Source organism: Rhipicephalus sanguineus, chromosome 8 (genome assembly GCF_013339695.2).
Source record: "Rhipicephalus sanguineus isolate Rsan-2018 chromosome 8, BIME_Rsan_1.4, whole genome shotgun sequence".
Classification (NCBI taxonomy): domain Eukaryota; kingdom Metazoa; phylum Arthropoda; class Arachnida; order Ixodida; family Ixodidae; genus Rhipicephalus; species Rhipicephalus sanguineus.
Window position 1 is genome coordinate 115,003,722 of NC_051183.1, and position 72,089 is coordinate 115,075,810.

Consider the following 72,089-nt stretch of genomic DNA (forward strand, 5'->3'; position numbering starts at 1 on the left):
TGCACAAGCGGCGTGTCGACACAAAACTAGAGCCAGTAGAACGTCACCCTCACTTGCGTACGGCGAGGGGAGTTATGTTGGTGGTGAGAGTAACCCTTGACATACATATCGAGACTCTTGAATGGAGGTAATTCCGTGACCTAGTATTTCCGCAAAGAATAACTTTTGGACCTACGCAAAGAAAGGGAGTGAAACGCTATCTGGCTAAGCGTGAAGACTGGGGACAATACCCATTTGAGGTGCAAATGCCTTGTCGGCATTCAGATAGCAAGTGGCAAGGGTATTGGGGGTTTTGACGTCAAGAGGTTGGGAGTTTCCGACGTCATGCCGGGGGCCAAGTAATACCGCTCCGCGGGCCGCAGGTTGCCGACCGATGCGCTAGGGCAACAAGTGTCTTGGTGACGCAGGCATTTTGACGACAAGGTTACGCAAGATGTAAAATTATTATTTACGTACTTTTTTTGAATACAAAGTTTAAATACGAGTTTACTAAATACGAAGCGCTCACAGCCGGGCTCCGAGCGAAGGAGCCCTGTGCGCGAACCATGGCGAAACGAGTGGGCGCGGCTATAGGCATCACCTTAACCATGAGTCAGCATACTTGATGGCCGAACATCGCAAGCAACCGCCACCGCCTCGATAAGCTACAGGTTCACGGTCAACGCGCACCGTTGTTTCTATTTAAGGGTGTTTGAGAGAGCTGCTGTCGGTAGCGCATGATGGTAGTCACGTGGATTTATTTCACATTTCGCGGGCTGTTACAAAGGTCGAAAAAAAGAGGCCACGGAGAATGTACGTTGTCACGAAAAACTGGATCGATTGTTTTCGAGTTCTATCTACAGCGTAACGAAACGCAGTTGGCCATGAAGTAGGTTATAAAAATATTTCCCTAACCGATCTGAGAAAATTAACCAATTGAGCGCAATACAACGTACACGATAACGAGTGCCGCATGACGGCCAGCCGTAGTCGTTGGTTTTATCCAGCTGCGGTTAGCCATATCAATAAAATCCTTTGTTTTAGTATCGTGAAATACCCTATATAGTCGGCTGTAGATGTCTTTTAAGATTTTTACAGTAAGCGACTTGCCGCAGCCCGTTGGCACGGTATGGAACACTCGGAGGTGTTTTTTATTGGGCACCTCGAGCAGTAGTGAACGATGCTCGGGTTTCATAATGTGCACATTGGCCCACTTCTCCCTGGCGCTTATAACTTCGGCGCTGTTCGTCGCTGCACTGCATGTGTTTCCTGCCCTGCACGCTGAAGTAGCGCGTCCGAATATCAATCTTTCTAAGTCATTCCAGCGGCAGAATTATTTGCTGCTACGCCGCCGCCTTTTCATTTTGGTAGTGTACGGCGGCGCTTAGCAGTAAACTTTATCGGAGCATCTGTTTAAAGTCTTTTGCAAAAATGATGCCCTCGAAGTGAGCCGTATTCGCTGCAAATGTGTCGAGCTGGCCCTGATACAGGATATGAAATTGCCCAACACGTCGACGCTTTCGCGTTGAAACCGGTGTTGTGTGCCTTTTCAGTTGTTAACCGGCGTTTGTGGTGTCTTGACTTCTCTCTCGTGTCCGTGTTTCCACGCCCGGTGTCTTCAACATAAAACAGGCATAATACCATGATCATCGCTCTCATCCAATTGCCTGTGCAGCCTCTCCCATAGGCTCTATATAAGATCACCCTGGGCACGAGGTTATATGCTCATTGCGTGATGAAGTCCGCGAGGTACACGCTGCGCATTTCATCTTGTTGTTGCCGCGTGTACTTCGGTACCCCGTTGAGCTTTCACACATCGGTGGAGCTCAATAACTTCAATCTCCTGCTCTTGTTTGCAAGCATGCACTTGCACGTCGGGTAGCACGATGGTTTTGAAGATGATTTGACGGCTGTAATCAGACATGTGGAAAGGAAACAGGATCAAGGCAGCTGCTTAGGTGCTCATCTCTACGCTAGTAAGCATATGCACACCAAGTTCAGTTACCAGCTGGCCCAGAGATAGCTCATGGTGGGGCTTGTAGATGTCCGCAGGGTGGTGTGCTGGTTCGAGTACACGCCAGCACATGCGGCGCAAGGAACTACGCATCAACGATCAGCTGAAGGTCCATTTTGGAATGAAGGACAGATTTGGTCTATGGATTAAAAGCATGGACGAATTGTTGCTAGGGCTTTTTGAGACCGGGGGCAGGCTGATACCTGCCTTTAGCACACAGACGTAGTCATCCTTCTTGGCACTACCGCTGTTCGGCCAAAACTCATGAATTGAGGCGAATTACACTTTGTTCCAAATTTCAGCGTATGTTCTCTTACTTTTCACGTCGGGTCTTGACCAGTGCCACGTTTCCGACATACTTGATGGCGGGAGCGAGGACACGCGCCTCCCTCATTGGCCAGAAGAGAGCACGAAGCGGCAATCTTTGTTAGTATTACTCCCACTGAAAAAAAAGAACTCTTGGAATCAAGGTTCATCGTCGCGACACACCGGCTTCAAACAACAACCGCGGCCCCATGGCCGGTGTTTACAAGGTTGTATGTGCTCGTTTGTTGCCACTGTAAAGTGAGGAAACCACTTGCATAAGTGGCGAATCATCTATGTTAATTTGTAAATGCTTGTTTTATCATGTCGAAGTATTCCCTTTAAAATCATGGTGATGTTTAACAGGGCAACAAAACGGGAAATGTACTCATATTATACTCCTCCAGTGAGCTTCTCATGTAGTTAGGTTTACCGAAAAGAACGTAGGACTAACACACGAAGAACCCCGGCGCGCTTCGTAATTATATTGTAGTTTGAGTAGATTTTTTGGCTTGTACACCATGCCTTCCCTGTTTGTGCGGTGCTCGTGGGGTACAGTGTCCAGTGTTGGTTGCGCTCCACCGACAAATTTGTGCTCACTGTTACAGTGAAATAGTCGGTTTGTTTTGACTGACATACAAAGTAAGATTAAGGCGACATTAGTAACAAAGCCATGTTTCCGTGGGCTTATACTTTCTCCACGCATTCTGGCTTGCAGGAGCATCTTCCGGAAAATAAACTTGAGGGTCATCGCAGTAGGTAATCTTGACCTGCTTCCGAAGTTCATGCGACCGATAATAGCCCAGACTGAGATCGGCACCGATGACGAAAGCAGGTAGGGCTGTTTGAGAAATTTGATATTTTGAGAAGGCCATGTCGGGTATAGTTTGCTGTTTTGGGGGTTGTTAATTTTAGGTGCAATGAACTTATAGAACGAAGGCGAACGGCGGCATGGTCATTCAGTTCCGACCAAAAACAGCCGCCGAGCTTCGCCGCTAGGGGGAAATAGCGCGCAACAATCTCGTCATCAGACACTGTCTCGGGGTTTCGCCTCTAAGTGCGCTTCCACGCATCAGCCAAAAGGAAGGTGCCGCCTGGCGGAGGGTCTTTCCGGCCAAGGACGTCGGTGAGGGGGCTCGCCGACAACGAAATCGCCCAGTCGCCCGAGAACGGCAGTGCCAACGTAGAGCGGATCCCGCCGTCAGCGCTAAGTAAGCAAAGGAAGAACGACTACGTCGATTGCTCAACCCTACATCAGGAAACCAGGACACAGCAATCAAACGGCACCAATGTAAGGAAAATCTCAAGGTGATTGCCGGAGAAACGCAAGCGAAACGCCGGTATAGAGCCGATCCCGAGGTGGGGGCGCGAAAAAATGACGTGCAAAGAGAAACACAGGGGCAATGATGTACATTACACCTGCACAGAATTCGCTTCGTGTGGAGCTGCCCACAATTTTTCTAACCTCCGGGGCAAAAAACAAAGTCAGTATTGTTGAAAGAATATCACAGAGGGTGATTTCTTTGTTTTTGTTCTCCTCATTTTTCACATAATGCGCTGGTATAGTGAATGTCTTTCCGACTAGCCTTGTCGAAGAGGCGGTATTTGATGAAGTAAATCTTCGATACTCGTCCAAGCTGTGCTCGGTTCAAACTACTGAGAATGTGCTAGTGCTTTGCTGAAGGCGTCAGAAGGGACACAAGACAGTAACATATGTAGGAAGATTTTCTTTGTCTTTCGTTTATTTTGATTAATGCAGCCTTAACCCATCACCTATTGTATACTACCCAGCCGGGTTCTTAATGCAGTGGACATTATTCTTTTTTTTCTAATTTTTTTTTGCTTCTGATTCAGCTATCACCAATGATACGTCTACGCAGTTTCTGACTGGCTTAGGTCCATTATGATGTGAATGGTAGGGTACGCGATATAGGGGCTTATCCTCAAACTAAAGTTCCTTTTGGAATTGTTTGCTTCGGCTTTAACCGTGGTTTTAACATAATAGCATAAGAAATTGGTCTGGGGATAATAATAATACCAGTGGCGTAACTGCAATTATGGAGCGTAATTACGACGTACAGGCGGGCATCTCACGCGGTTCTTTTCTGTATTTCACGGGCACCTAAAAGAAGCGAAAAAACACTAATAATTAATAGATAGAAAATTAGAAGCTGTCTAATCGGACATTTGTAAAGCAACCAACAACTTTCTAATTGGAATTTTTCGCCCGGCTTTGCTTTAGGACAGTGGTTCTCAGCCATGAATGTTTCGGGAACCCTTGTGGACAGGTTCAAGGGATGAGGTACCACTTCCCGTGAGAGAACAAAAGGGGGGGAGGGGAGGGGCTTATAAAATAACAGCACATGCAGTGTAAATAGGTGTCATTTGTTTCTCCATAGCAAAAAAAAAACATAAAAAAGTGGCAACCCGATTGTCCATAAGTTCTGCTTGTCGGCAGCTTGTCAATAAGTTCTGCAGTCTGAACCTGTTTCTAGCTATGATTTCTATTACAATATGCAAGCCTGGAAAAACCATACATTGTAGTAAATTGCAACAAAGCGTTACAACAATCTCGTGGAGAGGAATGACATAGGTCAGCTCCGCCGCAATGCTAAACTGTTATGCGGAGAAGCATATCAAAAATCAGAATGGGCTGCAGTCACTGCACATGATTTGACTTCAAAAAAGGCGTTTTTTTTTCTTTGAAGATGGGTTTCACGCACGGCGAGAAATGGCTTCGCGCACCCCCGGGGTCTGCGGACCCCCACTTGAGAACCACCGCTATTGGAGTTAGTAACGCCCATTTAAGCAAGCCAGCAGAACACAAAACATAGTGGGACTTACTATGTTGAATTGTCAGGAACATGCATTTGGCCACGTCGATATCAACTGCGCCGCTATAATTTTAAAATTTGACAAGAGTTAGCTGAGGCACCCTGTATTCTGCTTCGCACCTGTGAGAAACGCATAGCAATAAGAGGCTTCACGCTGTGGGAGGCACCTAATTCTTATAATCACGTTAGTTTCCCTAGCATGCTCCTTAATCTTGATGCACATACATTCTGGTATTTCAACATCATCATCATCATCATCAGCCTGTCTACGCCCACTGCAGGGAAAAGGCCTCTCCCATGTTCCGCCAATCAACCCGGTCCTGTGCTTTCTGCTGCCACGTTATACCTACTAACTTCTTAATCTCATCTACCCACCTAATTTTCTGTCTCCCCTTCACGCGTTTGCCATCTCTTGGAATCCAGTCAGTTGCCCTTAATGAACACCGGTTATCCTGCAGTCGTGCTACGTGCCCGGCCCATGTCCATTTCTTCTTGATTTCCTCTGGTATTTCATGCCCTACTAAAGGTCGCCTCTTTCGCCGGGAATCGAGCCCACGCCCCCGAGTTTCCCACTTGTTAGGCTATTACCGGAAGCTATAGCTTGGCTAGTAAGGTAAGGACTGAGTTTTGTGCCACAAAAAAAGGCAAGCACAGTTAGCAATTTCCATGGCTGGACACTCATGGAGTGGCGTTCCCGTAGTGCGCAACTAATGTCACACACCACGCAGATCCACAAAAATCCCGGGGACTCCTTGATTAGAGTTTTTTTAACGTCCCTGCCACATATTCATGGCCCTCTTGTTGTACTGCGCTGTGACGGCTCTGAAGGCACGCGACGAATTTTTGGGATCATTGTATTTCATTATATAAAGTAGAATGGTTCGATACTCCAAGTGTAATTTTTCACTAATTCCACTAATACATATTCATCCCTTTTTGTTATAAGGATATAGGTGTGCCACGTTGTGTCGTCATTTTCGCGGCAAAGTCTACTTAATCTATTTCATCCGGTTATGCCTATGTCATGGCATGTCTTAGCATCGAAGAGGAAGGCGCACATCCGTAGCGAAAGTCGAGCAATACATAACAATACGCGCGTATTTGCAAGCTGATTGATTATGTATGCCTATGCGACTAGGCCGGATGATGACGAATACTCGGTGAAACAGAGCAGTATAAGATTAAAAAATATTGAGTTTCAGGAGTATCGTGTTGAAGCATGGTATTGTTCGGCTGATTACTTTGGGACCGAGAATACGCTCATTTACTCGAGAGCCAACGCTTGCTGAGATCTTGAGTAAATAAGCTTCCATTTACAACTCTCACGGTAAGATTATTGGTGCACCTCTCAGGACGAAGGGCTGGAATAAATAAACACAGTCCTTCGTTCTTAAGTGGTGCGCAAAGAACCTCACATTGAATTGCTACCAATGTGTCCAAAGGAGTTCCTTTCTATATCATTCGCACTCACGCGGAACAAAGGACGAGCTCCAAGTACATATCTCGCGTTATTCACATAAACTTTACAAAATAAAGCATCTACATCCGGTACATCGGACATTCTAAGCAGCTGAAGCGACGCTTTAAATAAGATCGTGACTCCCCCACCTGTTCTGTTACGATCCTTACGAAATATTTTGCAATCTTTTCGAGTTATTTTTCTGTCTAATATGTTATCAGCCAACCAGGTTTCTGTTAGTACGACAAGTTCAGAGTCACGTAAAGCAAAAACGTTGCAAGCAGTACTACTTTGTTGACAATAATTACACAGTTATTATTCAAAATTGTGATTAAGTTTTTCTTCTGTGGTCCCTCTTCTAGTGATTTCCTGACGCTTGTCAGTGGCTTCACCCCAAGCAAACGTGGTGTCGCCAATGAACAATTTATCAAAAGAAGTCTTGCCTTGCGTCCATTTTTTCTCTCCTCGAGTGAACTCTGCCACAGTTTTCGCCTAATTTATCTAACTCTTGTCGAAAAATCTTCCGTGACTGAAATAGCAGAACCTTTTAATTTAGAACATGCTTTCGATATCAATACCATTTCGCGATAATCCAACAATTTTATATTGACCGCCGTCCTCGATTTGCCTTCCGTTTTCCTAGCCTATGGCATCTTTCTATGCCGTTAACAAAGGTTTCTAGTTTTTTCTGGAGCAGATCACTCTTTATTACACCGAGAAACTCATCCTTGCTTTCACCACTGGTTTCATCAATGCCATAGATAACTAGATTGTTTCTTCTGCTTCTATTTTCTTGTGCGTCATTTACTCGTGCTAATACAGAATTTCTCTTCTGAAGCAATAGTACCTCGCATTTGAGCCCCTCGACTTCGCTTTTCAAAGCGTTATGACTGGCGAAAGATATTGAATACCACTGATCTGCTTACTCAAATTGTCTAAATTGGTCTTCATCCTCGCCTGCTCAGTGAAAACACTGTAAAGTGTTTCAGTCATATTTTGCTGGCCCTGAAGTAATCTTGAGCAGTATTTCTTGATCTGTGGGTCCAGGGTTTGTCTAAATATCACCGCATATGAGAAGATAGAACATTTGCTACAACCTGTGGGCACGGCAGCAGCACTAAAAACGGTTGTCACTTCTATAACCATATGCTGGCATATATGCACTAACCTGCACGGCACAGCAAAAGGGGTTGCTCAACATCGTGCCCAGTGTGCTGCTGCCTGGCTCTTCGGCTTATATCTCGAACAACTTCGATTTTATATGCAGTGTCATGGTAAACATGAAGATAGACCAATCCTAGATGGTGACTTTAACCTTCCTAACATTGATTGCGATACTTGTACGACTCCGTCTTCCAAATCTCCTGAATCTGAAGCACTCAACATTACCTATGAGTTTGTTGTCCTATAGGTTGTTAATGAGCCTACAAGAAAATACACTAACTCTGAATCAGTGCTAGACTTATGCTTTGTAAGGGGCAACATAGCAAATGATACTTTGGTAAAGTAACGAATGGCATCTCGGAAAATTTTGCTGTTGTAATTATATTAAAAGGCACAGTATTACTTCACCATAATGAACACAAAATGTTCCCTAACTTTGCTCACACAGACCATGAATCTATAATTGATGAGTGAGCTTTCTGTATGAAAGTTTTCAAAACAATATGTGCAGTGTTAACGACCAGTGGATTCATTTTAAAGAAATTGTACAAGCTTGTATACAGCGCTTTGTACTTAACTAAAAAAACTGTGCACAAGAACTGCTGGATTACTCGAGGTTCTATACATTTAAAGCGCCAACTTAAAAAGTTAAAAACAAAAAGTGTTAAAATTCAAACTGGCGTCAAACTAAGCCATATATAAGGTATCAGAACAGTTAAAAGAACAAATTTCTCAAGATAAAAATTCGGCAGATCCCACGTACCGTGGGAGTCGATGTTATGCGAAGCATGCGGCGGGTAGGTGACTGTGGCGTAACTTTTTTTCCTGAGCGACACGTTACAAAATGACGCTAAAGATATGTTTAAATTTTATACGCACACATATATATGTTGAAGAGCCGCATATGTGTCCCGAGAACGCACGCACGTTTCGCGAACCCGTGTGCATGTGTGCAAGAAGTTCTTGACAGTTCTTGAACAAGGGCATCATCACCGTGATCAGTGAGCACCAGCAGCTGGTCATGACTTGTTGTAGGATACGGTCGTGATCGTGGTGACGAGGGGTCCATGTGTAGTGTAGTATGTGGTATAGTAGAGCTGTTGGAATTCTAGGATGCCTCGGTTCCTACAGCTACACCCGTTCATTACGTCACATTTTAGCATAAAAAAGCGTCACACGGCTCTTGCCTGCTTAGTGTGAACAAGGAACCCGTATGGGTCCCGAAACGACTCTGTGTTTTTCACCTTGACTTGGTCAGTGACCGCATCTACATCCTCATGCCTCGGTCATTTCGTCGACAAATCAACTGTCGACAAAGCCGGCGACAAGTAGGAACCTGAAGCCACCCTTCGCGTTGGTGAGGTATAGGCTGTCGAGGCTGGTAGGCCTGGATAGTGCTACGTGGACCAACATCAGTGGATGGTGTTTGTCGTATTCGTAGACTACCTGGGCGTATGTGGCCTACGTAGCCTAGTCTACAAAGCGACTGTCAATCAATCTGGCATCATCCTCGGTCAGCATGAGGCCATCGCCCAGCCTCGTAAGAAATGAAGTGGAGACTGCGTCGTTCTTGAGGAGTAAGTGCAATTTACGGTGCGGTGATGTGGATATCCTATGTAACTTTTGTTAATGTATTCCCCCGGGGTCGAGCAATGCTTCAATATAGCTTGCTGAATCATATGAATACAAACGTAATGTTTATTATACTGCTATAAAAGCGAAGCCAACACTGGAACTACAGACGTTAATCTGATATGACGCTGTATCGTAGGAGTACACATCGTAGGAGTATCATGTAGTGTTTATTGCTTTCTTGTAAACTTAGATAGCAAGCACCACAACGACCATTGACGTTGCATCGTTACTACGCCTGCGTAGGCTGTTTTTCCAAACCAGTTTATAGACCTGGCATGGCTCAGTGGTAGAAAACCTGATTGCCACGCAGAATGCTTGGGTTCGATTCCTGCAGGGATGCTAATTTTCATTAATTCCATTCGTTGAGTCAACGCTGCCATTGTTGGTTTTCCTTAACGCTCTAGCATTTCAGTTACCAATGTCCGTTCTCGCCATTCCTGGGCAGATATAAACTGTCAATCACCTGTGGCGGATACCCGTACACCGCGGCCCGTGGTAAACGGGTATGTGCCACACGTGTCTAGTGGAAAGGGTTTGACGACGTACGCGACAGAATTTTAACGTTATTCATGTCATGACCCGGCAGTCATATTTGTCAAATCCTCTTACCCTCCCATGGAAATTTTGGTATTCAAGTTAAGGAGGCGATCATGAGAGCACCCCGACGTAGGCGGCTAGATAGATAGATAGATAGATACTTGATAGAAACGCTCGAAGTGCCAGAGGTTCGCTAAGGAATGCTTCGCATTTCAAAAATATTTTAGGGTAACTCTCCCAGCTTTCATAAAATCATCTCGCGAAAAAATTCGGTGAACGATTAAACAGCATTCTAATCACAGTGACACATATATGATACAAAGAAGATCTCAAAACGACGAAAAGGTATTTACTTCTGCTTTCAATAGCCATTTCAAAAGTGCCTTCATTCAAGGCAACGGGCGTCTGCCAGAATTTGTATGGTCAGTACCTCAGATGCCCTATATAGAAATATCTGAACAAGGCATCCTCAATTTATTGTTAAACATGAATGGTAAAAAGTCAGCTGGACCTAACGGAGTACCTAACGCCTTTTTGAAGCGGTACGCGGAATGGTGCTTTAAGTTTGTGCATGTGCTTTTTACGCGGTCTTTAAAAGAGGGTGTCTTGCCGGATGACTGGAAAACTGCCCAAATCAAGGCCATTTATAAATCTGGTGATAAAAAATGTATTACAAATTTCCACCCAATATCACTAACCTCAACAGCATGCAAAATTCTAGAACATATAGTTCATAAACAAATAACCACTTTTCTTGAAGAACATAAAATACTAACAAATGCTCAACACGGTTTCCGATGGGGATATTCTACAATTACCCAGTTAGTTGGTATTATACATGATTTCGCAGGGACTTTAAATAAAGGGAAGCATGTCGACGTCATCTGTGGGGACTTTAAAAAGCATTTGATAAAGTGTCGCACAAAAATTGATTCATAAACAAAGACATATAATCAACAACGAAGAAATATTAGGTTGGATTAAGGCCCATTTCTCAAATCGCGGCCAATTCGTATCGTTCAATCAGTTTTCTTTCGAAAGTATGTCAATTGATTCTGGCTTTCCCCAGAGGTCCGTTCTCGGGCCTTCGCTATTTCTAGTGTTTATAAACGACATTGTTACAGACATTTCAACGAATATTAGGTTGTATGCAGATGACTGCGTTTAGTATCAAACTGTGAGTTTTGTATAGGATCAGGCGAGGTTAAATGATGATTTTGAGAAGATTATTTTATGGTGTGAGCAGTGGCAAATGCCTATCAATTTTGAAAAAAACTGTTTTATGAGAATTACTAACAAAACGAACACTCTACCCTTTACATATTCTACTGGTGATCAAGTTCTTTCCGAAGTTGAGCACTACAAATTCTTAGCATTGCTAATTACTGACAAACTCTCGTGGAAAACACACCTAAATAATGTTGTAGCCAATGCCCTGAGGAAGTTGTTCTTTTTAAGGCGTACGCTCCTCAGTTAGCTGCCCCTCAAGTGCGTTTGCTTGCCTACAAATAAATTATCCGCCCTATGTTAGAGTATGCCGCGATAATTTCGGACCCCTACACAAAATCAGACATCGAAAAATTACACAGAATACAAAAAAGGCTCTAAGATTCATTTACAACTCATATGGTCGCAGCTCTATTAGCGAATTCATAAAAAACAGTAATTTGCCACCTCTTACCGAAAGAAACCGTCTTTGTAGACTGAAGTTCTTTTATCAGCTGGTAAATGGCATTACAAAAGTAATACATCACATACCTTAATTCCATCTACTGGTTACGCAACCAGAAGACGACATTCACAAAGAATCGAGCCTTTAATGCCAGAATCAATACATTTAAATATTTTTTTTCTTTCCTCTCACAATAAACGATTGGAACAACCTGTCTAACGAAGCTGTAAACCAAAAATATTTGGTATCCTTTGAAGAACATCTGATCTGAACTGTTCTGTAACCTGTTCAGGCTGCATTGACTTGTTTGTTGTTCATTTTTGCGCAAATATACGTTTCTTATGTTTATGTACCACTCCGCTGTAATCCAAGTTAGACCGCAGTATTTATAAATAAATAACATCGGTAAAGAATGTCACATTTCTCCGGATAATTAAATCACTGATATTACATTAAACCGCAAGATAAGTAATGCAAGTTGGAATAGTACGTTACTATATATGTAATGCTATGATCCCCAATAATTATGTCATTTACCCTTCTGGAATTTGATTTGTACCTCTTTTCCGCATATCTCCTGCGAATATGTGTTTGGAAAAGTTTGCTTGCTTCAAGCTGGGGCAGAACATGTGCATAGCGAGGCGAAGCACAGCTATGGCCTATTCATTTGATAGAGAAATTACTCAAGCATAAAATTATTGTATATCTAATGAAATAATGAATAAATTGAGAAATACAGTATACATATCTATTTAAATACAGGAATGGCTTTGGAAGGTTTACTGTAGGACCAATTTTTTTCTAGACTCAAGACATGCGAGGTGTTAAGCTTTTCTCTATATAGCCAAAAATAAGGCGAGGACTCTGAAAAAAAAGCGTTAATGACTTGACGCCTTTTTACAGCGAAAGCTGTTATGAGATCATTTCACCGGCCGTTTTTGGCGCCGTAGTTGTCCGCCGCCGCCGCCGCCGCCGCCGGTGTCCGTAACCAGTATCGCTCGAAATAAGAAAAAAAACTAAATAAGAAAAAAATTCCACGATGGAACGAGGTTCGAACCTGGGCCCTCTGCGTGGGAGCCCAGTATTCAACCTCTGAGCCATGCCGGTGCTTGAAACTGCTTTGCATAAAGGTCCTGTACAGGCTTCATGTCGGGAAGGAACCACATTAGCATATGCAATATAGCGTGGTAGAAGAGTAAAATAAGCACCAAGCGTTGCACAACGCGAATTCTGTAACCAGGCGTCATACAATGCGAATTGCGCAACGAGTAGGTTGTTGAATGCTTCCAACCCATTACAAAGGGCTCTCCTATAATTCTTCATCGTCATCAGGCACAGCATCAACAAAGTGCGCATAATGCCTTACATGCGTTTAGCAGCTACCACGGCTCTCCATAGAATGACGAAAAATGGCAGAGTGCCTGCTGCCCTACTTCTCAAAAATTACAATAATTTATAGCGTAGAGGGTTCCTCGCGAGCGCGCTTGTATTGGTTGCCAAGGAAGCCCATAAGCGCATGATCCATTTCCTCGGGGTCTCAGTAAAATTACAATGATTTAAGGCGTAGTGGGTTCCTCGCAAGTGCACTTGTATTGGTTGCCAAGGAAGCCCATAAGCGCATGATCTATTTCCTCTGGGTCTCAGTAAAGTTCTTCGCCCCCCCCCCCCCCGTCCCTCTTCCACGTCAACGTACGTTATGCAGCATGACGGGAAAGGGAAATAGCGACCGGGCGTCACCCAATGCAAATTACATAACTCGTGGGCCGTTTAAAGCTTCCAACCCATTACAAGGGCTGAGCCATAATTCTTCATCGTCATCAGTTGTCGCGTCAACAAAGTGCACATAATTCCTTACAGACGTGTAGCTGGTGCCTCGCTTCTCCGCAGAATGACGAATAATGGCTTAGTAGGTGCGTCCCAACTTCACAAAAATTGTGATTTATGGCGTAGTGGGTACCTTTCTAGTGTACTTGTATTGTAGTCCCAAGAGAGCTTACAATGAGCTCTACAAACGCCGCTCTTCCAGCTTTCGCTATGACTGTGCTGCGGTTTCAGCGCAGGCCTGGCGTTTTTTTTCTCGTACTGAGTGCTGCGGTAAGCTTTAGATGAAGATAGTGCGGTTTCTTAAGTAGCCTTTTTTTTTCTTTCCTTTACATAATTAGTGAAACAGATTAGAGGCAGGACGAACGTCCGGTAGAAATTGCACTGGCTATCATCACAGATTCTTCACACATATCTTGGTCGGCATAGCGGATACCTCGAGGCTACTATGCATCGTTACGCGGCTACGTAATCCACGAGGGTAGACCGCGGGCGTGGTTCGATGCTCTTACTCTTACTTCGATGCTCTCGGAATGTATCATGCCTTGAAACTGTGATGTGCCGACCAGTTTGTACGTGCACAACAAAGCGCTACGCGACAAAACGAATAAAGTCCAGTTTACTAAGTAGTAAAAGTGATGTCATAACTATTTTTCGTGAACACTAGTTGCTGAATACGCAAGCAGTGGAAACACCAGCTTAGTGTCATAAACACTGTGTGAGCTGAATCGTTTCTGTTTTCTAAAAGGCACAACTGCCGCAGATACCGCGTAAGAAAAAAGTTGGAACCATTCGTTTTCTTATTAGGATACCGATTATTGCCTCATTAAACCAAGTAAATTGCGTTTCGCATTTTTGCGACTGCAAACTGTCGAAAGGCAGAACGATGGAAAGGGGCGCTCGGAGGGGAGGGGCTAAAGTAATAAATGTTCATCAGGAGTACTTGAGTGGTGAGTGGTTGTTGAGTATGCCTTTGATTACGAAGACATTTGTGGCTTGCGGACTATTTACTCATTGTTCCGGCTAAATTACGGCGATGTAACATTAGGAGGTTCCATGGCGCAGCACGACTGAAGCCCAACACGTGTGCGACGATGTGCTAGCTGCGCAGATGCGCGCAACTAGCAGACGACAACACTGGTGTCACTTTTCACAATACATAGTTACAGCAGTGTTGCTTTTAGATTATGGTACCAAGAGCGAACACGAGACACAGGGCCGATGAGAAAACGAAGGCGCAGCGCTTCTGGCTCGCCTCTTCTTTCGGCCGTCCTCTGTTCCGTGTTCGCGCTTGGTACCATAATGAATGACTTCTTCCAACTTGCCCAGCTTGCAGCCTTGTAGCTTCTATATTCGTTAACATACGTGTGGCATACATGCTATGACACCCACTGCGGCCCGCACACACGAAGCGATGTTATTCGATGGTTGGAACAACGAGACCCGCTAATTCTAGCCGCCTTGGAAGAATATAGCAGTTTTGGTCTTCCACGTTTCAATTTCGGTTTCACCGGCGAAATGGGCCATATTTCATGAAATTTATAACATTCTCAGCACGCACTCGTTTTAAATGTCAAAGTTTCAATGAGCTCAAGTATTGACGCGCTCTAAGTCTCCAATATTACCCGACCGCACGTCTCAACTAATAAAATTCGAATTGCCTTAATTTGTTTACTTGCTGCCGTACATGATGGTTCTCGTGACAAGGATTGAAAGTTGGGCAAGTTGGTACGGGAACATCTTCAGAAAAAACTGCGCAGCAGGACGATATACCAAGAAAGAACTGACGAAAATGAGCGCAGAACTGACAAAAACGAGCGCTGCGCTCGTTTTCGTCAGTTCTTTCTTGCTGTCTCGTCCTGCTGCGCAGTTTTTTTCTGACGATGGCTCTTGTCATTTTAAGATGTCTGTTACTACAGGAAAGTGTGGCGGAACCCAGGTGCCCTTAGTGGGCGTGTGAACAGCACTACGATGCAGTTCACTAATCCGTTCTGCTTTGTCGTCCAGGTTACGGCATGGATTCACTTCAGCGCCGTACCGCTATCTTCAGCGATGGGTGATACCAGCAAGGTGTCCTATCAACTCTACGAGTCTGAAGAATCAGTCTGGCCGCGCAACACCCACGTGTTTACGGTCATCCCTCTACTAAACGAGGATTCGGATCGACGACAACATCATCGACGGCTGCCTATATGAAGAACTGGCGGAACCCCGGTGCCCTTAGTGGGCGTGTAAACAGCACTACGATGCAGTTCACTAATCCGTTCTGCTTTGTCGTCCAGGTTACGGCATGGATTCACTTCAGCGCCGTACCGCTATCTTCAGCGACGGGTGATACCAGCAAGGTGTCCTATCAACTCTGCGAGTCTGAAGAATCAGTCTGGCCGCGCAACACCCACGTGTTTACGGTCATCCCTCTACTAAACGAAGGATTCGGATCGACGACAACATCATCGACGGCTGCCTATATGAAGAACTGGCGGAACCCCGGTGCCCTTAGTGGGCGTGTAAACAGCACTACGATGCAGTTCACTAATCCGTTCTGCTTTGTCGTCCAGGTTACGGCATGGATTCACTTCAGCGCCGTACCGCTATCTTCAGCGACGGGTGATACCAGCAAGGTGTCCTATCAACTCTACGAGTCTGAAGAATCAGTCTGGCCGCGCAACACCCACGTGTTTACGGTCATCCCTCTACTAAACGAAGGATTCGGATCGACGACAACATCATCGACGGCTGCCTATATGAAGAACTGGCGGAACCCCGGTGCCCTTAGTGGGCGTGTAACAGCACTACGATGCAGTTCACTAATCCGTTCTGCTTTGTCGTCCAGGTTACGGCATGGATTCACTTCAGCGCCGTACCGCTATCTTCAGCGACGGGTGATACCAGCAAGGTGTCCTATCAACTCTACGAGTCTGAAGAATCAGTCTGGCCGCGCAACACCCACGTGTTTACGGTCATCCCTCTACTAAACGAAGGATTCGGATCGACGACAACATCATCGACGGCTGCCTATATGAAGAACTGGCGGAACCCCGGTGCCCTTAGTGGGCGTGTAAACAGCACTACGATGCAGTTCACTAATCCGTTCTGCTTTGTCGTCCAGGTTACGGCATGGATTCACTTCAGCGCCGTACCGCTATCTTCAGCGACGGGTGATACCAGCAAGGTGTCCTATCAACTCTACGAGTCTGAAGAATCAGTCTGGCCGCGCAACACCCACGTGTTTACGGTCATCCCTCTACTAAACGAAGGATTCGGATCGACGACAACATCATCGACGGCTGCCTATATGAAGAACTGGCGGAACCCCGGTGCCCTTAGTGGGCGTGTAAACAGCACTACGATGCAGTTCACTAATCCGTTCTGCTTTGTCGTCCAGGTTACGGCATGGATTCACTTCAGCGCCGTACCGCTATCTTCAGCGACGGGTGATACCAGCAAGGTGTCCTATCAACTCTACGAGTCTGAAGAATCAGTCTGGCCGCGCAACACCCACGTGTTTACGGTCATCCCTCTACTAAACGAAGGATTCGGATCGACGACAACATCATCGACGGCTGCCTATATGAAGAACTGGCGGAACCCCGGTGCCCTTAGTGGGCGTGTAAACAGCACTACGATGCAGTTCACTAATCCGTTCTGCTTTGTCGTCCAGGTTACGGCATGGATTCACTTCAGCGCCGTACCGCTATCTTCAGCGACGGGTGATACCAGCAAGGTGTCCTATCAACTCTACGAGTCTGAAGAATCAGTCTGGCCGCGCAACACCCACGTGTTTACGGTCATCCCTCTACTAAACGAAGGATTCGGATCGACGACAACATCATCGACGGCTGCCTATATGAAGAACTGGCGGAACCCCGGTGCCCTTAGTGGGCGTGTAAACAGCACTACGATGCAGTTCACTAATCCGTTCTGCTTTGTCGTCCAGGTTACGGCATGGATTCACTTCAGCGCCGTACCGCTATCTTCAGCGACGGGTGATACCAGCAAGGTGTCCTATCAACTCTACGAGTCTGAAGAATCAGTCTGGCCGCGCAACACCCACGTGTTTACGGTCATCCCTCTACTAAACGAAGGATTCGGATCGACGACAACATCATCGACGGCTGCCTATATGAAGAACTGGCGGAACCCCGGTGCCCTTAGTGGGCGTGTAAACAGCACTACGATGCAGTTCACTAATCCGTTCTGCTTTGTCGTCCAGGTTACGGCATGGATTCACTTCAGCGCCGTACCGCTATCTTCAGCGACGGGTGATACCAGCAAGGTGTCCTATCAACTCTACGAGTCTGAAGAATCAGTCTGGCCGCGCAACACCCACGTGTTTACGGTCATCCCTCTACTAAACGAAGGATTCGGATCGACGACAACATCATCGACGGCTGCCTATATGAAGAACTGGCGGAACCCCGGTGCCCTTAGTGGGCGTGTAAACAGCACTACGATGCAGTTCACTAATCCGTTCTGCTTTGTCGTCCAGGTTACGGCATGGATTCACTTCAGCGCCGTACCGCTATCTTCAGCGACGGGTGATACCAGCAAGGTGTCCTATCAACTCTACGAGTCTGAAGAATCAGTCTGGCCGCGCAACACCCACGTGTTTACGGTCATCCCTCTACTAAACGAAGGATTCGGATCGACGACAACATCATCGACGGCTGCCTATATGAAGAACTGGCGGAACCCCGGTGCCCTTAGTGGGCGTGTAAACAGCACTACGATGCAGTTCACTAATCCGTTCTGCTTTGTCGTCCAGGTTACGGCATGGATTCACTTCAGCGCCGTACCGCTATCTTCAGCGACGGGTGATACCAGCAAGGTGTCCTATCAACTCTACGAGTCTGAAGAATCAGTCTGGCCGCGCAACACCCACGTGTTTACGGTCATCCCTCTACTAAACGAAGGATTCGGATCGACGACAACATCATCGACGGCTGCCTATATGAAGAACTGGCGGAACCCCGGTGCCCTTAGTGGGCGTGTAAACAGCACTACGATGCAGTTCACTAATCCGTTCTGCTTTGTCGTCCAGGTTACGGCATGGATTCACTTCAGCGCCGTACCGCTATCTTCAGCGACGGGTGATACCAGCAAGGTGTCCTATCAACCCTACGAGTCTGAAGAATCAGTCTGGCCGCGCAACACCCACGTGTTTACGGTCATCCCTCTACTAAACGAAGGATTCGGATCGACGACAACATCATCGACGGCTGCCTATATGAAGAACTGGCGGAACCCCGGTGCCCTTAGTGGGCGTGTAAACAGCACTACGATGCAGTTCACTAATCCGTTCTGCTTTGTCGTCCAGGTTACGGCATGGATTCACTTCAGCGCCGTACCGCTATCTTCAGCGACGGGTGATACCAGCAAGGTGTCCTATCAACTCTACGAGTCTGAAGAATCAGTCTGGCCGCGCAACACCCACGTGTTTACGGTCATCCCTCTACTAAACGAAGGATTCGGATCGACGACAACATCATCGACGGCTGCCTATATGAAGAACTGGCGGAACCCCGGTGCCCTTAGTGGGCGTGTAAACAGCACTACGATGCAGTTCACTAATCCGTTCTGCTTTGTCGTCCAGGTTACGGCATGGATTCACTTCAGCGCCGTACCGCTATCTTCAGCGACGGGTGATACCAGCAAGGTGTCCTATCAACTCTACGAGTCTGAAGAATCAGTCTGGCCGCGCAACACCCACGTGTTTACGGTCATCCCTCTACTAAACGAAGGATTCGGATCGACGACAACATCATCGACGGCTGCCTATATGAAGAACTGGCGGAACCCCGGTGCCCTTAGTGGGCGTGTAAACAGCACTACGATGCAGTTCACTAATCCGTTCTGCTTTGTCGTCCAGGTTAGTTCAGTTACATCTCTGTACGCTAAAAAGTCGAATAACGTTTGTCTGTTGCTGTTCCCACGCCCGGGAGTTTTGCTATGTGTTTTTCATGAGTGCTTTGACGTTGTAACTCAATTACTTATGCTGTCCGGTGATGTTGAGCTCAATCCCGGGCCTAACACTAGAGCCCAAGTGCAAAGCCCTCTTTCTGATTCACAGGCTAAGAAATTTAATGAAATGTTCGCGATATTACAAGCTGTAAACACGCGTACCGAAAAAATGGAAAGGAACCAAACGGATTTAATCAAATCTGTTGATGAACTAAAAAAAAACGCAGGCGAATTTTCAAGAAAATCTTACTGTTTTAGACAACCGATTAACGGAGGTAGAGCGTAAAGCGGTCGCCCTTGAGGATATCGAGGAAGAGATACAGCGCCTTCGCCAGTCGATTAGCCATCTTAACAGCGAAAACGATCAACTACGTGCTAAGCAAGCTGAGCTTGAAGACATGCAGCGGCGAGACAACCTTTTATTCTATGGGCTACCTGATGCCCAGTCAGAGTCCTGGGCTCAGTCAGAGGAAAAGCTGATCAATGTGCTTTCATCCAGCTTGAAAATACCACCCTCTGAAATACCAGTCGAAAGAGCACACAGGCTTGGCGGCTTTTCTTCCAATAAGTGCCGGCCAATCATTGCCAAGTTCTCTTCTTTCAAGCTCAAGCAGCAAATACTTATCAGCAGTTCTAAGCTGAAGGAAGAAAATATTACCGTTAGTGAAGACTATTCGCCCGCTACTCGCCTTGCTAGAAAGAAACTGGCTGAATTCGGCAAAACCCAATCCTCAAGTTTTAAGCTTCGTTTCAACAAACTGCACATAAATAAAAAGTGCTACATCTACAGCCCCTCTGATGATTGCGTGCGTGAAATCTCGGGTGTCTTTAAACCGTCAGCCGAAACTTCCGGTATCGCGCACAAATCGCCTAATGCCTCTGTCTCACCCGCCGCTGAATAGCACTGCGCGAGGGGAAGTGGGCCAAAGTTACCTGTCACAAACCAACTTTCGTTTCTTTTCACAAACATTAGAAGCCTAATTCCAAAACGTGACGATCTCTACTCTGCTATCGATGCCTCTGACGCCGACATAATCTGTCTTACTGAAACCTGGTTGTCTGCGCAGGTTGATAACAGTGAATTGTTTGATTGCAAAAAAAACGCTACAACATTTATCGGTGTGACAGAGGTGCTCGGTGTGGCGGAGGCGTTTCGGACACGATTTTGTCTTTTCCAATTCATCTCAGTAACGATTTAGAACTTGTTCTGGTTGACATACAAACGTGTTCTAAGAAGTTGATATTGGGCGCTTGCTATCGACCACCATCCTGTTGACCCACTTTTGTTGACGAGCTTCATGATGTCACTTACATGTTAACAATACGGTATCCGAATAGTCCGCTCCTTTTACTAGGTGACTTTAACTTCCCGAATATAGTTTGGTCTAGCGTGCGTTCCACTTGTCATCCTTTCTCCGGTATGGGCGACGCGTTTTTGAATTTGTGCAACGATTTTAACTTGTCCCAGCTAGTGACGCAGGCAACAAGAATTACGTGTACCACATCTAACATCTTAGATCTAGTACTCACCACTGCACCTGATCTTTTCCATCCCATATCCTACTTACCGGGGCTAAGCGACCACTTGCTGCTTCATTTTTCTTTCGCCTGCTCAGTGTCTCATAGTAGCAATCACAAAAAATATATCCGGGACTATAAACATGCAGATTTCGATGCTGTTAATCATGAACTCTCTGCTTTTTTGGGTGATTACATGCACAACTTTTATGATCGCTCCGTAAATACTAACTGGATTTTGTTCAAGGAAACGGTTCTATCACTCATAGAAAAATATGTGCCGCGCATAGTAATCACATCTAACCGGCAATCGCCATGGTTCAGTCAATCGCTAAAAAGACTACGCAATAAAAAAAAACGCATTTTCCGCTCTGCAAAGCTAATCAGTACTCAAGAGCGCTGGAGTGCTTATCAGACCGTGGCTACTGAATATAAACAAGCCCTCAAAGATGCAAGGGATTTATTTTCAATACTACATTACCATCTCTTTTACGTACTAACCCTAAGCAATTTTGGAATGTAGTCAACAAACGAGACAATTCACCTATCACCCTTAAAGATGCAGGCGATCATTTAATCCCACTTGACGAATCTGCAAATGTTTTAAACTCTGTATTCGTTTCTGCTTTTTCAAAAAAATGTGCGTTCTGTAACTCCCACCTATGTCGGTACCGATTTTTTAACAATGGACCCTATTGTCTTTGATACTGCTGGCATAGAAAAAATAATACAAAACCTCAAAGTTTCATCATCATGTGGCGTTGACGACATCAATTCTAAGTTTTTAATTAGTACTAAAGTGTACAGTGCCATGATTTTCACTAATCTATTTCAGCAATCACTTCAGACTGGTTGCATTCCGGAAGACTGGAAGGTAGGGAAGGTGATTCCCTTGCACAAGTCTGGGGATAGGCATTCTCCGTATAATTATCGACCCATCTCACTTACGTGCATTTCATGTAAAATTATGGAACATAATATTTGCTCTCATCTCGCATCTTTCCTACAGTCAAATGCCTTTTTTACAGATCATCAGCATGGATTTCGCAAATCATTTTCATGTGAAACACAACTTTTGACATTCACACATGACCTAAATTCCAGCCTTGACGGGGGTTCCATTGTCGACTGCATATTCCTAGACTTCTCAAAAGCGTTTGACAATGTTTCTCATCAACTGCTTCTTTTGAAACTCAGTAAACTTAACATTGATCCTGACGTTCTTCAATGGCTGCACTCTTTTCTCACTGATCGTTCCCAATTTGTCACTGTTAATAACACCTCCTCCATCACATCTGCTGTCGAATCGGGCGTGCCGCAAGGCTCTGTGCTGGGACCTTTGCTTTTTCTTATTTATATAAACGACTTACCTGATAATCTATGTTCATCAATTAACCTGTTCGCTGATAACTGCGTTTTGTACCGTGTTATTAACAGTGACTCTGACATAGATCTTCTTCAAGCTGATATAAACCGGGTTCGTGACTGGACTAACACGTGGAACTTGGAATTAAACACTAACAAATGCAAGCACATGTGTATTTCACGTCGCAATACAACACTGCCCTCTTATCATCTCAATAATACTAACCTGGAATCTGTTTCCTGTTACAAATATCTAGGCGTACTCATCTCTTCGAATCTTTCTTGGAAGATGCATGTAGATCATGTAACCAATAATGCTAATCGCACGCTGGGCTTTATACGCCGCAACTCCTCTCTTTCATCTAGCCCTGTAAAACTACTTCTTTATAAATCATTAGTCCGTTCCAAACTAGAATATCCTGCATCTGTGTGGGACCCCAGTCAAGAAACGCTCATTTATCAGCTTGAATCCATCCAGAACCGGGCTGCTCGTTTCATTCTTTCTAACTATCATCGCACCTCCAGCGTCACTTCCATGAAAACAAGTTTATCATTACCTCTGCTTTCAGAACGTAGGAAAATATCTCGCCTCTGCCTTTTCCACAAGGTATATTACGACAACCAGATCCTCAAGAATAAATTGATAACCCCTTCTTCTTACGTATCTGCTCGCATCGACCATCGTCATAAAGTTGGCATTCCGACATGCCACACCAACCATTTTTACAATTCATTCATCCCCCGTACGTCAGCAAGTTGGAATCACCTTCCCCGATCTGTCGTTGAGATTACTGATAACCCTAAGTTTAAGGCTGCTGTAACTAACCTGTTGCTGTCATATTGATAATTTTGTAAGATTATAGTATTTCCATGTTTGAGTAGCCCCTTTGTTTTCCTTTCTTGTTTTTTTTTTACATGCCTATATATTGACACATATTGCTGCAACTATGCGTTCTTTGGTTCATAGGCACGTGCTTGTGCTTGAGTGTTATTTCGTTAGCGTTGATTCCTTGTTGTATTAGACCCTGTTTTGCTTTGCATTTCTAAATCATCTGTTTTTTGTTCTTTTACTGTGCGCTGTTTATTGTTGGTTTTCTTCAATGTACCTATGTAACCCCCAACTTTTTTACTTTTTTACTATGTTGTATTAAAAATGTAACCCACTCCCCTCTGTAATGCCCTTGGGCCCTGAGGGTATTGAAATAAATAAATAAATAAATAAATAAATAAATAAATAAATAAATAAATAAATATTGCATTTGCTTTATTTATTTTTTAAGGGCCCCTGACACCAAAACCTAGAAATGTTCGTGTTTTGGTAGACCTCTATACGTGGGCACTTCTGGCCGATTATTAGTGGCGAACATTGCCTTTAAGTCATTTTAGTTTGGTTTTAAAGAAAGCGTAAGTTCTCATCTAAGTTGGCAGCGCCTCGCGACGTCGCCGCTAATATGACGTAGATGAAAGCCTGGTGCGACGTTCTAAAAGAAAAGCAAGTATTTTCGACGTCACGGGAGATTCGCGGGGCGCACGCAATACCACGACCGGCACGCCGACGAAAGCTATTGGTCCTCGCCCCTCTCGTTCTGTTGTCAGGCTGCTCTCGCGGTGGTGTTCGCTGCTTACCCCAGGAGGGGACGCGCTCTCGAGAGGCTTAACTCATACGGAAGCACCCACATCGGTTCAACTTTTACAGCGCGCGAGGCTTCGAATTTGAAAACTGCACTGTCGACGTCACAAAAGCTTGAGCGCATGTGGTGTTAGGCGCTCCCCCATTGTGGGACGCGAGTTTTTCACGATTTTAGGCGGGCGTTTCGATGTAACGCTAAAATTGGTCAGAATTAACGACGCCGCGTTATTTATACGATGAGTTAGCTCATTTACGATTCAAAGTCGGCATTACGAAAAACAATGCTACCAATTACAGAAAAAAAAGTCGTAAACAAAAATTTCGCTGGCACGGGAACTTTAAAGGGCCTCTCACCACCCCACGTTCAATGACGAGGGAGTGCATTCCTCCTCGCCTTCGCTACCCTTCCTACAGGTCATATATCCCCATCGCCACTTATTTCTTAAACACACGTGTACCACGCCAGCCCTAAGCGTTGACGCTATCGAGATCTCGCGCTTTTCGGCCACATGCTGTCATCTCCATTCGCGCAGTCGCAAACACAGATGGAGTGAAAGCAGTTGATTGCGCACGATAGTCATGCGAGCCAAAGAAGAACGAATGGGCGGCTGCATCGCAAAGCAGTGCGGGAGACAATTCACATCTGATACTTCGCGTATATGAACTAATCGAAAGTATGCATATATAGACGTCATGGGAATCACTGTTTTGCGTCACGAAGTACGCCAGAGAGACGAGAAACGCCAGGAGAGAATAATGCGCTCGTTTTTTTTGTATTTTGAGAGGCTGGTAGGGGGCCCTTTAAGGACTTGAGTGACGTTTCTTCAAACACCCTGAATTTTCAGGCAAAATTTGCGCGAGGATTAAACAGCATTATGTCGGCGCGCGCTGCCACACACGAACACATGCCACTCCATAACAGCCAACAGAATGTGAGAAGGGCTAGGGTGCCCACCTGCACCACTAATGTATCGCAGGTCATAACAGCCAACAATCGCTCTTCCTGCGCTTCTTTATTGAGCGGCGCCAAAAGAAGTCCCCAAAGGTATCGCGTTGCTTCTCCCTTCTTTCAGTTCACGCCAGCTATATCACTAGGCGCTATGAATACAGGAACGCCGACGTAGGCTGTCACACGAAGCTACCAGCACTATCCGCAGATCTTTTTAGGTGAAAGCCTTCCATGTCTTACGATACGCTAAAATTTATCGCCGGCGGCGGCGGCGTCCACACGAGTGACGCAACAAATGATCATCACGTGATGACGTCACCATATGATGTCATCCCTACGTCACAGATCAAGAATATTCTTGACGTCTCTATGACGTCACATAACGTCATGTCGGATGATCACGTCATTTCATGGCATCGTTACTTGGTCAAAGTTTGGCCCATCACGACACAGTGCAAAATCAGGAGGAATGCTCAAAAGTTTCGGGGGTGTGGAAGAAGGCTCAGTACATCGAAAGAGAATATTAAACAAAAAAACAAATTGAGGCAGTTTCGCTCAAGTTGTGCCAAGCCGCCAGAAGGAAGTGCGGAGATGGGCAGCCTTCTTTGTTTCTCTTTGGTTTTCTCTGTCTTTCCTCCTTTCTTTCGTTCTTTTTAGGAGCTGGCTCGCCAGGTTCTTAAGCTTGGGCAATGTCCCGCGCCGTAAGCGTAACCTTAGATCCAAGTTCCAGAGGCGACCGCTACAGGCGCAGCTCACGCGAAAGAGAAGTCTTCTTTCTCTTGTTCATCGAGGGTCTTCATGATGATATTAACACAGGCAGAACCACATATAGCATAGCCAACTGTAGCATGCGCATACTCTCGCGAAAGAGAAGTCTTCTTCCTCTTGTTCTTCGAGAGCATTGATGATGATAATAACGCATGCAAAGCCAACTGAAAAATCTCCGAGCCAGCTCCTCAATCATCATTCACTTCGTGGATATGGCGTGAATTTTTTTCTTTTTCCGTTTTTTATCTCCTTTATTTCTTCTTTATTTTTTATTCACCAACTGGCCTATGCTGCCGTTCTCTCAATTTATTTCTTCCTCTCCTTTTTCTATTTCTTTCTCTTTCTTGCTCTTTCAATTTTGATTGCTATTTTTTCTCCTTCTTTCTTTCTGCAGAAAAAGGGAGAGTTGGGCTTGTTGGTTCTGGTTCATTTTGGGACAGTGTAAAAGACGAAAGACACGGAAGAAGACCTGACAACACGAGCGCTGACCGGCAACTGAGTGCTTTATGCAAACAAAACAGAAAAAGAAAGAGAAGAAAAATAACAGGACTTTCGCGCGCAACCTATGCAGATGACAAAAAGACTACAGGCTTGCAGCATCATTAGGTGTTATCCAAGTAAGTCAACTCGCATTCAACCAACGCAACAGGCGATGCGCTTCAGGGAAGAGATAATGATTCAGCTATCTCCCTTGTACGAGAATCATCGTGCCTAAAAACGGTGGTCGTGTGGCAGAACTCCGGGGAGCATCCACAAGCGGGACAGTAAGCAGACAAATGGGAGTACGGTAAACCCTTTTTAAAGAGATATGGCGCTCACGCAGGCGAATGTTGAGGCAACGCCCTGTTTGGCCCACATAAACATTACCGCATGACAACAGAATAGAATATACGACATCGCTTTTGCAAGGAACAAATTGCGTGCGGCACTTGACTGCGCAAATTGTGCTAGACGAGACATCCACACCTGGGGACAGCTTATCAATTCTGGAGCACAGGCTCCTCAGCCTATTTTTGGCGGAAAAGCAAACATCAACATTTAACTTGTTAACAATCGATTTTATACGGTGAGAGATACCATGAATATACAGAATCACCGCAATCCACTTACGCTTTCCCGATTTGCTACTACGCGGTTCTGCTTGAACATTTTGAACTTAGTGCAAAAGTTTTAATGATGCGGAAACAATGACGTCAATGGGGAAGCCCGCACGTTTGAGACATGGAACTTGGCTGGTGAACATTTTGTGGACTCAATACATTGTTCGGGCAGAAAAAATGGTGGAGATGCCAGATTTTACAATATTAGAATGGCTGGTGCATTCTTCCTTTCTTCTTCTATTTCTCGCTCGCTTTCTCTTTTTTTCCTATTTTTGGCTGCCTTACGCCAAGCGACGACAGCATATGAGAGCTTATGACAGCCCGGGCCCCTAAAGTGAGCCGCACTTATCATCATCAAGACGCTCGAAGAACAAGAGGAAGAAGAGTTCTCCTTGGCGCGAGCGCACGCTGAGTATGCTACAGATGGCGATGCTCTATGTGGTTTTGCCTGCGTTACGCCAAGCTACGACAGCATACAATGGCAGCATACGAGAGCCCGGGCGCCTAAAGTCCTCCGCACTTAAAAACCTGCGAAAAAAAGATACCTTTCGCCTTCAAGTCGTCTTAGGGGAATACGTACTAACCGTGTGACTTTCATCTGTCTGTGCAGTTTTGCGACGTTGTCGCACCAATACCGCAGTGGCTAAACGAAATACTCTATTGCATGTTTTCCCTTAATTCCGTAGCGTGCCGCTCGTGTGGTGCTATAGAATATTATATATTATACTACTAGGCCCCTGCCCAAATTAACGCGGTGATAACTACTACGACGCCATTGGTTAATTGTCTCTTGAAGTTTTCCTGTAATTGTAATCGCAATAAATAAAAAATAAATAAAAAATAAACAAACGAATTGTCAATGCTCATGTTTTTAGTCGACAGCAATGCGACTTACAGTGCAGTCTACTCATCGCTGTCGGGCATTTCGATTTCATTCAACCTAATTCCACAATCAATAGGTACTGCAGTGTGTTTCCCACGTTTTTTGCATATGCAGATATACCAGGAAGCTTTTCCAATCCATCCGCTAGTGTTCGAGAACTACGCATGCCAAACCAGGCCAAGGTCATTTGCGAAGGCGACATAGTTTCGAAACTGCCTTATATTCCTTTATTATAACCAGCCACAGACAATTTCTCGGGCGCTATTTTTTTAACTTAAAAGGTGCTTGTTAGTGTATCGTGGACATTGACTACATTATTTCTTGAATCGTGATCACCATTTACATTGAATAGCGAAGAAATACTAGATAAAACGAATGCACCACGCTTTCCAACTTTTATCAACAGTGTCAAGAAAGTGGCGAAAAATGTGCCCGCCTGAATTCAGCTCATTGTTAAGTATTTCCTTGCTGCATTTATTATTGCTCCAACTGCAAATTTTCTGCTGTCGCACGTTGGAGTTGATTTATTGCAGTTGTACGGGTTGTGCTAAGGGATTGTTGAAAAATCATTATTGCATACATATGAAATATATATTGTTGAACACGATAGCCGCTATAATGCCTCCAGAAAGGCACTTCTGCACTCTCGATAGGTTTAGAGCGAGTCGTGCTACTTTCAGTGATATGATAGCAAGATGACTGCTTGTCCAGCAAGCCCGAGGATTTGGCCTATACTGACATGACGAGGCGCGACTTATGGAAGACAACTATTTTCACAGATATTTGCGAACTTTGTCGTTCCGTGTTCTTTGCACCGCATCTTTGTCATGAAAGAGACGTGCGTAATAAGAAACAATAAAAGAAGCATGTTTGGGTATTCTGTCTCTTTTAAATTTTGTTGAGCCTATAGCTTCATCTATCAACCTCTCCGCTTTCATGTTGTCCTGCCACGAGAGAATTGTACTCTATTAAATCCAATATTACCTGCATATGTGAAACAGCTATGAAACACGTAATGGCGTTTACCTTTTTCTCGTTGTGACCGATGGGGGTCATGAAAATTGAGAGTGAAGGATAGACAAATGATTTGTAATTTTTCGGATTCTGTAGTGCGCTCAAGAAGCACTATTTGGAAACATTTAGCTCTTTCAACCAGGAACTTGTGAAGAAGTACGGGCTAGCCAAAGCACATCTCTCACCTATTTCTTCACCTACCTAGACTACAGAGAAATAAATGATTCAATGAATAAACTAATTTAATAATAAAACATTGAATGCAGTAAGACACACAAGATACATGTACCATTCGAGATAGAGAAAGTGCAATTTTTTATAGGCACGTGTTATGCAAAGACTTACGCATTTTTAATAACTAACAAATTATATCTACCATTGTGGAATAAAACGTCCTTTTAGTTGTTCCCACCATTATTCTTTAAATAAGTGCTTCGCTTAGCCTTACATTAAAACAATGCAATTTTTCATGTAAACCATGCGCCGTTTCTGTCCATTCCCCTACTAGTGCAAGGATTACAAGCAGGACTGGCATGCGGTGGAAACTGCACTTGCTGTTTTCACACACGCTATCGAATTTCTTTTTTTTATCTGACTGGCTCCTGGCTCAAGGCAACCAAATGGCGTTTCTCGGTTGCGCACTCGAGGGCGGCAGATCACTTTACTTGCACCGTGTACATGTTTCCTTCTATGTTGTTGTGGTGTATCTTACAGCTTACAGGTTTGTCAAGAATTTTAAACACACACACACACACACACACACACACACACACACACACACACACACACACACACACACGCACACGCACACACGCACATACACACGCACGCGCGCGCACGCACGCACACGCACACGCGCACACACACAAACACACACACACACACACACACACACGAAGTCAGCAAACCTTGCACTAGAGGCGCAGTGCTAACGAAACAACGAAGCTGATGGGCACCTACGTAGTCGTTACTGTTGCTTTTTGCTAAGTTCTGCCTTTTTTTTTCTTTTTCTAACTTCTGTCTGTTTTTGGTTGTCTTTTTTGTCTGCTAATTTCTATTTCTGTCTTCCTTGCTCTCTCTCTTATTTTTCTCTATCTCGTTCCTTCTTCACTTTCTCTTTCTCTCGGTCACTATTTCCTTCTCTCTCTTTCCTTGGTTTGCTCTCTTTCTTTCCTTTCTCCTTCAGACTTTCGTTCTCTCTATTTCTCTTTCTTTTTTCTTTCGTATGCATTCCTTTAAACTCTCTCCCCTCCCCTTTCTCTCCTCTTCACCCTCAAATCTCTCCCCCCTGTCCCTCAGTTCTCTTTCCCACCCCCTTGCTTGCTATACTGTACTGTACTCTGCTGTGCTAAGCTAGCGTGCCTGGATGGCAGAGTGTTAAGACGCTCGCCTTAGGTTCCCGGGTAAGCGGGTTCGAAGGTCACCTCGCGAAGACACTATGTCCCCCTAAGATATTCCTATTTCAATATATTTCTCTTTATTTTCCTGAGTCTCTTTTTTTGTTTTGTTCACTCACTCTGTACTCATTATTTCGTCTATTAGAGTTAATGCATCCAGCGCCAGAGAAATCGGCTCTAGTTTCGTGAGACTGAAGCAGGAGATTGAGTAGACGTTGAATATGAAGAGGACGAAGAGAGGGCGTGCCAGTTTGTAGTCATAATCATTTTCTGATCGGGGTTTTTGGACTAATGGTCGTCTTAAGCAGCTGTGTTGTTAAAAAACCTGAACGTAATACAAGGAATCAAGTGATGTCTACTACGAACCACCGCTGATTTGTATTTTTCCTGTACAACAGTTTCCCAGCCGTGGAACCGGCAACAGAAGTGCTTGGCGTACTAAAAGCAACGTTGATTTATAAACACTGTTTTAGTGGTGTTGTTGCTGTTTCCGCAAAGCCACATGTTCCACCGAAAGGACAGATCAAAGTATATAAACTCTGCCGTTTTCGTTAACGATTTTGTTCTGCGTCGTGAAACGATTCAAAATGTATACCGTGGGATTATTTTACTTAAATGTCTAATTCCTATTACACTGAACTTATATTGAAAAGTCAAAGCAGTGCAACAAAGCAGATAACTTTGTACCAAGAAGAGATTGTTCACTGACTGCCATTAATATTAAGAAAAAGATCTTGATTTTGTGCCGTCTATGACAGAGGCAGATGAAATACATACAGAACGCAAGCATTTTTTGATGAATTCAAAGCTTCGACTATATAAATCCTATTTGTTGTATTTGAAATTCAAACAAAATTGGTTCTGGTGACTGGATAGAGGAATAATTTTATTTAACCCTAATAATTTCTTAGCGTAAATGCTGAAAAGTTGTTGGTTTTAATGTACAGGGAGTTCGAAAAAATGTGTCCGAAAATTACCAAAAATAACAGAAATGGAATATTTTCTCGCTGTCTTCATAATGACTTCTTCTGTAGAGGGGGACATCTTAATATGACTAAAGACAGCAAGTACGTCATAAATAAATGAAGTAAACTAATTTTAAACTAGCGGACGCGGGAGGTTTGGTCAAAAAGGGAATTGCTGTCCTTCCTGCGAAGAGGCCCTTGGCGCTTTGAGATTTCGAACAAACGGCTTCTACTATGTATTGCGGAGCATTGAAATTCAACAAAATTGATCGATGAAGCCAAAACCGAAGCTCTGATGAGCGCAATAAGCAGACGACCAGATTGACGTGGCTGTTCACGACGGCGACTGCAGTGGTGTTGGCTCTTATGCATTTCTTATCGTACGTGCGCCATAGCTGCTCTGATTGCAAGCGAAACACCTAGAAGCACAGTGTGAAGTCGATCGATGAGTGATACAACAACGGTCGCTCATTGGTAACGTCTCAGAAAAGTACGCAGTAGCGCTCCTCCTATTTTCGGTATCGGTTTCGTCGGCGAAATTGGTCGGAATTAATTCTTTGCTCATAGTTGCCAGCGGCTACTTTTGCGAAATCTGGAGCGGCAACAGGCTGTTTGCAGGAAGGCCTGCAATTTACCCCTTTGAACCAACCGCCTGCCTCCATTAATTTAAAAAGTGACGTTTTTTTCTCGACGCCCCTGCGCATGCGCGCATACCTAACGGAAAAGTCGCAAAACGTTTCTTAATCTCGAAGGATTTGCTTCTAGGAATAACGGTTGTACCGGTCCCTACCAAACCCCTACCAAAACGGCAGAGGGCAGCACAGAAAAACGAAGGAGGCGCGTTGAAGACTCTAAACATCCTAATATCCCTGCTGCTACAGACAAAGTAATCAAGAAGACAGCGTGAAAGTGTTTTTTACTATTTAGGGGTTATTCGGACACATTTTTGAAGCACCCTGTATAACAGCTGCCTCAGTTCCTGCAAGACTTTTTGAGCATAGTCACAAAACTCTCCCGATGGGTAGTCGATGCTTCTGAAAGCACATGAGCCGAAGGTTATAGCGCAGCACGCGGCCTGGAATTTGCAATCAGTTCTCAGTCACCTTGAAATCGCTCCCTCTTCCCTCTACAAATGATGTCATATACCCAAATTACTGCGCCATATGCCCAAGTCAACAACCGTTGGCAGATTTGAGCATCGTGAGCACGGCCGCCTGGATTGGCGCGCGCGGCGGTCTTCTTCCAACCGTCTTATCCGACACGCGTCCCAATTAAATAGAGCAATTGAGTAACTTCCGCGGCGTTCTTTTCCCACCGTCCTGCGGCTTCGTGCCGTAGACGTTCTCGGAGAAATGCACATTGGACATCGTGCACGTGGTGACTGGAAACAAAATAAGCTGTTGTGTATTCTTAACCAGGCTTTACAGAGTGAGCGTTGTTTTCCGTTGAATATTACGATCGATATAGAGCCAGGCAGGGTGCTTACGCGACTTCTTGTGGCCCGGTGCGTCCATGTCATCATACATGTATTTTCCCGAGTACGTGATTTGCCGCGCTTTTAATTCTTTTTTTTGGCGCTGTTTTCTTCCACGGCCGCGTGGATCTGCGCACGCCGATCCAGGTGACCGTGCTCCTCGTTTCAAAAATAAATGTATTTCTTCATCGTCGACACTGCTTAGCTATGTTCTGCGGTCAAATGCTGTCTTCAGAGCTTCACGTTGCTGGAAAATTAAATTGCGGTAATGATAATGCCATAGTCATTTTCATCTGCCCGATGAGGCGGCGAAATTTTATTGTGGGCACGTCAATTTGCATTCTGAAGTTCTCACGGTACGAAAGCGATGTGAATGCGTCGTTATTATTAAAGCGCAGGTCGCATGTAGGCGAATTTGAACGCGAAAGCTCTGAGCGACGTTCGTCGCCTGCGAATCATTGTGAGGTCAGTCGCGCAAAGGCCACTTTCTCTCGTTTTGGCATCGCTTGTAGTTTTCGCCTCCATAATTCCGTGCATGCAGTTTTCCCTTTACGATTCGAACTAATCTACCGTTCGTAGCTGAACCGCTGCCGACGGTTTTGTGACTGGCATATGTGTTTTCATATGCATTTTCACGTTGTTATACCACACTGACTTCATGCAAGTTACTGGTTTTTAATTCTGTGTTGAGACTGCATGTGTAATTTACTGTGATTTTCAGAAACACGCCGTACTGGTGCGCGCCGTGCAACGAGCCTAGCACCAAGAAATAACTTGGCCTAAGCTTACACGAGTTTCCAGCGGATGAAGCTATGCAGCGAAAGTGGTTTAAAGCCATCTCCAGGAAAGATTTTATTCTAAACGACAGGTCCGCCAGGAGCGTCGTCTGCTCATTACATTTTTTGGGCGCTCACTACTCTTCTGAATTATCCAATGCAGGCGACAGAAGGGTGTTACTGTTCTAAGTGTTTTCCTAGTTACCCGACTTCTATGCAGCCGCAGATACAAATAAATGACGAAAGTTGGAGCGGGAACAACTACTGTGTGCAGTTCCCTATGACGTAGGGCGTCTTTCGTGCAGTGAACAATGACAGTGTGGAAGGTTGGGCAACGAAAGGCCGTGAAAGAAGCCCTCAACTGGTTGAAAATTCTATGATCTGCCATCCCACGAGTATTGCGCGTTTGAAGGAAGCACCGAGAGTGTGCAGGAGCTTTGTTTTTTTTTCAATAAAACATTTTCTATGCATCGTGAACGTGTAATGCTAGCAATTCAACTTGAACACAAGCATGGCGTGCAAGTATACTAAAACCACTCTAAATAACCCTGAATGGTCTTGTTTGTGCGTGTACAGCGACTAAGGTAGGCAGCTTGATTATTCTAGCAGAAATAGGCGCATTGTATTATTCTGGTGAAGTACAATACAAGACAAACATCAGCGGCTCAGCATGTAAAGATACCGCATGGTGCAACTGGTGCATGGTGCATGGTGCAACTACCGCATGGTGCAACTCTCCATTCCACAAATCTTTAGCCTTATCTTTTTCGTGCCACAGCATACTTTCACATTTAGTTATCTCATCAGGGTAGAATAGTTATGAATTGTTTAACGGGACATGGATTTTTGATAAAAGACTTCGTCGCCTCGACCGTAAAGTGGCATTTCTTCTAGCAGGCAAGGCTTGCGCACTCAAGGCATCCCAAGGAATCTCCGCCGACCTCATTCAAGCAGCACAACCATCCTTTGAATCGTCTCCCCTTTCCTGGAAGAAATCATTGGGGCTTGTTTGTCTTGTGCTTTCCCCGCGATGTCCGCGCTGATGTCACAGAGCGTACGAAGGTCACTTCGCTCGCTGCAGCGGCCGCCTTTGCGAAAGGAGCGCGCTGTTCAAACAGAAATAAATAACAACTGGGGCAGTTCGTGCTCGTCCAGTGTGTACCTGTTCGTTCGTTTCGTGCGTCCTACTTTATGTGTGAGCAGTGCGCTTCAACTGTCGAGCTGTGACGCATGATAGTTCGCGCTCGTTTCCATTCGGTTTCCGTTCTTCGCGTTACATTCCGATTTGTTGCTATCGCATGCATTGCTTCGCCGTTGCGGCGAACTGCGACTTTTTTTAAAAAGTGGCTCAGAGATGCGTTCGCTTCGGGCACCATCACGACAGGTGCTGGCGCAAAAGAAAAAAAAATGAATGTTGAGACAGCCGCCATCCATCCTTTTATAGGTTTTTCGGGGAAAGGGAGGGAAGGGGGAGGCGCACAGCTAATCCGCGGCTTCTATGAAGCGATAACAGCAAGGTGCCGCAAGTAGTCCTAGATAGATATTTTAAGGCTTTCGGCTTATATTCCTCATCAAACGCGAAAATCGGCCGTTGGCGTCCCGCGTCGGCGGCATCAATACGACTGATGCAAAAAATATCACATGATGGCGTCATAACATGGCGTCATTATGACGTCACAGATCGCCAATATTCGTAACTTCATCATGATGTCACATAACGACACGTCACGCGATGACGTATTGACATGACCTCGTCATTTTGCACTGCCTGCATGATTGGCCCACCGATCATGGAGGCAGTGAAAAAGCAGGGGAGGCATAGAAAGATTGCAATGTCTCCGATGCTGGAGGCAGCGCAAAACCACATTATGTCCATTGAGATTTGGGAGGGGGGTGGGGAGGAATATATCAACTGAACAAAGAGAAGATAGATTTCGCCTTCGAGTTGTGTTAGGCAAATACATAAGGGACCCGAGTCTTTTTAGTACAATGATCGCACAACACCCTTCAGAAGTGGACCGTCGAGAGTAATTAGCACTGTTTTATTGCAAATACCTGTCATTACGACTTTCTGATGCGAAAGCTCTGTGTTTATCTACATTTTAATGATTACACCAAACCATGTTCAGCATAATTTCAGACAACCATGCACGAGTCAGAATACGTCGATTAATTATTGCAGGGACTAACATTGTAGGGATCGCCATATGTTGCATAATAGAACGCCGCTCAACCCGCCAATATTTGATATCACTGTCGTGCATCGCCTTTTATCTCGTGCTCCAACCCTTATTTACTGCCTAAATTTTAAGTACATACGACGTGCTTGCAAGCAGCTACTGAAAATTTGGGTCTAATCAAAGGCTCTTGCCTGTAACGATCACGTATTTACTTAAATGACATCACACGTCATTCGTCATATCCTTAAAACTCCGATCAACATAATCCAAAGGACGCAGCAAGCTTGCAATCAAACAAGCTCAGCACGCCCTATACAAATGCGCTAAAAGCATACACAAGCCCAAACACTGTAGTCCTTGGTCGAAAACAAGCCGGCAAGTCATGAGTGTGCGATGCAGGTTCGTAGAACAGTCATGTCAAGAAGTACATGCCATACATGCAGACGTACACATTGATGGCCAGAAGTGGCACTAGGAGCAACCGACACTGAACGTGCTCCTGACGGCAGCTCCACTCGATTTCGCGAAGCATTTTGCTTAACCATTCAGCGCAAATTGTATTATATGAACTTGCCCACTTTTGTTTCAATAACTCAAGCAGGACAGACCTGCCGGCAGCGTGGAGTAGCCTTCGCGTAGCGAGCGCACGCGCGCAGAGCGGCACCTGAGTTCCGCGATGACGTCACGCGTGAGAGGACACCACTCAGCGATATCGAGACAAATAGGGTGACATGGCTACCGCTTCTACGTAAGTTACTGTATAGTTGCGGCATCCTTCTGGGTTCTGGAGTAGTGAATGAAGTCGAATCACTCTCAGGACAAGGGCGAGAATGTGCACTCCTGCGTTAGTATCATGACACCTAGGACACAGTCGAACACAGTTCCCAGACAGTTGCTTCGCAGTACGAGCAGTTATTCAGTGCATTAGCAATTTAAGAATGCAATATTAATATGTTCGCGAAATTGAATTCAGGTAAATACTGTTTTCTCGTGAGAGAATTTGCCGGCTATTGAAGAGGTGTGTCTCTGCAGACGTTCGTCTCCCCGTCAGCAAGGAAATAGAAGCAGAGTCTAAAGATGGCATGATTAGATGGAAGCGTGATCTTTTATCTCAGTGCTCAGAACATGACAAACAGCAGGGGTAGTGAAGCCTAATAAACGAGCAAGTTTGAGTTGATTATAAGCATGAAAGTAGTGACAGCGACGCTATTTTTATGTGCACCAGGGTCATCTAAAAGGAAACTATGCCAGACACATTCTTCATTGCGTTGACAGCATATTTCAGAAGATTTTAGGCACTTTCCCCATGCTAACCACTTTTTTATGAAAAAATACCACAAAGTAATACCAAAATATTTTATTTTCCTTTCTTTTCTGAAGCAGTTATCAGTTTTAACTATAATAATTTTATATTTGGTACAGTTATCCGCCAGAGCACAATTCATTCGTGCGAGTTATCCTTGTGGACTTGACATGGTTAAAGAATAAATGCTGACTAATCATTTTTGCATGGTAATTCTTGTCGCTCTCTCAGCGATGGCCAAATGAAGAAATGCAGGGCATTGTATTTGAACGAAGAAAAGTGTATTAAAACTGGACACTGAGAAACTGAACGGAAAGTTCGACGTGGTGGTTCGACGTAGTAGCGCTTGAGTAGTTGTCGCCTTCACGCCTTCACAAGGTCAACCTTGAGTAGTTGTCGTGCTTCACAAGGTCAACCTCGCTGCCGATTACATGTTCTGTCTCCAATTGTGTCCTCAGCAAGTGTTGGAGGTCTGTTTACTCTAGCTTGGAATCACATCACTGCTGTTTACTTGTCGAAGTGCCCACCGAAGTATCACTGTAGTTCAGTTCCTGCATTAAAAGAGGCATAGGGAAGAAAACACAATCTGGATTACCCATTGATTTTCGCTCTCTGCAAATGTTCCACCGTGCGTTATCAGTGAGAGTAATTAGCGTATTAGGCAAAAATCAACCACCGAAAGGTGGTTTTAGGATTACTATGTGCGTTAAGGCTTAAGCGCTGAATTCAATATATCACTAAAATCACTATTGGATTCTGCAAAACGTTTTTTTTTCTGAAAAGCATATTGATACATATTAGTTAACGAAATCACTCTTGAATAATTCAAACAACATATTGTGTACCATAAAATGCCGAGCAAGCGCCCCCCTACGGTGAAGGATAATCCGACCACATTTGCACCGGGGACGCTTGCTCGTCCCGGACCAAAATTCAAGATAGCGGCGGGAAAGCTGCTAAAAATAAAAGAAAATGCCCATCCACGTTTCTGTTGAAATGCTTTATTTATTTACTGTTTTTATTCTCCCTCGTCACTGTCAAACCATTGAAGCAGCGACCGGTTTGACCAATATAGGACCCGCCACATGACAACGGCATTTGATAAACAACATTATATACGCATTCAGTGTACTCATTCTTGTGGTTCTTTTTACAGAAACGATGCTAATCTTGAAAAAAAGTGGCCGCAGCGGAGGAGGGGTAGGGGAGGGAGGGGTGCTTGCTCGGTCACTGGCGCTTATTTCACATCTCCGGAAAACGGGAGGGGGGCGCATGCTCGGGTGCATGGTGGCCCTTGCTGGGCATTTTCCGGTAGGTGCGAATTTTCACACACACCTACACACTACAAACTCCACTAATCTCTCACCTGTCGGGTAAGAGCACGGCCGTGAAGCAACCGGAAAGGGGTGAACTCTGTAGTCTTTCGAACCGCAATGTTGTAAGCCAACGTAATGTATGGCAGAACATCATCCTAGTTTTGTGGTCGTTGCCAACGTACGTCGATAGCATATCCACGAGTGTGTTATTTAATCTCTCCGTAAGACTATTGGTTTGTGGTTGACATGCGGTAGTTTTGCGATGAGTGGTTAGGCTAAGCCACATGACGTCCTGCATCATTTGGGCGGTAAAAGCTATTCCAGGGTTAGTGATGACAACTGTTGGCGCTCCATGGCGGAGGACGATGTTGTTCATGAAAACGTCCGCAAACTCACTGGCGCTACCTCGTCTAGGGCTTTTGTTTCGCAGTATTTCGTCAAATGGTCAGTAGCGACTACGAACCAGCGGTTGCCGTCATAAGACTTCGGGAAGGGCCTGAGCATGTCCACGCCCATTTGTTGAAACGGCTGTGATGGCGGTGCAACAGGCTTCAGGAAACCAGCTGGGCGAATGGCGGGGCTTTACGACACTGGTAATCGTTACACGTTTTTACATAACGCTTTGCATCCCGGGTGAGCTTTGGGTAACAGTAGTGATGGCGAATCTGGGCAAGGGTACGCGCGTATCCCAATTGGCCGGAGGAAGGCTAATAGTGGCAAGCAGATAAAATGTCGGCACGCAGCGCTGGTGGAACGACGAGCACGCGTTCAGTGGCATAAGGTTTGAAGTTCTTTTTGTAGAGGATGTTATGCAGACAGAGTGTTCCTGAACGCGCGAATACCGGCGGAGGGCTCGAACTGCGTCCTTAGAGGTATTTTATAAGTTGTTAAACCTCTGAATTTTTCGGCTGTTGTTGGGCCGAGTCAGAATCACCGACAGCGCAAAGAAAACGGCATTCGGAATCATCATCGCTTGATGTCATTGCAAGTGGAGCGTGTGAAAGGCAATCGGCATCAGCGTGGCTCCGGCAAGACTTGCAGACGATTGTTACGGTAAATTCTTGAAGGCGTAAGTTCCATTTCGCGAGACGCCATGTAGGGTAGCTGAGTGTTGAAAATAAAGAAGTGGGGCATGGGCTCGAGGAGTGGTGCGAGAGACGGAAGGAGGGAGGAGAACGAATTGGGATTCGGAGCTAGCCCTTGAACAGTAAAAACGTCTACAACCACGGGTCCTCGTTATTTATATTTCGTGCCGAAACCCGGGAACGGTCACTCCCAGACTACGATGGCTTCGGCCGAGCGCCTTCGGAAGGTGCGTGGGACAGTCAGGGCCAGCGTCTCACGAAATATTACGCTCCTGACAGGACTACTGCGGAACCCCGACACCGAGGCGCGCGAGGTCAACAGGCAAGTCGCCGTTTTGAAGAGCAAGGAAGCTGAGATCCGCCAGTGGGATATAAAGATCATCGACGTTATTGAAGACGAGGCACTTGACAAGGAACTCGAGGATTCTGCAAAATTCCTAGAGAAGGTCCTGTATGCAATCGCTGATGGGCAGTATTTCCTGTCTGAACGCGAACAGTCTTTTCACCTACGTGACACGTGCTACCCACCTTTTGCTTACGTCAGACGTGACAGCGCAAACTGCAACAGAGCTAGTAGGTGTAGAATTTCTGAAGGTACGGAAATAGACATGACTCCTTTAGAAGGATTAGACTTGAACCACGAAAGCGGTTTATCTGCGGGTCGAGAAAAAGACGAAAGTATTTCGATCGAAGAGGAAGGGAACAACACCGAATTGGAGATGATGACGTGCAGAAACACGGAGCCACCGAACCAGGATCCAACGAATTCGGTCTCTTTTGGTAGTGACCAAGCGACGATGATGTGGGTGGAAGATCCTCCTGAGCAAACGTTATACGCTGTTAATTGGACAAGAGAGGAACAGCCATTGAAGGACTGTGGTAGCATTCCGAAGAGGGATAAAGAACCGAAAGAGGATCTCCCACCCACATTATCGTTGCTTGGTCACTGCCAAAAGAGACCGAAATCGTTGGATCCTGGTTCGGTGGATCCGTGTTTCTGCACGGCACCATCTCCAATTCGGTGTGGTTCCCTTCCACTTCGATCAAAATGGTTTCGTCCTTTTCTCGACCTGGAGATAAACCGCTTTCGTGGTTCGAATCTAATCCTTCTAAAGGCGCCATGTCTATTTCCATACCTTCAGAAATTCTACACCAACCAGCTCTGTTGCAGTTTGCGCTGTCACGTGTGACGTAGGCAAAAGGCGGGTAGCACGTGTCACGTAGGTGAACAGACCATAGGTGAACAGATTCATTATTGGGGAACTGCGGCATCTAAGCCAATGGTATTGTTATATTTTTACCTCTGTTTATCATCTCCTTGATATGTAATATATATTATAAAGTAATAACAAAAGAAACTGAAAACCATGCGCTACGAATACACAACCTCTTTTTTATGCAGCAAATTCAGTCGGTTTGAATTGCCCCCATAGCAAAATAATGCAATGGTGGGACTAAACTTCAATAATTTTTCTTGACTAAAACAAAAACTACTTCGATTAAACTTTCTGTGGACGAAGTTGTTATGATTCTCAATCGTATGCGCTTTTCTGCTTACTTTCTCTTGTACCACCTTAGGGTGCTACAGACGTCTGAACATAGGCCAACGTAGCGTTTTTTCCAAATTTAAAATTTTATTTTAGAGCCTGTGTGCCATACCGAGGCAAACCAACAGTTTTAGAAGATATTATGTTTTATGGAGAGTTCTATAAAAATAATTTATCTATTTGGTCTTTAATCGTCTTTTGTAAAACGATTCTCGAAAACGCTGCAATTTACTTAATTTTACCTACGCGCTAATGAGTGAAAAATATAAAGCAACTCCAAGCAACTGTCCTATAATAAAAGCGCGATGCTCTAAAAACACAATAAAGCAAGTTTCGAATGAATGTGTGAAACAGTCCATTTATGGCAAATTTTTCTTTCGTACCTGGTTTTCCACTATATCGAGAAGTTCAAATAGCGCTCATGTGCCCGAAATTTTGCCGCTCGAAATATTTTGCGAAAACACTCTAGAACTAATGTCTATATGTGCGTAATTTTCTCAGATTTTTTCAGAGAAATTGATTTTTGTCGAGCGCCCCGACTGGGACAGTTGGCGTGGAATGACCCAGATAGTAAATGCTTCGCAGTTAAAAGGCTTGATATTTTGCTAATAAATGCTTCGCTAGTAAAAAGAAGGCGGAAGAACTCCCCGGGCTACCTTTCCCACCCTATTTACTGCCCTTACCCCGGGAAAAATACCTGGCTACGTTGTTATGCCATTGCTTCGCGCATTCATTTACCCGGCGGTATGAACCGGCAACAATAGGTGGAGCTCTCTCCGACTCACTCAACAGACATATTTTGCACTTAGAGCCTAAACGAACTCAGGCTCACCTATATTTTCCTTAAATGGGCTCACTCGGACTCAAACTCACTAAAGTTTTCTTCAACCGGACTCACTCAGGTTCAACCTCACTAAAATATTACTCACCCGAACACACTCAGACTCAGACGGCCCGATCTAAGTCTGAGTGAGCCTGAGGGAGCCTTCTCATGAGTGAGTTCCCCGACCTATGCCCGGAGGTGGTGATGTACATCACACAAACTTTTATAGGAACCTATGATGCTGATGACCACACATGTTTAGCCGAGTGCGCGCAATGTATGAGGGCACTGTCTCGCAGCGTGGCTCGCTGAAAACACGCATGTGGATTGATAACACGTTAGAAGAAAAGGTACATTGGTTTCAGGTGACGCGATGGATGAGAAGTTACCGCAGTATTCAGTAACTGCAGGTAACGTCACCAGCGAACATTGTTGACTCATAAGGCATGTAGCAGATAGGACAAGCGCGCAAGAACTTTTGCAAGATTTCTCGATGTGCTAAAGCATCTGCACTGATAGTCACGTACCTCCTTTGCTGAACAGGTTTAAAGAGCTCGCTGAAGTCCGAGTTCTGAATACATGTAACGGCCTCATGGAGCTCAGCCTGAAAGGCAGCGACGTTGGTCAGCGACTTCGCGACGTTGAGGCCGGTGTATGGGTCTGCAAGAATGTATGATATAGGTATGATCACATATGATGTTCATTGTGAAATAATTTATTACTTTTCCTTCAGAGCAGCCGTTATACTAAGACCAATCACTCTTTTTTTTATTGACCGTCTTGCAAGACAAATTACGCGTAATGATTCTGCGCTACCATTGCGCAAAGATTTATGGAGACTATTTTTTAATACGATGGCGTTAAAGAGCTCATTTCGCATAAACTGTGGTGTCGGCGCCGGCTTCGTTGGTTGTGAGCGGAAAATCAGCATTGTCTGTGTGCGGAAATCTAAGATAGATAGAAATAAAGAAATGACAAAAAAAAAGCTTCGCTTCGAGTAGGAACTGAACCCAGGACTTCTGCGTGGCACATGCGTGTTCTGCCAGAGAACTACGACCATGCACAAAATTGCCTAAGAATAAAACACTATATGAGTGGTATGTATTGCGTGGAGTGTTATTAACAGATCTAAAATTGGGAAACCCTTAAGCTTCGCCTATAAGTGTTCAACACGATTACGATACCCGACCGCATCCTAATCGTGTTCTGTTTCGCTTGTCATTATCTTTAGTAGCCCCGCCGACACCCCCCCCCCCAAGCGCGCACACACACACACACACACACATGCACGACATATCTATAGTAAATGTAAAGGTCGCCTCCCTCTTCGACAACACTTTCATGACAACAGTGTACCAACTACGCGTGTTCAAGAGAATGCGCCCACTAATGTGTCTGCCCCTTGTAATCGGTGGTATGCTTTAAGCCAACAGCAACTACGCGCGTGATACTTTTTTGAAGTTGCGATGCAACGACTACGTGTTTGTAAGGGAATACGCGCAGTAATGTGCGCGCGTTCTGTAATGGGTAGCCGGCTTTTAACCACCAATTCGATATGCAATTCACATGGTGTGACGCCCAATGGCAATGTATGCTTGTACCACGTTTTACTGCGACATTACATCTCGCACTCTGACGCCTGCACACAGTGCGCGTATATTTGTAAAGCACGAAAGTTACTTTAGGTGCAGTTCCAAGCATTGGCGGGATCTGTGGTAGGGTAGTGCGTAAGTTTGGTCTAATTGGTGAAGCATGGTTACCAGTTGAAGGTGAAGTGCGAAACGGACGAAGTGGACGGCGCCAGAGAAACAACAGGCGTGACAAGCAGTAAGAACACCTGCTTGCCACGCCGAAGGCTCAGGTTCGATCCCGCCTCAAGTCCGAATCATGTGCTGCGCCATGGGGGACCCCGAAGCGTAACGACGTTCGGCCAACTAGAGCGACCTAGGGGCTTATCGTATTCCTATTCCTTGTCACACAAACGGGGACAACACAATTATGTTACAAGACACAAGAAACCTGCACACACACATCCGTCGTCAGTGCTGCATTAACAGTATTGTGATTTAAAATTCCTTAATATTAAGCAGGGTTCAACCCTAGCCAACCACGAAGGAACATACTCTTTTGTTTTTGCTACCTCGATAAGCCGGGCCATGCTTCGGCTATCCAGGCACGCCAGAATAGCATAGCACAGCCTTGTACATGATATTGTAGCAAGGGGAGGGAAAGGGAATCGAGGATGACGAGGAGAGATGTGATGGTGAGGAGAAGGGAAAGCAGGAGGGGAGAAAGTAAGCGTACCACAGAATGAATACGAAAGATAGAAATAGAGAAATTAATGCAGAATGAAACATAGAGAACATTAGCAAAAGAGAGAGAAAGAACTAGGGAGTGAGAGATGCAGGCGTCACGTCTTTATGCGACCACATGCCGCCCCACCTAGCGAAGCCGCGCTTGCGCAGCAGCTAAGCCACGCCGACCGATGGAAATATCGCGTGCAACCTCCGCTCGATAGTGCGTAGCCCACCTTCGCCCGATGTTGTCCAGGGAGTCGTTGGGCGTCTTAAAAAAATGCCTACCTCTGAGGCGGAAGCTGCGCATCTCGAATGTACACTTGTCGGTTTATGGGGTGGCCGAGCGGCGACGCGCCCGCACATCGCTGTACCAAGCTTTTTTGCGCGACTTTGCGCGAAACGCCGAAGTCACGACCGCGTATTCGAACGAAACTGAACCACGCGCCATGCATGTGACGGCGAAATAACGGCGCGATATTTGTATACAAATTTTACCGCTGGTGATACGCAGATCTCGGAGGAGATTCAGCGCGCTTTCTATCACGCAACGCTCGTACATTTTCTTTCACTTTGAAAACTGCCCCTGATGAGCGCGCGACAAAGTGGCCCCTTTCTGTCGAAATCGTGATGTGGAACGAAAAAATGAAAATGAACGCCGGGCACACCTCTCGCAAGACGCCCCTGTGGCAGGCCACAGACGCAGAGGGGTCACTGCGCGCGCCGCACTTAAACAAAAAGAAATATCTAAGAAGGTCTCATCCTCTATTGTCGACAGTAGCAGTGCGTTGCTCGAGCAGAAAGACGAAACAACCGTGACGGTTCTTAGTTCACGTCATAGAGGATAAAAAATTGGCCGCGTATCTGCGTGCTTCGCTGCAACTATCGTCTAAAGACGATAGAAGAGGCGCTGCGTGAGATATGGACGCCATCTGGCAATACGTCGGGAAACATGAGTGCTGTGTTGCGGGCTGGTAGTCCCGACGCAGCAGCAGGCGAAGACCGGCGGTGACCAAAGTGACCGGCGGGGACGCCAGCCAGCCCGAACACGCGGTTTGGCGCGAAGCGCTGAAGCAGAAGAAACGTCCGCACTCAACGAGTACTCTCCACAGACTCTTTTATTTACACGTCGCCTGGGTAAAACAGGAATGCCACAGCCGCGCCCCATGGCATTCGTACAGTGCAATACAGAACCGAAACCGAAACACATCAATGAGCTCGTGCAAAGTGCACGGAGGAAGGCAAGTTTCAGCGCAGTCGCATTTTCAGCGCAGCTTAAGAAACTACGGTCTTTAGAATTAGGTATGTATGCATTTTCTATTAAAGCAACACACCACTTCATACTTAGCTAGTGATGTTGCGCCTCAGATATGCGTAATGTTTGCTTTTTGATTGACAATGTACACAAGTATGAACCTAGTCAGCCGTTCAAGATGGCTGGCCCTTGGGCAAGTGGTTCAACTTTGGCCGAGTGGCTGAATCGAGTGACGTGCCGACAAACAGAACGACAGAAAGACCGACCAAAATTTCTCTGTTTAAGTATCCCAAGAAAGACGATCGTCTTTAAAACGAATACCCGGCAAAGGTAAAGCCACGGTTTGACCCTGGTCTGTGTCGGAAAAATGCTCTTTTCAGGTGGCCCCCGCGTTGAGTTAATTTGACTTTGCTCTGTTACTGTAACGCCAGGCGAATGGTAAAATAAGGGATCGTTCTTCACGAAGAAAGTAGCCTATCGAGAAGGGTATTGATGAACTGATCTCCAATCAACTCCTCCTAGATTTTGAGGCATCTTAAGAAAACTTGTAACACAAAGGCATACGAGGAGCACTGCCTGTCCCAAAAGATTACGCAAACTGAACTCATAGGGTGTATGAGGGAAACGGTGCTTTTCTTTACTACCCGGTAATGCTATATTCTCACGGGGCTGTGACGTCGACGAAGGTAGCAGTCGGCGTGTCCAAGATGAAGCTCTTTATTTGGCCGAACTTGTGGCCGGGAAATGAAAATCAAACTACAGAATACACACTGTACACTGATAGCGGCGAACAGAGCGTGCGCCGTTGAAAAACTGAACCGCGGCAAGACTCGTCGGCATTTATACATGCATGCGGCATCGAATATTCGAGCCTTATCGCTGGTGGTCGCTCAAGCTCTGGAATAATCTTGACAATCTTAGATCTACTACAATGTGAAACGTTCCCAGACATTCTGAAGCAGCTTGCGCAAGCTTGTAGTAACATGTGTAAGGTGGCGGTAACGTAAAACATAGAAAGAAAGGGCGCGTATGGTATTGCCCTCCTCTGAAAAGGCATCGTCCCGATGATTACCGAGTGATTGAAGTGGATACAGAAATAACGTGCAATAATGAAGTAAGAAGTACAGTCCGCAGGTTCGCTAACGCTGAAAAAACGGCTTAATGCGCACGACATGGACGACTTCAGATCGTGCGCGGCGTAGTTGAGAGTTGCCGCCAGGGATGACCTCGTAGTCTAGGGCGACGAGACGTAGGAGCAATTTGTATGGCCCGAAGTATCGTCGAAGAAGCTTCTCGCTAAGTCCCCGTCGGCGCATCGACGTCCAGACCCACACGTGGTCACCGGGTCGGTACTTCATGTGGCGTCGTCGAAGGGTATAGTGATGGCTGTCGACACTCTGCTGGTTCTCGATGCGCAGCCGGGCGGGCTGGTGAGCTTCTTCGGCGCGTTGCCAACAAGCGGCGACGTCGAGATAATCTTCGTCGATGGCAGTTAGTAGCATTGCGTTGAGCGTCGTTGCAGGGCTCCTCCCGTAAACCAACTTGTAAGGCGTCACCTGCGTCGCTTCTTGTGCGGCTGCGTTGTATGCGAAGGTCACATACGAAGGACGACATCCAAGTCTTGTGCTCGACGTCGACGTACATGGCCAGCACGTCGGCGATGGTCTTATTTAGACGGTCGGTGAGGTCATTGGTCTGTGGGTAGTAGGCGGTGGTCCGGCGGTGACTTGTCTCCTGTATCACCAGATTCCCTGGGTGAGCTCCGCAGTAAAGGCCATACCTCTGTACAGTAATGATGACCTCTGGGGCGCCGTGACGCAGGACGACGTTCTCAACGAAAAACTTGGCTACCTCAACAGCACTGTCTTTGGGCAGGGCCCTTGTGTCTGCGTAGCGAGTAAGGTAGTCGGTGGCTACGACAATTCATTTGTTTGCGGAATTCGACACCGAGAACGGCTCCAATAAGTCCATCCCGATTTGCTAGAACGGTCGTCGAGGTGGCTCGATAGGCTGCAAAAGTCCGACCGGCCTCGTCCGTGGTGTCTTGCGTCGCTGAAAGTCTCGGCAGGTCTACGTAGCGAGCGACGTCTGCGGCAAGGCGCGGCCAATAGTACGTTTCCTGTATTCTGGCGAGCGTGCGGGAAACACTGAGGGCCGCGGGGTCGTCGTGTAGAGCCTCGAGGACTTCTGGTCGCAATGCTGAAGGCACCACAAGAAGCTATACTCGGGGACAACTTTCTGTGGCAATGCAGTCAAGGCTATAGAGCCGAACCACGCCGTTTCGTCAGTGTCGCTGCGCAGCTGAAAGTAGTTCCAGAAAAAAAAGGTTTTTTGCGTAACCTAATTATTTAAAAATGTGCAGTTATAACTTTTAGCTGCTAATTGATAATGCCAGGACATTATTAGTGATATTATGTGAAATAGCGTTATATTTGACATTTTCGGGGTTTCTTTAGTTGCCGCGTTCCCCACTGGCGTCGCATTGGCTCTCTTCCTTCACCATCATCCTTCAGAAGAAAAAATGGCCTCCACGTCGCCTGTGCCTTCTTCGTCCGGCTGCTGGCCAATTGGCTCGCCGCCCAGGATATTCAAGAAGCTTGAGTACCAAAAGCTGTCGAAACAAACCAAGCAAGTGATCTGCAACGTGTACGCCCAAGTGAGACTGACGCAACCGGGACTCTCCTTCGCTTCCGTGTTTCGTTCGGTTAGCCAGCTTACCGGCGTGAGCGAGCGTACTGTCGCACGGCTCAAGGCGGATGTTTTAAAGGGTACCCTGAAGTCCACGAAGCGTAAAAGGCTTCGTTTCACCGCTGAATCACCAGCAAAAGTTACTGGAAAGACAAGAGTGCAGCGGTACGATAGTTTTACCCTGTCTGCTCTTCGCCGGAAAGTACATCACTACTACATTCGCAACGAGGCGCCAACGGCAGAAAATATCCTCAGCGAGGTAATCGGCTACACCGACATGGGGCTACCGAAGCAGCTGAGTGTCAGAACGATGCGCAGGCTTCTGAATGACATTGGATTTGAATTTCGGAAGCGAAAACGTAAGTGTGCACTGCTGGAAAGGGACGACATCATCGTGTGGAGGCGGAAATATCTGCGGACCATTCGAGAAATGCGAATGGAGAAACGGTACGTACAGTTACTGCTTCGATTTGTTGGACAGAGATGTAAATGTCAACGATGTCAATTAAAACACAAATGCCGCATGTAAAAATTCAGAGTTGAAAGAGTAGGACGAGGAAATAATCATGGAAGGTTCTCGTACCGCCAAATATTTATTTTTAATTCACCCGTCCTCATACATGTTGCCGTTCATCTTGATTTGTATTTTTTATGGCTTGCTTCTGCATCTCTGGCTCTTATTTGTATTTTGCCTGTTATTCTGGTTAGGCAAGCGAAGGCACAAGTACGTATCGACGTGCTCTAATGAAGTATAGGATAGCTCTGAATGAAGGTATTTGTTATTCATGTGAGTACGTACCTTCTGCGAACATTTTTTTATTTTTGTATTTTCCAGTACCACCCAAAACTGGAAATATCTGCCTGCCCAGTAGAATGATATTAGATGCACATCATAAATTTTTTCTGTCTCAATTGACCCCTCTCGTTAAAAACAGAAACCTGGCCACATTTTTCCCTTGCTTTCGCAGGGCTATATTCTACCTTGACGAGACTTGGGTGAATGCTGGGCACACCAAGGAAAAGGTGTGGAAGGACGCCACTGTGTCGTCACGCGAGGACGCCTTCCGCAAGGGTCTCACAAGTGGGCTTCGAACACCGAGCGGCAAAGGTGGTCGGCTCATTGTTTTCCATGCTGGAAGCGAAAACGACTTCGTGGATAGGGCATCTCTCGTTTTCCGGGCAAAAAAGAGTGTTACCAGTGACTACCACAATGAAATGGATGGCCCACGCTTTGAGAGATGGTTCAAAGAGCAACTTTTACCAAACATTGAGCCACGGAGCATAATTGTCATGGACAGTGCTCCATACCAAAGTGTTCAGCTCGAAAAGTTGCCTTCGACGTCGTCGCGCATGGCAGAGATACAGTCTTGGTTGACTCAAAAAAACATCCCGTGGTCTAATGACCAGTTGAAGCCCGAGCTAATTCAGCTGGTTAACCAAAACAAGCACCGTTTTTCTGGATACCGGATTGATGCCCCGGCCAAGGCTGCTGGTCATGACATTGTTCGGCTTCCTCATTACCATTGTGAATTCAACCCTATTGAAATGGTATGGAGCCAGGTCAAGGGGTATATTGCAGCCAACAATAGGTCGTTCACTCTTGCTGGAGTCGAAGATGAACTGCAGTAGGGTACGGATTTGGGCTGGTTGGTGCATGACTTCAAGTAGAAAAAAATATGCGGACTGGTGGAACAAAAGCACATTTGGTTGATAGTCAGCGCCGTGTTTGTGCCCTTTCTTCGTCCCATCTCGTAGCGATGTATTCTACTTGAAGGAGTCGAAGAACTTCTGGACGAAGCCATTGCCCTTGTGACTCCAGAAAACTGGGCCCGCGACTGCGCTCACGTGGTGCGTCTTGAAGTGGAGGCCTGGGAGCAGGATGGTGCAATCGAAAGCACGCTCGACAGCATCATAATTACTCTGGGATCTGACTCCAGCAGCTGCAGTGACAGTAGTGACAGTGAATTGAGTGGTATAGAGGAACTCTGGTGAACCCGGTGTGCGCTGGCTCATGTGATGCTGATTGTTTGTGAGATGCTATGTATTCCTTTTTGATGCCCAAAATGTAAACAGCATTTTCAAATAGCTGTTACGGGTGGATGAAGTTACAAGACTGGATGAATCATAGCTCAAGAGCTGGGAGATGGAAGTGACTTCCAGAAATGCATTGTCTCATCATTTGTAACTTTTTCACTCATCTGGCTACGTACACTACGTACGTGGATAATAATTAGTATCCACTTGCTCATGTTTTGTTGGTCTCTTTGATTGCACATGTTAATTGCTGAAGCAAATGGGCACGTTGAGCACAAATGCTTTTTCAAGTGCGTTTTTACAGGGCCAAATGACGAAGTCTTAAGGAAATACGCGCAGTAATGTGCGTGTCTTCATGTAGTTTTTACTGTACATTATTGTCAGGTACTCCATATAAGTGCTCACGGAGTCATAAATGTTTCGTTGAAAATACACTGCTAGCTGGCTTTGATATATTAAGTTAGTTTGAAAGAAGGGGACACAGTATTAAAGGTTTATTCCTGTGACTGGTGTGCGTGTGTGTGTGCATTACTACTTGAGCGACTTTTAGATTTTAGCCAGCTGATTATGCAGGAAATATAACAAAACACCTTGTTTTAGCTGCTGCAATTTTTCACGTGGCACAATTTATTCCTCCTGACAAATACTCGCCGTGTCCAGATTTAAAACTGTCAGCAACAGGCCGTGGTAGCCCTGTGTGTTCAAGGATTTCCTTGCTGGTTCAGGTATAGTGTGTGTGAATACCGGCCACAGCCACGAAAATTGAAATTGTAATGTGGAGGGAAGAGGGATGGTATAATTACCAGGCATGAGTATGGTTCAGAATGTTGGCGTTGGACAAAGTTAGCTAATGAAATGTGCTTTACGATGTCAGGAACCAATTATTGCTGGCGAAATGGTAGGTGACCATTTATTTTTGAACTTTAGAACCAGCGCTAATTGTGTGGATGTTCAGAAAGCATGACATTTTACAGACGTGCAGGGGTTTACACGCCTTCCTGTTCTAAGTAAGTAACCTAACAAGTGCAATCTACGATTGCTATCCTGAGGCCCACATAACCGGCGCCATGCAGTATCGTGAGAAATGACCGCATGCCGGTACGGTTTTAATGAAGGAGACGGACACGGGAAGCGGTTGGGATTGAGCACAGGATTCGTGAGTTCTGCAGCGGCGCGAGGTCGCCGCTATACGTTTTCTGAGCCACGGAGCGAGGGGGCAGTGGGCCACTGATGCCTTTTGACGCCGGCGTAACTCAACGCGATCTAAACTGAATTTCACTTCGCGCCGCAAGATGTGCGAGCTGCTCTTCGGTATACCGCGCCCGCGCTATGTAAGCACGTGACACGCGTCAGTTTTCAGCTCTAGATGAGTTTACATATCAGTGCATGTCCAAAAACTGCAGCGCTGAAAATATCCACGTCATTTGTGGAGGACACAGAATGGCACAGACAAATTAAGCGTAGGGAACGAAACGCCAATATGCCTGCACGCTGGGTAATCGTGGTTCAACGCAATCAACCAAGAAGCACATACGAAGAAATGAACTGCAGGAAATACGCATCTGTGACGCCGAAACTGAAACCGAAACAAGTTCATCGGGGACTACTTTGGCGCAGTAACACAGAGCAGTTAGCTCCGCCCTCCGTAGCTTTCCCTTCATTGCCACAGAAAGTTGTCCCCGAGTATAGTTGGCTCGAAATGGCGAGAAGTTCTTTAGAAGGCCGTTTTGGAGGAAAAACGACGCCAGTCCGGGCGTGAATACCTTCGGAACAACGGCGGTACTACCCTCGGGGTATTCCATAAGGCCCGTGAGTTCCGCGTCGGTTCGTTGTCGTTCGGCGAAAGTCGTCGGACACCTACGGTTCCGAAGAAATAGTCATCCTGATCGCCCTGCGGCGGTGGGTCGACGGGGGCACGAGACAGGCAGTCCGCGTCATAGTGCTTTCTTCCGGACTTGTAAAGGACGGGAATATCGAATTCTAGAAGCCTCCGACTACACCGTGCGAGACGACCTGAAGGGTCCATCAAGTTAGCTAGCTAACACAAGGCGTGGTCGTCGCTCACAACTTTGCTAGGATATGCCGTAGAGGTAGGGGCGAAACATCGACATAGCCCACATGATGTCCAGACACTCCTTTTCTGTTGTGGAGTAGTTGGCTTCTGCCTTGGATAGCGTCCGGCTGCATAACTGATAACCCTTTCCAGTCCGTCCGTCTTCTGCACAAGGACGGCGCCGAGTCCTACGCTGCTTGCGTCAATGCGGATTTCAGTATCGCTTATTCGTCGAAGCTTCGCAAGTGTCGGAGGCACCTGCAGGCGTCGTTTCAATTCTTGAGATGCTTAAACTTGCGCCGTTTCCACGTGAATGTGACGTCGGTCTACGTGAGTTGCGTTAGTGGCTCGGTGATCCGTGAAAAGTCATTGACCAAGCGTCCGTAATATGCACACAAGCCGAGAAATTGGCATACGGCCTTCTTGTCAGTGGGTGGCGGGAAGCCAGCTATGACAGCTGTTTTCAACGGGTCTGGGCGCACTCTGGACTTGCTGATCACGTGACCCAAGAACAGTACCTTCTCGTATGCAAAGCGGCACTTTTCAGGCTTCAAGGTGAGGCCAGAGGTCTTGAGTGCTTGATGTACAACGTCAAGGCGCCCATGGTGTTCGTCGAAGTTTGACGCAAACACAATGACGTCGTCCAAGTACACGAGGAAAGCCTGCCACTTCAACCCTGCCAATACTGTATCCATAACGTGTCGGAAAGTTGCAAGTGCCGAGAAAAGGCCAAACGGCATGACCATGAACTCGAAGAAGCCGTCTGGTGTTATAAAGGCAGCTTTCTCTCGGTCTCTTTCGTCGACTTCAATTTGCCACTAGCCGGTCTTGAGGTCCATCGAAGAAAAGTACGTCGCATTGTGGAGTGGATCAGGGGCGTCGTCTATCAATGGGAGAGGGTACACGTCCTTTTTGGTGATCTTGTTCAGGAAGCGATAATCGACGCAGACGCGTAAGTTTCTGTCCTTCTTTGTCACTTGCATCACAGGTGACGCACGCACTCTGGGATGGCTGGATGGTGTCGTCGCGTAGCATTTCGTCGACTTGTTTCTTTTCCACGTCACGTTCTCGCGTCGAAACTCTCTACAGGCTCTGACGGAGTGGTCTGGCACTTTTCTCTGTAATAATGCAACGTTTTGCGGCAGGGGCTTCCGATTTCTTGACGACGATGAAAAGCAGTCCATGTATTGCAACAGCAGGGTTCTCAGCTGTACTTGCTTATGCTTCGGAAGGGTGGGATTGACGTCGAAAGCTGGTTCAGAAGCTTGGTTCGTGGAAGTACGCTCGGAGGAAACGGTGAGGGCGAAAAGATTGGCGGTTTTCCCAATTTCTTCAATGTAGGTGGCCGTCGTGCCTTTGTTCACGTGCGTGTACTCTTTGCTGAAATTTGTGAGCCTCACTGTTGCTTTCTCTCTCTGCAGCTCGGCTATTCCTCTTGCGGTTAATCGCGCTAATGGTGCTGGTCGCCTTCAATGATAACTTCCAGGTCTGCTGATTTGTGAGTGCCAACGGAAATGATGCCACTGGATCGAGAGGGAATGATGACCTGGTCTTCCTGCACATTCAAGGCGTGCTTTCCTGGCGGCGTGTGGGGTGGTAGTTCTTTGTCTGAGGATAGTGTTATCGACTCGGATCTGTCGATGACGCTTAAAAAGTCCATACCAAGGATGACATCTCTTGAGCAACGCTGCAGGAATACGAAGCTCACCGTATAAATCTGGCCGTCAACGTCTTGCAGTGAAGATTCCAGTTCCAGTAAGCTGTCCAATAAGCGGCACTATTCGCGCCTGGCGCTTAATCGTAACAAAATCATCGCAAACAAGCGCGAAGCTTCTCAATCATTGCGACGTGCTCTGCGCCGAGCGTTCCTAATGGTATTTATGGCTTAAACTCGAATGCATCAAATAAAGTTTATAAACTTTATTTGCAACGCGACAATATGTGATCAGCGCATCACTAACAGTCGCAACTGCGACTTTACTAACATGTGACCTTAGGCACAGCCTTCTGGAATCTGATATCAATTAGAACTTATAGAACCCGTTATATATTGCCCTTTGCTTTAGAGCATTAACTGTGATTGAACACAAATAATTTCAACGGACATAGAGGCCACAATGCATGGGCAAGGTAACTACTTATTTTGTGCCTTGTACACATGTATGCGTTCGTTACTGGTACATATTTACTATACCTGTCAACACTAAACATGATATGCCGGGAAGGGAAAAACTCACCTTCGATGTACACCTCATCCATGATATCAGCGTTCCGTGGCAGCGCTTGTCCTTGCCTTACAGAGAGTTTCTGCTCACCGAAGTTGAACGCCTGATAGAAGACAAAAAAGCTTTCTAACATGTTCCACGTCCGCCGTGGTACATGGTGCTCGTTCGGCACTGGAACTACTGGTTCGATGTCGTCTGGTACTTCATCAGCGTGGAAAGCAAAGCCATCCTGCGGGGAAAGACAGATACATTAGCCATCCTGAAATAGGCTAATTGTGATGTTCCATTAGAAGTCATTCGTTAGCGATGACTTGGGTCTGGGGCTACGTCTAATCGCGTTAGAACCATGGCTCATAAATTTCCAACTTATGTTGCAAACACATTCCTTTCCGATTTCTCTTCGTGAGTGGCCGGTGGCAGTAGAGTCGCATGATTCCTTATGCATTCGTCTATGGCGACTCGAAGACCACAGGTTTGTTCTTTTTAATCTCAATTCATCGTACACATCCCAAAAGAGTTTGTCCGGGCTCGGCCAAGCCACTGACAGTGGGAAAAATTTTGGAAAATGGCAGGTAATTAAACGAACAATCCTGGGTAACCTATGTATATTTCTAACCAGAGAACCCTTCATTAGATATACAACTTTACCACAACATCGGCTTGCAAACCATTCTTGAAGAGTCATCAGTTGATTGTCAATGCAAAGGGCATTGGCCTGTAAAATGTTAACAGCGAGGCTGTTTAGCGAATTCGTTCCATCACCGCGTACCAACAAAAAATCATTCAACCAGCTCCGCGACGCAGACACCGATAAAACAGCAAAGCTGGTGGCTTGCCTTTCGTCAGGCTAACGTATGTGTATGTTTTGCACTTCTTTCATATATGTTGTATACTGCTCTTTATTAAAAACTCTGTGTTAGTTAAGCTTTGAGGTGGTTGTATAGATTTATTGCATCTTGACCATACCACTCCTATCTCATAAACAGGGTTACAAAGTAGCCTTTAATTAGGATGCTCCAATATGGTGTATCGCTGTTCTTTAATAATCGCTCTTTGTTAAGCTTTGAGGTGGTAGTGTAGCCACCACCATTTATAACCGCAAATATCACGTCACAGTAGTGTGGTATGGTAACGCGCACGCCACTTGTTGGGCTAACTGTTGCCTTCTTCCTTTTTAGTGGACATTTGCCTGTAGTTGTATTTACCCAGTTTATGTGGCATATACGCACTTTGATGATGATAGTTTTCTGATATGCCGCTCATATTTCTGTGGCACCTATCCGTTTGTTGGACTAACTCTTGTCTTCATTTTTAGCGGACGAGTGGTGAGTAGTGGGATTTACCCGTTGTCTACGTTGCATACCCGTTTACGATGCCTACAAGCGTATTACGGATCCCGGACCTGAAAGGCTCGACTTCGTTGTTCAATATTATCTTCATCAACGAGTATGCGCCCCAGAAATATGGTGAAGCCCACTACTCAGCATTGGCCCACTAAAAATGAAGAAGCCAACAGTTAGCCCAACAAACGGGCATGTGCCACAGCACCCACAGCACTTCGCCACCTGCTTGGAACCGCGCACCAATGGCCATCACACCACTGTCACACCACTGTCACGTGGTATTTTGTGGTTATAAAAGCTAGTGTACAGCTCGCCCCTCACAGCTCGCCCCCCCCCAAAGATCAATTGCACTTTCGAGGAACAGGCCGCGATCCGAGAAGCAAGGCTGGCCGTGGCGCGAGATCGGCAACGGTAGCGTCGACTGGATCCACCAAGTTTAAATCAAGTGCACGCAAAAGTTCAATATTGCTACAGACAAGTTCAAGCAAACGTTCAACATTGTTACAGCCAAGTTCAAGTAAGCATCACTACAGCCAAGTTCAAACAAAATGCAAGCAAAAGTTTAAGCAAAAGTTCTGCGTAGATGCATCAATAAATAAGCATGACACTGATCAACTTCGCTTTGTGTCGAGCACTGCGTGGTTTATTGCAAGCTTTGAGCTACTTTTATTATTGCTTCTTGATTTATGGACTAGACAATCGCTTGCGAAATTCTCATATTCATATAGTCGGTGTGGTGGCATGCTCTGAACTGGCGAAAACCGAGTACGCCAATTCTACCAAGGACTTAAAGAACGGAGCGTTAAAGAGCGGCAATGAAGATCCATCTTGTTCATCTCTAACTTTGACAAAAGAATCAGTAGCAGCACTTCATGCTCTTTATTTTAGCTGACTTCTCGATCTTGATATCTTGGTCGCATAAGAGCGGCTACAACAGGACGAGACATTGCTTTAAAATAAGTGCTTCTAGGTTATGCTTCGGGTTGCCTAATTTCACTACTGTCAAAACAAAGTGATAGCCTGGTGGAGATGCTTCTGTTCACAATATGAAAAAGCATAATGAACAAGGAACCTTGCCGCTCTGTGAATATGGCATGAATATCGCACCGAGCTACAAACCTATCTCCAGGGTACAAGGAGTGCTGTCGAAAATTTTTATTAAATGTGAAGCATTTTTAGCGAACTTCTGCGACTTTGAGCGTATCTATCTATCTATCTATCTATCTATCTATCTATCTATCTATCTATCTATCTATCTATCTATCTATCTATCTATCTATCTATCTATCTATCTATCTATCTATCTATCTATCTATCTATCTATCTATCTATCTATCTATCTAGCCGCCTAAGACTTTGAGCTCTCCTGGCCGTTTTGTTAATGGGATGTATACCAAAATTGGTATGACATAACATGACCGTATTACGAACACAAATGACAGGTCACAACATGAAAATCCCGATATGCATGTCTTCAACAGCATGATTTACTTGCCACGGTCTTGGGGCTCTTGCGGCCGTTTCGTTAATTTTATATATACCAAAATTGGTATGGCGTGACAATAGTGTATGACGAACACAACCGACAGGCCCTAATATGCAAACCATGAAAACCATGTCATGTACAGCATGATTTACATTACATGATCTCGGGGCGCTCATGGCCGTTTAAATGAATGGACACCAACACAAACTGGTATGATGAGACATTTCTGTATGCCGAACATAACTGACACATCGTAACATGAAAATCATGACATGCAAGTCATGTACGACATCATTTATATGCCAGGCTCATGGCGCCCTCGCGGCCATTCCGCGTGCTTGATATACACCAAAATTGGTATTGTGCGACGGGACAGTATGATGAACGTAAATCAGAGGTGGTAACGTGAAAATCATGATATGCAAGTCATGTACGACATGATTTACGCGCCACGCTCATGCTGCCCTCGCTGCCATTTCGTTCGCTTGATATGCGCTAAAATTGATATTGCGCGACGGGACTGTATGTTGAACGTAAATCCGAGGTGGTAAAGTGAAAATTATGACATGCAAGTCATAGATGACATAATTTACATGCCACGCTCATGGTGCCCTCGCGGCCATTTCGCTCGCTTGATATACGCCAAGATTGGTATTTCGTGATGAGACTGTATGAAGAACGTTAATCAGAGGTGGTAACGTGAATATCGTGACATGCAAGTCATGTGCGATATGACATACATGCCACGCTCATTGTCCGATCGCTGCCGTTTCGCTCGAGTGATTTGCATCAAAATTAGTATTGCGCAACGTAACTGGATGATGAACGTGAATGAGAGGCGGAAACTTGAAAATCATGAATGCAAGTCATGTACGACATGATTTACATGCTACACTCATGGTACCCTCGGGGGCTATGTCGCTCGCTTGATATACACCAAAATTGGTACGTCGCAGTGGGACTGTATGGCCAACATAAATGAGAGGTGGTGGCATGAATATCTCGACATGCATGTCATGTACGACATGATTTACATGACACTGTCATAGTGTGTTTCCGGCTGTTGTATTAACTGGATATACACCAAAACAGGTATAGTATGACACTAGTGCGTCATGAACATAAATGACAGCTTGTGCGTAGTATATTGCAGAATATACGTTTTAATAGCATGGCATATACCGGATTGTATATGCATGCATGCATGTCAGACATGCGATACATAGTGAACTAGATGCCATGGCATGAATAACTTCACTTGTCTCAAAGATAAACAAGGCGATGTAGCAGCTCTCCGCTGGCTGCTTCGCATTACATCAATTCCCAAAGTGCGTGGGATCTGTCGTATATTTATAGAATTCGAATTCGAATTCTATTTGCCGAAGATACAAAAACGATGAAATATATGAAAGTAGTATGCATCCTCAGCACCGAGATAGTTTGGATCCATACCTAAAGATATGAAAGGTGTATGTATATGTACAGAACAGCAACATTAACAGATTTTATCTGCTGGCGCAGGTTGCTGACATCTTTTACTGCATATATATGAGACGTTTTTTTTGAAATGTATAAGTCCACCGTATGGAAAACTGAGAAAAGCGCAGTGGTTTGTGCCGGTAATATGGTCGGGCCTGCGCCCACAAGTTTGTGCCAATACACACCTGCCACCAAAATACTTCAAAGCTGCATCGCGGCTACGCTAATATATATACCCTATCAACAGTATTCAGAAGAAGAATTTGGAATTTTCCCCTATAAACTGGAACCTTCCATTTGCACTTTAATCGGCTACACAAAAGTGGTCTCAATCGTCCCAAATAAACAATATAGCAATAATTCAGGACAAAAGTAACACCATACTGGGCTTTCGTTGATGCCGTTTTCTTGCATGGACATATTTGCTATGACTAGACTTCAAGAGTGAGTGACCCTTCCTGGCAAAAGGCGCACTGTCGTGAACTGTCGGTAGCGTTTTATTGTTCCTTGCATCTATTGAAGGCCTCCAAAAATCCTTGGGCTCTGCTTCTTCTTAGCTTCTTCTTAGTCGCATTTATGCCGCACCATTTTCGTTTACATTTCTCCAAGGAATAAATAGGTGCCAAACATCTTCATTCTCAGTGTCTAATATTTCGATAGTGCCGTCTTGGAGCGGATGAAGGACGTGATATTGTAGTGCAACACTCGAAAAGAAACACTAAGAAGGAGTCAGGAGTAGGAAAGTCGGCATCTCATTCGTTCCATTGAAGTTTCGCCCTACAAGAGTACGTCTTTCCGTAACTGCCAACTCGCCCAGGAAAATATATTCTGAAGTAAGAGCGAGACATCAGTGTCTTGCGCTGGCGTACCGAGGCACCGACGACGACGAGGTCAGCGGAAGCGCGTGCAGGGCGAGCGCTTGGGCATCTAAATAAATCAGTTGCTTTACGTACGCCAGTGAAGCAGCATCGTTCTTCTTCTACCTCTCCGCTACAAAAGCAACTTGGTCACGAGTTAAATAGATTAGGAGCACTTCTTTCTTTCGATACTTATTGTCCGCACATTCCGTTTAATCCATCGATGTTTTAGGCATCGACCCACCATTTGTTCTGAAAACAGTTTTAACCCTTTCAGCCCTGGAATTTTTATTTTGGTCGGGGATTTTTTTGTGCGTGTTTTTCTAATAGTTAGGACCTCAGCAGACCACAAACGAAAAATTGAACTAGCGGTGCAAGTATTATTGGATCTAAGCAAAATGTGAACCACGTCTCATTTTTCAGTGTGATACTCAATGAAACAGCTTCGGTACGTCGACCCGAAAATCGCGCTTACCCGCGTCAGCTGACCCGCCTCGGCGTCACCCATGACTTCGGTGAGGCTTTTTCTTTGCGGCTCCCAGCTCGGAAACATGTCACCATTTTGGTGTCAATCGCAGTGGGGATCATTGAAGAAGTATTCCCACAAGAATGGGCAATTTCGGTTTCATTTCCGAGGTGCTAGGGGAAATTTGTAATGGTGTCAGTTGACACCGCCAGGGCCGAAAGGGTTAAACATTTTAAACGACTCCAAAACATTACAAGTTATTCATTCTAGAACCACGTAGAACGTCCACTTCAATAGGAGGTTGCGGCGGGTATTGCTATAAGTAACTACGCCTCGACACCCTTGCTCCAAAGGCCCTTTAAGGCTGCTGTGATTTGTAATATGCCACGTTCTTAAAATTGTTTTATTACATATTTCATATTCACTGCACAGCTTCCATGTCATTGTCATAATTTAGTGTCTGTAGCCAATCAAGCCAGCACACTGTCATTCACTACACAACTGCATTCATGTTATATTTTGTATTGGCGGTCTTTGGCCATATCCGGCCCTGGTGCCACAAAAAAGCATACATTATCAAACTTAGGCAATGTGATTGGGCCTTCAGGGATGAAGTTACAGCTGCGGACGCGTTGCTCTGGCGTTGATCGGATAGTGAGAGCCCGACACTCACTGCAGCCACGAGTTGAAGCGACTCCACTCGCCAGATGCCTTACAAGCCTAACACGATGTGATAGCTTTACAAGTGATCAGTCGCTAGATTTGCTGCACACAGCTGAGCTGTGTGCAGCAAATCTAGCGACTGAAGATAGCTCGATATATACATTCTCGTGCAGCCCAGGTGAACTGGAGCACGTTGCAATACAAGAACATGACGCTCGCTGCCCACTGGAGGTTTAGAAATGTGGGCTGGGTATATTCAGTCAGATCAGTCACCGGTGCTCCGTAACGAGGAACAATGTTACGTAAGGAAGACGCTGTAAGTTGAACACTCGTTCGGTTGAGCTGCTGTGATCTGCAGCAATTGGCATGTTCAGACTTTTGAAATAAATTATAGAGATTATGCAGAAGCTTAAGTCGGTCTTAAATGATTCTTACGATTTGCCTTAGGTATCAATGCGCTTACAAAAAAGTTGTCAAAACCGGCTCAGGGTCCCTTTAAATAACTTCATTTACTGAAAGTGAATTTTGAAGTTTTGTAGCCAATTACGAAACAACGCCTTCAAATGCGGGCCACCCCTGTTTCTTACGTAGTGGCATAATGTAATAGCATTTTAGGTGGTGTAAGAAACAAGTGTTTGTTTAGGCCAAGAAAATTTATCAAGCTCTCCGGGTAAAGTTTAGCATGTCATGGTCTAAGTGCATACAAAATAAAACGCGGATACTTCTGACTCGGGTGGGATTGCGAAATAGTTCAGTTTATCCAAAATTAGAAATTGAAAATACGCCTGTAAGCTTTATTCACACGGCTCTAACAGTCCCTTGAGATGACTCATTCTTTAGAACTAAAGTTGCTTCGAAGCAGTAAATGTTTACCTAATATCCATTTTCTATGAGCCCCTTCTCGTGAAACGTACGTAATGGGTGAGGAAATGCTTTGCGCCCTTGAAGCAACACGGCGATACTGCTTCCAGCAATGAACGGTTAGAGGAAGTATGCTTGACAGCATGACATATAGTCATTCTTCGCATGATGGTACTACCATAGCAATATGCTGCAGCCTATAGTTTCTCGTTTACACTACTTGGTGCAAACAAGGACCTAGGCAAGGACCACAAAATATTGAATAAAAAAAGAAACAGGTGGGGATCACCTCCAAGTTGCACACACCGTTTGTGAACTAGACACGGGAATTTCTGCGTTCACCACGTCACTAGCATTGCTCGGCGGAACACGCTTCGTCATTTCCCGCCTGACCCATGGCCTGCCTTACACTCACCTTCCCAAATCCGAATGCTACAAGATCGACGTGCCTATCCGTCGTGCACACAAGACTGCCCTCGGTCTTCCCCTCTGCCGCATCCTCTGCCTAGGGGTACACAATACCATCGACGTATTTGTTCAAGGTCGCCGTAACGCTCAAGTGCAACGCCTTTGTTGTTCGCCGACTGGTTGCTGAAATTTCTCTTCCATCGGCCACGATACCTCCTCTCTTCCACCGGACCTGGTCTCACTACCGAACGCCCTTCGGGCGGTCTTCTACGTCAAGCCACTACACAACAACATGCTTGCGGGCCACCATGACGCCCGCCGTCAAGCCCACGTGGCCATGCTTCGTAACAAATACGCCAACCACGTAGCCGTTTTTTGCGTGGACTCGGCTCGTTACACCTCGCCCGGCGACGCCATTGCCATCTCACCCTCCTCGCCGGTGCCCGCGAAGTCGACAGTCATAGCCGGCACCATGCGCACAGCGTACGCCGTAAAGGCGGAGGAGGCGGCCATTTCTATGGCTGCCATGTGTACCGAAGGCAGTATAGTACTCAGCGTTTCTAAGCCCGCCATCTCGAATCTCTCCCGAGACCTTGTCTCACCTATCACCTTGCGGCTCCATCGCCCGATCTTGCTGCGGGACGAACCACGCCACATTGAATTGGTCTGGGTCCCTGCCCCCTTGGGTCACCCCAGCAACGAGTCCGCTTACCAACACGCTCAAGGATTCGTCAACCAAGCGGTCGCCTGCACTGAGTCGGACGCCCTTGTAGCAGAGCTCCTGGTCACCTATCGTGACATTGCCCAGCACAATCGCCTTGAACTGTACGCCGATCCACCCCCTCACGACGGTCTTCCTTAGAGGCCTCAGATCGCCTGGCGCTGACTGCTGATCCACACCTTTTTTGTGCCGCCTTGTGTACACTTACATCCACCCGGGTGTCATCGATTCATGCTGCTGCGTATGTGGAAGCGTTCCCTGGATGAACCGCATCCTCTGTCCTTGGCTAGAGGAACCCTCGCCACCCCACAACGAGGAGCAATGGGAGGCCCTTCTCTTCACAGACCGAGACGTCTAGACACAGGTCCTGGCACGAGCTGAGGACATCATTGAGAATCGCGGCCTGGCAACATACGTAGCCTGAACCCCCTCTTAACCCCACACCGCTTAATGAATAAAGTTGTCACTCACTCACCCACTCACTCACTCACTCGGCAGCACACGGTACGCACCATGAAACTCCGCCATCGTTGGACAATCTTTAGGTGGATTTGATCCTCGTGCATGTCTCGAAACAAGACGTACAAGTTGGTAGCAGCCTTTGTGGAACATGCTTTCGGTGTGCGTCTTGGAAGGTGTAACACTTTACACTTATAACTGGCTACGGCCAGAAGGGGAGCTTTTCTGGGTAGGCAGCTTGCGCATGCGCGGCACAATGGTGACCAGACGTGTGCCATGTGTTTTTCGTGGCCACAACGCGACGAGAAGAGCGAACCGAGTGACATGTCGCATCGCAAACTTGCTAATTATCTCGTAAAAGACCACGGGACACAGGCTGCGATTTCGATGATCATCACTCGCGGCGATGTTCAGACATTGATCAGGGTTCTCTCGCGGTGCCTCGTATTTCCCGATGCCTTCCTCATTAGTCGCTATCTGCGAAATCACCTACACCAGGCACAATAACAATATGATACCTGCGCTCGTGCCACACTAGTCATGCTACGGTGCCAGGGTATTAGTTTTAAATAGTGGGATTCTGAATTAGAAGAGAAAATTGAGCGAGTTGGTATTGATTCATACGTAGGGCTGTGCAGCGCTCACCGCTGCACAGCCCTACGTATGACTCGGCGGATCCGGTCGTAAGTCCGGATCCGCCGGGTGCCGGGATTCATGACCTTCCAACGGCCGGTCCAAGGTGACCGGCCGTTGTGAGGTCATGAAGTTCGTGAAGGACAGCCGAGCGGAGGTGTTTTGGAATAACAAGCAGCAGGGCTGGTCCCTCTGGATGAAAACTGTGGCGGTAGAGTGCACCATCTTGGAGGAAGAACGAGCGATGGGACCGGTCGGTAGACGATGATTCTAGGCGTTCGATGATAGTACGCAAGGACGCATCGCGGCGTTGCTCGTCGCCGATGTTTGTCAGTAAGGAAATTGAAAAGACGCAAGCGTCGGCGTCCGTGTCAGGGATGGTGCTCGATTCATCGACGGGGTAGCGAGACAGGCAGTCTGCGTCCTGGTGTAGGCGGCCCGACTTGTACGTCACTGTGTCGGTATATCCTTGGAGTCGCAGAGCCCAGCGACCAAGCCGGTCAAGAAGGATCCTTTAGTGACGAAAGCGAACAGAGTGCATGATGGTTAGTTTTCAGAGAGAAATGAGTGCCATATAATATGGGTGGAACTTCAATACTGCCCAGACGAGAGCAAGGCATTCACGCTCTGTAATGGAATAGTTGCGCACGGCAGCTGTAAGGAGGCGGCTGGCCTATGCGATAATGCGGTTGCGTCCCTGTTGTCTTTGGGCTAGGACGGCTCCGATCCCGTGACCACTAGCATCCGTTCGGACCTCCGCCGGAGCGGATGGGTCAAAGTAGGCCAATATAGGTGGCGTTGTCAAAAGTGTGACGAGGCGAGAAAAAGCGGCGGTTTGAGCGGGACCCTACATAAAAGGCACGTCTTTCTTCAGAAGTTCAGTGAGTGGTCGAGCGATTGTTGCAAACTCTTCTGCGAACCTTCTGAAGTAGGAACAGAGTCCCAGCAGAACTCCGGACGTCTTCGGTTCATTGGGGTAAAGGAAAATTGGTGACTGCACGAATTTTCTCTGGGTCCGGCTGCACACCTGAAGCATCGACGAGGTAGCCCAAGACTGTAACCTGCCGGCGGCCGAAGTGGCACTTCGACGAATTCAATTGGAGGCCAGCGTCGCGGAAGACGTCAAGAATAGCTGCCAAACGCCGAAGGTGGGTTTCAAATGTAGGCGAATATACAAGGACATCGTCGATGTAACAAAGGCAGGTTGTCAATTTGAATCTTTGTAGCAGAGAGTCCATCATACGCTCGAACGTGGCTGGGGCATTGCACAGACCGAACGGCATAACCTTGAAGTGGTAGAGGCCATCGCGAGGTACAAACGCAGTGTTGTCTTAGTCTTTCTCGTCCATAGTAATCTGCCAGTAGCCAGAGCGTAGGTCTATTGAAGAAAAGTAGCGCGCGCCGTGTAGGCAATAAGAGCGTCATAAATTCAGGGCAAAGGGTAAACGTCCTTTTTCGTAATTCGATTCAGACGTCTTTCTTTTTAACCAGCACGACAGGTGACGCCCAAGGGCTCGATGAGGGTTCAATAATGCCTCTGGCTAGCATCTTGTTCACTTCTTGTTGAATGACCGTGCGCTCTGAGGCAGACACCCAATATGGTCAGCGGTGAATGGGAAGAGAATCACCGGTGTTTATGCGGTGCTTTACAAGAGAAATCTGGCCTAGTGGTCGATTATCGACGTCCAAGATGTCGCGGTAAGAAGCCAAAAGGCGGCTTAGAGCGGCTGATTGCTCAGGTTCGAGGTCCGGGGCGATCATGTGACGTAATTCCATGTCGAGGCTTGTGGTGTCCGGCGGGCGACAAGGAACACCTGAGCACACGTCGGCAGCGAAAATCGTAACGTTGCCATCTCATAAGGATCGGAGCGTGGTGACTGAGATGCCTTGGGGTAGCACTCGCTTCGTGAAGCCAAAACTTACAACAGGGAGCTGTGTCCAGTTAGTGGCTACGTTGACAATATAAAACGTATATATTTTTTGTTCATTTTTCATCTATGCGCTTTGGGAAAATGTTTCTTACGCGCAGTTGATTTGGTTCTCCCTGTTCCACTAACATCTGTCAGCTATTTCTCCGGTGTATAATGCATTCACTACCGATCGCTTCCTTCCTTTTGTGTTGTTCATGTTTTCGCATTGAATGTTCTCATGACGTTGAGGTACTGGACAAAACCTTTTAGCATTGCTACTTGAATATTCAGGTAGAGCTGGCTCGCTTTACAGCGTAATCCCGTACATTGTGTTTATATATCTTGTTTAGTTTTATTGCGAGGCTTGCTGCTAAATCACTAATACCACAAAATTTGAAAGACGTGTTCTCAAAACACACGCGCCATCCAATGTCCCAGCTCCTGTCCTCGAAATAGCTTCGATGCTTCTTTTTCGCCTAGGCATTCACGTTCAGAAACAATGAACTTATTTTTCTTAAGGCAAACATGCTTCGCTATACCATGACTCTAAATATTTTAGTTATATGCAAATGAAGTTATATTAAGCACTTTATTTCAACATGAAGAACGCAGCATGCTCTATGTTTTACGATCAGCAGGGAGAGGTGACTTACTTGTGAAACAGTCTGCAAATTGGGCAGCTGATCGGCACCTGCATAAAAAGTCGTGCAACACATTCAGTAAAGGGACATCAACAGTTTCCCAAAAAAATAACAAGCATCTACAAACTGGACAAGAGGCGAAAGGCGGGTTAGTTGGTACATAACTTTAAAGTGGAACAAAACCGCGAGAACACAGGACGAAGGAAGTTGACAAGGACGGGCTCTGACTCCCAACTGAAAGTTTCATTGATGACACGAAGTATATATGATACACGAAAGCACGAACAAAGATTAGGTTACCACGTTACTCACATTCGGGACGTCAGATAGCGCATTTCCTTGCCGAACAGATCAAGCGACGGAAGGCTTATACATTGGTCGCCCATTTCCTAGGTAGCAAAAGGCTCGAAGCCGCGGTGGTCTAGTGGTTATGGTGCTTGACTGCTGTCCCGAAGGTTACAAGACCAAATCCCGGCCGCGGCGGCTGCATTTTCGATTAAGGCGAAAATGTTTGAAGTCCGTGTGCTTAGATTTATGTGGACCGTAAAGAGCCCCAGGTGGTAGAAATTTTCGGAGCGTTGCACTACGGCGTTGCTGTTAATCAAATCGGGGTTTTGGGACTTTAAACGCCAGATATTGTTAGCAAAGGGCTCAAAGATCTTTCTCGCGCGTCTTCCACAATGTTCGATGAGGATGACGCCAGGCCGGCTGGCGGTGCACCTTACCTGCAGCAGAATATTGTTGATGTACCGCCCAATCTGTCCCACGGTCACCCTGCCGCATGAATATGAGATTTAATACACAATACATGTAGTGCACTCGGTGAAAGCCTTGGCGTGTTTCTTCGAACAGGTTGCTCTGCTCCTTCCACTTTTTGTCTACGCGGCGGCACATGCCACCCTGCTTCAATGGCGCTGAACTCTGCTCATTCAGCCGACTTCTTGACTTCATGTGACCTCCGTGTACTACGTAATGAATGACTGCTACACTGTGGCTCGGCTCTGCGTCTTCTTCAATACCACTATCCGGCACCTCCATCAGTAGTACTTCAACCAATCACACGAGCAGTTGACGTGGCAATACGACAGAAACAGCTTCCTAATTTGGTTTGGAAAAAGCCAGGTTCACCGCAAGGGCGAAGCAATGAATTCAATTTCAACACATTGCAATCTTATACGAAGTGAGGCTGGTGGCTAACTCTTTTCAATCGCGCGACTGCAGTCGCAAACCTCTGAACCAATCAGATGCGCAGGAACAGGACATCAGCCTATTTTACGGGGCAACGGCGATGCGACCAGACGTGAATTCTATATGGCGACGCATGTAGGTCGCCGGCAGGTGTGAACATCGGTCGCTTTGAGTCGCTTTTTGACCGCCAGTCGAAAACGGTCACGCGACCGTTGCTAGTCGCCGGTGTGAACGCGCCTTTACTCTACAAAACGCTGGTGTCGGAGCATACGGCCGCTCCAGGGAGGCATGCTCTTTCCCCACAATATCTTCGCGTTCAGAGGGCAGAATGGAGAAGGGTATACGAGCCGCCCGGTGATTGCTGCTGAGACAGCGCACGCGCGAGCGATTGCGAGCGTGACCGCGCCCTTAGAATCAGAATTCAAACATGCTGCTCGAGAAACCCCCCTTTCGCGCCTTTTTATGCTCGTTTAAGAAGGGCGGGGCGTTTTCTTACTGCTTCGACGGCGGGCCTCCTGAGCGAGGTGATGTTATCGCATGTGCCCTCCGAGCGACGCAGGTGGGCTAGCTCGTTTGATCTCCGTTTCACCCGCGTTCGTTGACCCCGCTCACGTGCTTTTACCCGCGGTAGAACATACGATGCGCGAGGGTGTGTTATCAGTTTGGACTTTATACGGGACCTGACGACGACGGCAAAAATCCGTCAAGAGTCTCCACATAATTGCTATCGCAATTAAACTACGTTGCACCCAGTGTGCGCGCGAGCGGAATAAAGAATTCCCCCTGGATGACAAGGCAACGGTTCGTTTTACAGCCTACGGGTGTGCGGTGCTGAAGCGAAATGTGTCAGCGTTCAATCGCTTGTCGAACTGAACAGTTCGACAAGAAAATACACTATCTGACGTCAAGCACGTGAATCCTTTTCTGTATCTATATACACTTGGTTAGTTCAATGGCAGTCAGCATTGTGGCAGATGGCAGTCAGCGCTCGTCCTAGCATCACCTTTCGTGATGTGGTCGCGCTGTTATTTCACTTCTGAGTGCGATACACTTCGCGGTGATCTGCTGGCACATAAACCTATCAAACAGGTAAGGTATCATTTAGAAGGGACAGTGAAGTGTCAAGAGGCAGCGACATGAGTCCATGCTATTGTCTCTATGGTATCCGCTGCACCTTCACAACAAGCAAAGAAAGCCTAAGATGAAGAAATGCTCTATATATTCCGATCAGCACATAACCACACTTGAAAGAAGACAGTCTGCATAACTGTAGCTAAGTCTCCTTGTAGCCGCTGTAGTTTCTCACGCACTGAAACAGTTTCACATCAAATAGCACGCCCGATTTTTTAGCCTGAAATCGGTAAGCTCCAAGCGACAACGTCTGTAACTGATGCATGTGGCGAAGTCTTCTTCGTAGCCGCTGTACACTGTTGGTCAAGTCCCGTGTGATACCTGGTATATAAGCGGACAAGCGGCACGTTTTTTTTCCAGATCAAAAGTGCTGCATATAAAGTGATCTTTCAAGCGCCATAATGCATGACAATCTTTTCGCAATGGAATGTCGCGATGACATTTTCACGTGGTCGTGACGGTGAAGGAAAAGGCAGTCTGGCTGTTCAATAACAAACTCTTCACTGGGCGAATTTTCGCCAAAGAAATGAAAAGCACAAGTACAAGCAATACACCCGGTACACTGATAAGTAATCACAGTCGTCGGCCGTCTGTAATGTGATCGTGGACGAAACGCGTCCGGTTTAGCACATGCCTTATTGAACCGTCGAGCGTTATCGTTAGTGGTTGCGTTTGCTATGTAACAAACTCGGTTACTTTGGTCCTGCGGGCAATCTTATAATACCTCTCGAGCTAATCGATTGATAACGAGGTGAAAACAGCGCACACTTGACCAGGACAGAGGGAACAAAGGGCACAGGCGCACACTTAGCGCTTGTGTCCTATGTTCCCTCTGTCTGTCCTGGTCAAGTGCGCGCTATTTTCACCTCATTATGCGCAATGTTCAACGAAGAGTCTGAATCAGTCGCGAAGTTTGCAAACGTTGCTGTGCGGCCCACGGCGAGTGGTGCTAACAAGTGGGCTTGCACACTTGGACTAGTTACGTTACTGGAAATAAAGCGTCAGTAGCCAAGTGAACATTCACTTACTTTTGTATCTGTGGCTGCGTCTTTTCGACCCACATAATCTTAAAGTAAAATAGCGAAATTATGTGTACACATAAAGTGTGTGTTTGGCTACTTTCTCTTTGACACGTCGGTTCTCTCTATTCAGTCGCTTCATTCCTTGCGCCCACGGGTGGAGGTTTCGATATTATCGCTTCAGTTACTTCGTGTTCTCTTACCGGTTTCGTTGTCTGCATGTGCGCAATATTTTAACATTGGAGCTGTTTAAGCCGGCCGTAATCTGTCCAACACGAAGAAAAACTCCGCGCCACCTTGACGTTACCATGCATTGCCGAGAAACCGCTTGCACAGCTGTGCGCCTGCTTCGCTAACGACACTGTGCGCAAGCGCTCGGTCGAGCCAGAGGTGGCGTCATGGGCAACTTCCCATGCGCTACTTCGTTTTGTATATGGATGGCGTGTTGCTGCGCCGCGTGGTGCCAGACGCAGCCATGGATTGACCGAAGGTTCGCACTGCCACTGAGGAAGCCGCTTAACGAAAATCGCAGCGTGCTAGCATGCAGCACTGCTGGACTCGACTTATTCAAAGTATTTCACGTTGTGCGGCCGAAGGTGCGAGGTGACTGTGCTGTACTGGCTCTAGCGGCTACAAAGAAAGAGAGCCTGTATTTCTGCGTAATTAGATTAAGCAGAGCTTTGTGCACTCTGCTTTTATGTTTGCGTGAATACGCGTGCTGCTGTAGAAATGCATGGCTTCAGGTCTTTTTTACCGCTAACAATAGTCTGCAGACGCTAGTTCATGCTTTGCGATATCACAAGATTTTCCAAATCACCAAAACATCACGAGATGGTGTCGCTAAAGTTCTGCATTCACAACTCGACCTTTAGTACTGTTTTTCGTTTAGGACGACGCCAAATGCACTATGTGATGCGCTTGAACGAGAACGTAGTACCCGCGTTGAAATGATTTTGGCGAATGGACGGTACGATGTTAGACCTAGCGCCATATCGACACGTGCACGTACGCACTTGTTAGAGTGCATACAAGTCCCGTTTATGTACATCGTGTAGGAATACGTACAAGCATTCGATACTGTTCTAGTACAGCGGAATAAGCTGTAATCTGAGGACATGCATGACGTATGCACGATGTGGCTAGCAGACGACGCAAGGAGCCATCCACACCACGGGGTTTCGTCCGCTCGCCGCTAGGTGCCGACTCTGCTCGATCTCGCGGCCAATAGGACGCATCAAAAGATCTTCCGTGGCTGACTTATAGTGAATAACATTTTGGTAGCGCTAGCTAGACTGGCTGAGCTAGAGCAGTTTCGCGCGGCAGTTCAAGAGCCGTGCTGCGCATGCGCGAGGAGCACCGGCGTCACACAGCGCAGAGCTTTCGCACCGGAGCCGCCGCCACGCGCACCTCGCCGATCTGCGCATTCCAGAGGAGTGATGTCATAGCCGTGGCAGAGATACTGGCGCCGGCGCGCGCTCAGCTATATGCCTTCGTTGAGCAGTGGCCGTCTGACGCTGCGCCGGGCGTGGGGCCATACAGACGGCACCTTGTTGCTAAACTTACCACAGGGCCATCTTTGTGGCAATAGAGAAATGGCGTTGAGCAAAAAATAAGTATACATGCGTCTCACAATGCGTATACCGTGTGTGTGCGTCTTTGAAAGAGCAGTAAGCATGATAATCAAGCTATTCCTAGACAACCAGGAGAGTTCGAAATAATCAGCTGAGTCTTAGCTCACGCTACGTATATCCTGGCATAGCCGAGCTAGACCACTACAATTTTTTGTTGCTCTGGCATAGCGTGTTTTTCAGTGGTGTTGTAAGAATGTGAAGCTATTTGTTGACAGTTTCTCAGGAGGCGATTGATGCTATAGCTTACAGACAGACGGAAACTTCATTTCGACGTTGGTTAGTGGTCGCTCTATTTTTTTCCCTACGCAAAGAAATCTAGCAATTAATGTTGGCGACTGCACTGAAATACTCGCTCCACGTGTTAGTGTGGCTCGACAGCTTTATCCTGACAACTTTTTGTTGTCAATTAGCATCTTTGAATATTCATGAACACGGCCGAAAGTATAATGTATTACGTAGCAGCCACCGTTTGCTTTTCGAATTACAAGTTCAAGCTACCCGGGTGACGACCGATGCTTGCTTCGCTTTTCATGTTGTTCATAGAACGGCAGAATTTTTTTTTCTCCCTTTTCCGGAATCACGTTTTTAGTTTTGATTTGCCAAAACATCTCTTCATGTTCCCCGCTGTATTTCACATGATTTCTAGTTGTGCCTTATGGCGACCTATAAAAAGAAGACCTGGCAAAGATGACATGGAGAAAATGTGCTATGGCCAGCCCAAAAGAAATATAATCCGTCTTTTCGTGGATGTGTCGTCTAAACTGTCGGTAGTCTAGATTAAAGCAGATTAAAGAAGCCAGCATTTAATTTAGGCAGAAACGATTTAATTAAGGCAGAAAATCGTGCTATAAGGCGGACTTTCAAAGACATTGACAAGCGTCTTCTTCGCTGTAAATTGTGTTCCTGGATATACTTTCTTAGCCGTGAGTAATACGTATTCAAGAATTGGAAGTCAATAACAATGTAATCAGAATTCTAAATGCCTCTACAAGGCGAACTTTCAAATAACTTTAAAAATGCCCATCTCCCAGGTAGCCCATTTGGTCTACAAAACGTCAATTTCAGGAATACGTGGGATAAACCAGGCCCTAAACCAATTGCGTCGTTTTGAAAAAAAGCCGCAGGAAGGCCGGATTATGTGTGTTATTACGTCTGGAAGAGGCACTTTATAA

At 46.2% G+C, this 72,089-nt stretch overlaps 1 protein-coding gene across 1 annotated transcript; it reads left to right on the forward strand.

Annotated features, from left to right (window-relative positions):
• The first annotated feature begins 39,302 nt into the window (after window positions 1–39,302).
• On the forward strand, window positions 39,303–49,338 carry LOC125759486 (uncharacterized). The gene is made up of 2 exons (XM_049418334.1): window positions 39,303–39,553; window positions 48,678–49,338. The coding sequence occupies exons 1-2, from the start codon at window positions 39,303–39,305 to the stop codon at window positions 49,336–49,338; spliced, it is 912 nt and encodes a 303-aa protein (XP_049274291.1).
• The last annotated feature ends 22,751 nt before the right edge of the window (window positions 49,339–72,089 follow it).

Coding starts and splice junctions, on each gene's coding strand:
- LOC125759486 (XM_049418334.1), top strand. CDS start 39,303: ATGGCTTCGGCCGAGCGCCTTCGGAAGGTGCGTGGGACAGTCAGGGCC. Junction 39,554..48,677: donor AAATTCCTAGAGAAGGTCCT/GTATGCAATCGC, acceptor TTGCTTTCGCAG/GGCTATATTCTACCTTGACG.